The sequence below is a fragment of the Rhamphochromis longiceps genome, linkage group LG11 (assembly GCF_057381845.1).
Source record: "Rhamphochromis longiceps isolate RC_006_pf linkage group LG11, R_longiceps_female_GT1.1, whole genome shotgun sequence".
Lineage (NCBI taxonomy): Eukaryota > Metazoa > Chordata > Actinopteri > Cichliformes > Cichlidae > Rhamphochromis > Rhamphochromis longiceps.
In genome coordinates, this window is record NC_140567.1 from 11,738,833 (window position 1) to 11,810,921 (window position 72,089).

At 38.0% G+C, this 72,089-nt stretch overlaps 4 protein-coding genes across 4 annotated transcripts in view; 1 reads left to right on the plus strand and 3 right to left on the minus strand.

The window, feature by feature from the left end:
• Positions 1–2,181: 2,181 nt before the first annotated feature.
• slc6a3 (solute carrier family 6 member 3) lies at positions 2,182–16,646 on the minus strand. The gene is made up of 16 exons (XM_085422320.1): positions 16,372–16,646; positions 15,621–15,728; positions 15,101–15,311; positions 14,054–14,185; positions 12,409–12,625; positions 10,883–11,021; positions 10,533–10,667; positions 9,119–9,222; positions 8,361–8,485; positions 7,998–8,110; positions 7,663–7,791; positions 7,366–7,465; positions 5,694–5,794; positions 4,871–5,038; positions 4,652–4,723; positions 2,182–4,551 (listed from the first exon to the last, which is right to left on the minus strand). Exons 2-16 carry the CDS (start codon positions 15,675–15,677, stop codon positions 4,528–4,530), a joined length of 1,827 nt encoding a protein of 608 aa, XP_085278446.1. The 5' UTR covers positions 15,678–15,728; positions 16,372–16,646; the 3' UTR covers positions 2,182–4,527.
• Positions 16,647–20,230: 3,584 nt separating this feature from the next.
• LOC146658621 (lysophosphatidylcholine acyltransferase 1) lies at positions 20,231–39,329 on the minus strand. Its single transcript, XM_085422321.1, has 14 exons — positions 38,909–39,329; positions 34,240–34,379; positions 32,929–33,143; positions 28,517–28,629; positions 28,329–28,389; positions 28,110–28,168; positions 26,724–26,758; positions 26,273–26,327; positions 26,074–26,156; positions 25,415–25,540; positions 24,923–25,076; positions 24,413–24,511; positions 23,913–24,054; positions 20,231–23,707 (listed from the first exon to the last, which is right to left on the minus strand). The coding sequence occupies exons 1-14, from the start codon at positions 39,029–39,031 to the stop codon at positions 23,481–23,483; spliced, it is 1,632 nt and encodes a 543-aa protein (XP_085278447.1). The 5' UTR covers positions 39,032–39,329; the 3' UTR covers positions 20,231–23,480.
• Positions 39,330–64,721: 25,392 nt separating this feature from the next.
• On the plus strand, positions 64,722–71,596 carry LOC146658622 (G2/M phase-specific E3 ubiquitin-protein ligase-like). Its single transcript, XM_085422322.1, has 10 exons — positions 64,722–65,004; positions 65,193–65,255; positions 67,100–67,525; positions 67,732–67,792; positions 68,728–68,823; positions 69,051–69,343; positions 69,631–69,854; positions 70,139–70,339; positions 70,455–70,644; positions 70,897–71,596. Exons 6-10 carry the CDS (start codon positions 69,214–69,216, stop codon positions 71,202–71,204), a joined length of 1,053 nt encoding a protein of 350 aa, XP_085278448.1. The 5' UTR covers positions 64,722–65,004; positions 65,193–65,255; positions 67,100–67,525; positions 67,732–67,792; positions 68,728–68,823; positions 69,051–69,213; the 3' UTR covers positions 71,205–71,596.
• A 288-nt stretch (positions 71,597–71,884) lies between these two features.
• The window catches only part of LOC146658623 (uncharacterized), a 2,020-nt gene continuing 1,815 nt past the window's right edge, over positions 71,885–72,089 (minus strand). Inside the window, exons 3-4 of the mRNA XM_085424144.1 lie at positions 72,048–72,089; positions 71,885–71,895 (exon numbers count right to left, since the gene is read on the minus strand). The exon at positions 72,048–72,089 is cut by the window's right edge and continues 931 nt beyond it. Of these exons, the coding sequence (XP_085280270.1) occupies positions 71,885–71,895; positions 72,048–72,089 (53 nt within the window). The remainder of the gene's footprint in view (positions 71,896–72,047) is intronic.

Sequence of the window (72,089 nt, forward strand, 5' to 3'; positions counted from 1 at the left end):
GTGCAGAGGTCTGGGGCAATAACTATAAAACCACATTACATTCACTTTTTACTCTTCAAATAAAAAGCAATTCGAATCATCCACAATGCAGGTTATAGGGAACATACAAACTCACTATTTTTGCAGTCTGAAATATTGAAAATTGATGATCTAGTGAAATTCCAAACAGCACAAATTCTATTCAAAGCAAAAAATAAAGACCTGCCAGGTAATATTCAGAGTATGTTTTTTTTGAAAGAAGGAAGTTGTAATTTAAGGGGTTTTTGTAACTTCAAAACAATGAAGGTACGTACTACAAGAAAAGGTTTTTGTGTTTCTGTTCATGGAGTGAAACTATGGAACAGTCTGAATATGGAATTAAAGCAATGTCCAAACATAAAACTGTTCAAAAAGAGTTATAAAAATATGATCTTCTCGAACTATAAAGAAAAGGAAAATATTTAAATTAAGTGAATGTTGCTATTTAAAAAACAAACAAACAAACAGACAAAAAAACTCATGATGTGATATTATAGTATATAGTATATCAGAAATCTGTTCACTATTTTTATTACAAATTATATCAGTAAGGAAGCTGACTAAATATTAACTGATCATTTATGGCAAAGGGGTGGGATTAAATAAGTGTTTACTTCTTCCCACTCCCTTTCAACATGTAAATTAATCAGAACTTTTTTTTATGTAATTTGTATAGTATTTTTTTCTTTCTTATTTTCTTTTCTAAATGTACTTGTATATTGTTCACATGTTGGAATAAATTACCAAATTACCCAAATTACCAATTACTTGAATCAGCACTTCAGCTTTTATTGTAGTGTTTTTTGACACTGGTATCAAAAGTACAGATATTCTTTACTTAGTTCTACTCAAATAAAGAACATCTGTACTTTTGCCACTTCTGTCTACTACTCAGCCACTGACAGCACTTCAGCATGTCTTAAATACTCTTGAAACTGAGGAAGAATCAAGAACAATGTAAACGTCCTCCTTTTATGAGATGGTTAGCATGAGGGTCTGTGCAGACCTCCTTTTGCTCTACAGGTCCATATTGCCCTGCCCATACAGATGGTGCACTAGGGCTCTCAAGAACCTAAATATCTGCTCTGGCTGGAGGTGTGGCTGAATCATTTGCCACCTGGGTTCAGTTACTACACCTGTTTCCCATCTTCAAATTACCACTGTGGATTTGAGGACCAGTTCTTACCTCAATTTTGCTGTCATACCTGCTAGTTGTCATTTACCGCCTTGTGTTCCCATGGATAGATGGCAATGTCATGAATATATAGTACCTGCTAGTATTTTATATTTTATTATTATCATTATTAGTAGTAGTAGTTTTCAGTTTATCCAGCTATAATGTGTAGAAGTTAATTAATACCAGTGATAGTGCTATTGATCACTACTTTCTTATGGACAGCAATGGATGATGATCTAGTTTCTTCATGAGCAAAAGCTGTTTGGTGCAAGTTTCAGGTCTGTGGTGAAATTGCTTAATGAACAGGACTTCTCTACATGCCTGAGAAAATAACCTTGAAGGCAAACTAGCCAAATTTAAATATTTAAAGATACATATTCTGATTCCCAGAACTTCTTCATTATGCTCAGTGTCCCATACATATTTATATATACACTCAGGGTAAGAATAAAGTGTACCCATTGTCGATTCTAAGATTTTACATATCTGGAATCATAAAAAGATCATCTGTCCTTTAGCAGGGTCTAAAATTGCATAATAACAATACATAACAACGGCATCATTTATTTAACAAAAACTAAGCTAAAATGCAAAATTATTGCATGAAAAACTGAGGTGCTTAGCTTTCACATGCTGTTTTTGCATTTTGACTTAGATTTTTTAAATAAATAATGACACATTGTAAAATGTCATGTACTCTCGTGATCTATTTCCTCATTTAAATGAATTGAATAATTTTAAAACATGCTAAGCTTTGATAAAACTATGATATATGATGCCTTAGAAATGAGGACAGATGCACTGAACACTAATGAAACGTTTATTTTAAAACAACAACATTTGGGAATCTTTAACAAATGCAGAATGTAGAATGTTACATTAGTGCTTCCCATCATTAGTACACATCAATTAGCAAACTGTAAGTAACTAAGTAAAGTCTAATAAACAATGCAATTGCAGTGAATTAATCATCTTTTCATTCTGAATGACAAATCAACCCTTACAGTGTCATTTAATAACCAGGAAGTTAAACTTTTGATTTCTTTTGAGAGATCGTGCTTTTTAATCATCAATTGTACCCAAATGTTTGTCTTGGTGGATAAGGAATATTATGTTTCTGTGGACTGCCTCTGAAACCATTTGTCTAACGCACTTGTTACAGTAATGAACACCACAGAGTCTGGGTCACGCTGACCAATCTTGAAAGAGCTCAATTATCGGTGCTTTTCACAACATGCGGGCTGTGTTTATGTTTTTCAGTTTAGTGGTTATCTGTTTAGTTAGAATAAATCACTTGAATACAGACATGCCTGGAGGGTAGATGGCTAAAATGTCTCTTTTGGAATACCGAAGACAACGTTATGAGGGATCAATAAACCTTCTGGTTTTTGTACACAAAATTGTTCGAGTGGAACCCTGACATTTGTGCTCCTAATGATCATACCAGATTACATCATTTTTATTTAATATTAAAGTAATAGCTTCACTGATCAGCAGTTACTTAAAAAAATTATTTAGGTGCTAACTTCTATAAAGCCATCACAGTGCCATAAAGAAAGGAAAAGAAAGTATTATCGTTATTGTTGTTGCTGTTGGTTAAAAGAGAAAACAATGAGGTATATTTAAATTGAATTAATTATACTTTATTTGACAGTACAAAACAAAATTATACAGTTGTAAACACCACAAGGCACAGTACAGCAGCACAGGCATACAATTTGGGACATAGTGTTACATGTACCATAAGGAGTGATAACAAGTCATTATTGACCTGTTTGGGAAGGATTACTTGTTTTCTGATTAAACAGAAAGAGTTTGCAAGAGGAAGAAAATGTATGTAAATCTTATATGAATATATGTGCGTTTGTGTGTTTGCAGTTATTTAATATCATACAGTACAATACAAGGCTCTCTACATTACATTTACTTACACAGATATACCAGTTTGTTACATTACACACTATTTATTTGCAGTTCAATAAAAAGCAGCTTTCAAACAGTCTTGAAATACTGGTTAAGACTGTGTAAACTGTGAAATTAAAGCTTTATGCTTTCTGGAGGAAATGTGACAGTCATTGTCGCCAAATCACAACCTGAAACTTTTGAGGAAGGGGTGGGGACACGATTTGTTACAATGTGTAAAGAGTTAATGATCTTCTAAGATGAGCTGTGTACAGTTTAAAAGAAAGTACATCCCTTGGCAAAATATTCTCATTAGATGACGAGATATCTGAATTTTTTTTTTAACTCACTGTGCTCTTTGGTCGATTAAATCAGCAGCGTGGCTAATGCTTTTTTTTTTTTTTTGTCTATCGGTACGTTCTTTTAAACTTTAGAATTGGCATTGAGCTCATGTGACTCCAGGGCAGCTGTAATAAATGACAGTTTTATCTTCAGCGTATTTTGTGATTTTTAACCTAAAGAATTACGTTGTGATGCGAAGTGAATGAGCTCAGAGCAAAAGCTCCTTTTTACTCTCATGTCATTTTAGTTTAATGCAATATTGGAATTGGAAATAAAGTAAAAACCTGGTGAAATATGCTCTGCAGGAATCCCAACTTCATAACAGTCTTTTAACAGAAACAGCAAACAGATATATAGCGACATTAACATAATATGGACTGGGATTCAGTAAAACTTTGAGCGCTCAGCATTTCAATTATTTCTGAGCGCTGAATATTTGAAGATTTTTCACCCAGAACAATAACAACAATAAAAACATAAAGGTAATGAAAATAAAGGCCACATGCTGTTTGAACTTTATCAGCTAACTGAAAATGAAACAAACCAACATAAATAAAACGTGACATTGTTTGTGTGTAGCACCTCAACATCTTCCACAGTTGTCATGTTGACAAATGTCCATGGGCATCTAAACATACAGCATTCATTTTCTTGGAGCTTTCATTGGTCGTTATTGGGAATGGCTAATGCAAAAATATCCAAGAACATTTCTCACACTGCTACTTCGCAAGCTGCATTCAGGGACCTTTGCATTTATGGAAAAGAACAGGCTGAACACCACATGAACTGTTTAACTGAATCCCATTCACTAGCAGTAATTAAATGGTGGAGATGTCCAATGCACAGCTTCACACAAAATTAAAGAACACTACGATTTCATTGTGTGTGTGTGTGTGTGTGGGTTTTTTTCTTGGCACTTTTAAACTTCCCACCACCATTATCATTGTTTTTAAATAAACTGCTCTCCTCTTCTTTGTTCCTTGGACATTTACTGTGCATGCATTCACTCAGTGTCCATGCAGTCATCCTCTCTCTTTTTCTCTCTCGCACTCTCTCTCTTTCTTTCTTTCCCACTCTCTCTGTAGCCCTCAGACCACCAACCAGTGATGCAACTGTGGGGGGGGGGGGGAAAGTGCAATGCGTCAAAGAAATAAATTACAGTACTGTGCTCCCGTACAAATTACCATAAAGTATGATTGAATTAACTCTTACAGTGAACTGCCGGACCTCCCCGTTGTCTACCAGATGATGCTCTGTCTCTGGGGTGATGGCATAAGCCAATCTCTGTTCAAGGGAAAAGAGTAATTAACTCTTGTCATACACTCCACTTAATTAATCAAGAAAGAGCTCCATCATGACAAAGGCAGCTAAAGATGGAAGATTAGTATGGATAAGAATCATCTGAAAAGATTTTGGAGCTTATAGACTTACGTCGCAAAACTTTCCAGGCAGTGTGCACAGTTTGTAGATGGCATAGAGAGGCACCATGGTCATTGATGACATGGCCAGACACCACCCAAGCATGTTAGCCCATGCAGGAAACATGTAGGAGCCATAGTTTGGGGGGTTAAATGTGGCAAAGCTCACCACAACCATGAACTATGGGAAAGAGATTTATGAACACACATGACCTGAAAAACCACTGATTAAAAGGAGGTAAGATTATTGCAAGACAACACTTGTGGCTGATGTTAAAATGGAAAGCATAGTAAGAAATGAACTCAATCATTCATTCTCATGATGAGTGAATCACATGCCTTAGCCACCCCAGGAAAGATGAGAGACTAGGGAATAATAATATCCAGTAAAGTTGTTTCCTTTGTGTACGTATTTGGAAGAAGATGCTGTAGTAACAGTGTTTTGCTGCTGACATATAGTTGTGTGAGTGTACTGCAAGACATAAGCAGAGGATATGAACAATCTGATTTATACTCAGTGTGAATGTGAATCAAAAGCTAAGCAGTGAGATAATGATAGGGTTAATGTATGGGGGTTGAAAAGCTACTTTATTCATTCAGCAGGTCTGTTGATTTTTTTAGATGCAAAATTAAACATGCTTTTTTATTTCTGGTATTGAGGTCACATGTTGTCTGTGGAAAACTAAATTCTCTGTTTAAAAGTCAAACTTTGTTTGGTTATCATGATAAAAAAAACACTGATGAGAGGAGAATCAGATCAAACTACAGTCTAAGTTTTATGCATCTTTTGATTTCACATTTTTTAACTTTCACTTGCTGGGGTTTGTATAACTCACCAGGAGGAAGCAGGGACTGACAAACTTCCAGCATAGCCTCCAGTACCTGCCTGGTCGGTGGCCAATCATCTCCTCAATGTCATCGCTGAAACGGTCCACTCCTAAAACACACAGAAATACTCAATATTACCATGACATGGTTAAAGAAAAGCAGAGTTACAGTACTGTATATTAGCTTGGAGCATAAGAAGAACAATCTCTCTGTCTTTCTCTCTGCACAATTCCAAGAGAAATTTTGGTATGAGCATTATCAACGCAGGGTGTGTGTTCATGCTCCATGTGTATACATTTAAATTGAAAGTTAAGTCTAATACAAAAAAAACTGTAATACCAGAGGTTATCAGGTATCAGTAAAAATAGCAAAAATACAGCATACCATTAAACTATTTGCATTAACCAACGTCATTCTGCAAAGCTAACCATTATGAGCTGCTGCACCATTTTTCACCTTTGTCATGATTTTGCTTCTCTTATTCCTTGGCTGTATTTTGCCTTTTTGCCTTCCTGTCCTGAAGGCATCTCTCACCGCAGAGGAATAGATCCGGAACGACTGCCAGGTATTCCGCACTGCTAGATGTACTTATGCAGTGGAGTGCAGATCAAAAGACCACAGTGGCCGGGGTCAAGCATTTCTGTCAGCAGTCAAGAGTATTGGGGGGAAAAGAGCCAGAAAAAGGCCCCCTAAAGCCTTAGGCTTGATTTATCTGACTTGCCAAGGTCAGGACCCACCAAAGTGGGGCAATATGTTGACCTCATTGCCTGGGGCCTGCTTAGTATTTAGTCCTTTATGCACCTCTTCATAGTCATACTTATTAGACATTAGACAAGAAACTCAGTCTCTGACCTTTAAATTGTTTTTCTGTCTGCTGGTGTTTCCGAATAGGGTCTAGAATTTCCACTCAATTATTATTGTTATTTTTTAATTTGCTTGTTTTTCTTTTAAGCTGTTATTGCTGTCGGTGAAAATCCATGAAAAAAAATCAAACACACATAGACTTACCCCTTCCCTCTGGGGGGGGACCCAGATGGCTATCATTACTGCAATTATCTACAGAACCACAAGAGGTCACTAAAGAGCACACAGGGGCCTAATATTTGTCTTCATGAGCTCCTACCAAAACTAGAGGTGTCTTTCTATACAGTGCCTCTTACCCTGTAAATATAATAATTTTTTTTTATTTTCTTCCTCTGTCTGATGTCATTCACAAATAATTTAATTTGTTATTGACAAAAATTATGTTAAATGGAGTATCATAAGAATCTGGCCACATGGAGAGAGTTTGACTTGCACACAAGAGCCTGCGATCTAGATATGAGGCAGCTGATTCCTGCCGGTTCCCAAGATACAATTTTCTTTACATAGTTCTTCATCACTGCTGATTGAGCACAAAGATTCACACGGGCAATGATTAGAATTCGTCTTCATCTTGCAAGCACCACAGGTACTGTATATGCTTGTGACTTGGGTAGAGATTTGGTCAGAGAGTGAAGTGGCCAGTAGGAATGGATTGTCTGGCAGCAATATTCTTACATCTAATAGAAATATGTTGCATTGAGGCACAGATGACTTATGCGAAAAGATTTCTCATCAAACCCTTAATAAAGCATCAGCTTTGTTGGCCATGAAAAAAAATCATCCCCCTGCCTCTTTTCTTTAGTCCATCTTTCTCACCATAGAACCACGCTATACCGATGGCTTCAATAAGCACTCCAAACAGAATCGATGTTCCTGCTGCAAAGTGGTCCAGCAGAGTAAACACATACATCCCTCCCTGGAGAGGAAGAGGAGAGAAAGAAAATAATGCCTGTAAGTTTTCTACTGTTACCTTGTTTTTAGACAGTTTTGCAGATATTATGTCTGTACGTATGCAAACACTAGAGTTTAACCACAGCGCAAGGATAAATTCTAACTAGCACACTAACGTGATGTGCATGCCATTAAACACAGACTCCTCAATAAGAGACTTACATTTGTAACACAGAAGAGGGAGATGAGAAAAGTGGAAACAACAATAAAGAGGGTGAACAGCTCTCTGTGCTTGTGGAGGAATTTGAATTCATCAATTAGTCCCGTGATCACTGATTCCATGCCACCCATCTACAACAAAAAACACAGCAGTTAGAAAGAAAGAAAAAGTCAGTCCTGAGCTGTTAAGTCACTGAAGAGGCCCGTCGATGCTTGGATAGTTACTGCTCCTAGACTATATATTTGAGAGTAATGAAAAACAGTAATTTGGCACAGAAAAGGTATGCTATTTGGCTGACCAAAGGGATGTAACTGTGAGTGTCTGTGTGGATACTCACTGCACTGTCAATGCCCAGAGTCAACAGCATGATGAAGAAGATAACTGCCCAAATTGATGACCCGGGTAGTGTTGCAATGGCTTCGGGGTAAATGACAAACACTAATCCAGCGCCTAAAAGAGCACAAAAACCATGAAAAAAAGAGCAAAGGTGAACAGCAGCGCAAAACAAAATGTAGTGCTCAAACTATTTCCCCTTCTAGCAAATATAAAATAAAAGTAAAAGAGGAGGTAGAACAAAAATGGATGTTGTAGATTAGCCAAAATCAACAGCCTTATAGCCTTCCCGTCAGTTTTATGACATTTTAAACTCAAAATTAAACAGTTTAAAAAGCTTTGCATAATCAACAATAAACAATCATACCATCTCTTGCAACTTTGTCTAGAGCCACGTTGTGCTTTTGGGACATGTACCCAAGGAAGGAGAAAACCACAAAGCCAGAGAAGAAACTTGTTAAAGAGTTGATGGAGCTGGTAATGATGGCGTCCCTGGATCAATAAAAGAAGGCAGAAACACGATAGTCCATAATAAGAATGTAAAACACTTTGTCAATATATCATCAGCCAGCAAACAGTCAATATCCACATAACTGACCAGACCAGCTGTGAATCAGGGATGCACTTAAAAAAAAATTATGTACAGGCTTGACATCAGCTTAGGAAACCTTTGACTGATCTAGATCTAGATAGATTGCTCTGTCAGATTTTCAGTATCTTGCATCATGTGACAAACTAGTGAGTTGTTCTTTTCATTAAAAAAAAAAGAAGAACAAAACAGCAATAACCTTTTTAAGGTTAAATGGTACGTTAAAAGCGAGTTTATGCTTTTATGGAATCCTCGAAGTGTTAGTTATCAGAAGCATTTTTTTAAAGGGCAAAACGGGGGAGATAAAAGCCACCTGTGGGTCGCAGATGATTTTCAAAGAGTGCAACAGTTTTGATTGGTGTAACATCTAAAGTAGTCTGCTGCGCAGCTTGGTGTCAAAGACATAGAGGGTTTCAAGGAGCTTCAAAGGTTATTGTAATTCACCTGCTTATGTTGCATGTGTGCTTGCAGAATCAGCTTCCCCACCTCCGTGTGCCTCCGTGAATTCCCACCTGCCTCTCCCCGTGTATCCGTACCTGTAACAGTTGTTGCTGAATTTGTTGTAGCTGGAAAAGGCAATTAGCACACCAAACCCCACTCCCAGCGAGAAACAGATCTGCGTTGCTGCCTCAATCCAGACCTGGGGAGAGAAAGAACAAGCGCACTTGTGTGAAGCGGCAAACAAAAGGCACAGGAGAGGAAAAAAGCCATTATTAGAGATAATTGCAGGAAACTCATTCAACAGCAGCAGATGAAAGACGCTTGTGAATACGGGGGGTAATTTTGCAAATTACTGCTCCATGCATCTATCTAATCTAATTCTCCAATTGCTCCCGTGCATCTCTCAATCTCTGTCCTTGCTTTCGCTATCATAAATGAATCCTTTAGTCACGCATGTGGATTTATTGGGACCCTCAACACCTAGTGTTAAGTTAAATTAGATATTTATATTGTGATAGGAGGTTTCATGGATAAGAAAAATATTTGAAATGAGTGACATAAGTAGTTTTCTCAAATTTCTTTATTGCCTCCAGGGAAGGTAGCAATTAAAACAATGCTGTGTTTACTTGCACTAAAATAATTCCACATTCAGGCTTTTGGCACAATAAAATTAAAGGGTTAATTTAACAGTAGACATAGAGGATAGCAATAGTAGAGCCCAATGCTCTTGTTATGCTTCTTGTTTGTTAAGCAAATAAAACTTCATTATGCTTTTTTTCTGTTATCGCTGTTTCGGGTTCTCTTAATCTGTGGACTTGAGCTCAGAATTTTATGTGTCAACATTTTTTGTGTGTGAGCAGGTCTGTTGTCTAAATCACTCTTTGTGGAACCATAATTAAACTAAACTAGACTAAAATAAAATAAACTAAGATAAAACACAGATTTAGACTTTCTTTTATTGATGGCCACTTCCATCTTTTATATACAGCCTGTATTTTCTACCCTTTTTTCTGAGTTGTTGTTTTGTTTTTTTCTGTTTTGGTTATTTATCTCAGAAAATCCATAACTATGCCAACAAATCTACAGCTATAAAATACTTTCTTGGATTATGTTATATCACATTTTGGGTTGATAAGAATATCATTCATCAAGATCTAGGACTTTAAATGCTAAATTTATCAGCGTTAGTTGTTGCAGTATGTGTTGGTTTTGACCTATACACTGGCTTTGCATTGGATGTCAAGCAACAGGTACAAGTTACAATTCCCTGCCATGAGAACTCCTGTTAAGCACAGTAGTATGATATGTTTAAAAAATTGTTGTAGTTGTGCATTCTTCATTTTTTAGTATTGGAGTCTCTTTACATGCAAGTGTAAAAATTAAATACAGGAAATACAAGTGAAAATGTAAATAAAGCCACAGTATTTCCCCTCATACTATATCTTCTTCTTGTGGAACACTGTCACTCTCACTTCACTTGTGTCTCCTCTTTCTTCTTTTGGCGCTCACCTTGGCGTCACAGAGTCTTAGGAAGTCCACGGAGAGGTAGGCCTTAATGCCATCAATGGCTCCAGGCAGGGTGACTCCGCGGAGCAGCAGCACAGTTAAGACCACATAGGGCATTGTGGCTGTGATCCACACAACCTGAAGGAGTCACACAAGGTACACACACACACACACACACACACACTCACATGATACACACAAGAAAAAGATACATGCATGCAGAACAATCATGCATTTAAAGATGGTGCTGCATTTGACTGCTATGCTGTTAAAGTCACTGTGCACCATGACTCACTTAGATTTTTAGTTTTGCAAATATAACAGTAATTAATGTCTGCTATCTTATATGTTACCTTGCCAGAAGTCTTGACTCCCTTCCAGAGACTGAAGTAGAGCAGAACAATAACCACAGCTAGACAGGAAGTCAGCTGCCAACGTGGACGACCCAGGTTATCAATGCCGTTACTGTCCTGGATATGGAGTACTGCCCTTCTGAGAAAGGAGAACATTCAAGCAAGAGGCATGGTGACTCCTAAATCACCATTTAGTGTACACTGACTGTCTTGTATGTATGAGCACATTCAAATTTAGAAAGACTTCGCTTAACAGAGGTGTGAAGAGACAGGATGAGCTCAAGAATACTGGCCTAAAAAGCTGTCACCAGAATTTCATGTCACACATTGTTGACACCAATCCATCGTCTGCACTGGGCTTAACATTGTAGCTAATTTCTGAGTTTTTTAGTTACCATAGTTACTGCACTAAATCCAAAGGGTTCCCTTTTTTTCTGACGAGAGCTTAGCGTCTTAAAAAAAAGAATAAAAAGAACATATGCAACAGAAGGTAAAGCAACACCTCTGTTGACTTCTCTCCAGACATTTAAAAAGAAAAAAAATAACCTATTTTATTATTTCTGTCATGAAAATGTATCAACACCAATTAAATATATGTTTAAATATGTTCCATATGAACTACAGGACGTAAAATACCATTACTAAAACACACACATCTAAAGTACATACAGTACTGTATGTACTGAGTAGGATATTCAGGGTTCACTGATTCCAGATGTAATCATAATAACTGCTGCAATCAAGATAAAAATGACTAAAGTTCATTATAATATTATTATTCATATCAGAAACTGAAGTATAAACTAGGCTCCAGATACCCTTCATAAGATTGGCTTTACATCCAGTCCCTGTTTCTGAAAGATGATACTTGAGCTTCACCTAAAGGGAGATTTGAGACCTCAGGCTGTCTGACCAGATGCTGCACCAAGTGTCGCTACATCTGTTGCAAGTGCTGAAAATAATGCATTATAATGAATTACATTATCACAAATGGCAGCTAAGATGGGAAAACTGCCTAAAGGTGACAACGTTCAAAGTCTACTTTATTCTAGATAGTTACCAAGCATGTGTCACGTTAAAGACTAAATTCAGTGGATATTGTTTTTGCCTTGATCCATAAATTTAGAGGCAGCCTAACAGATGAGACTAAATAAGATCAGCCAATTTTCAGCTGATATAGTCAAATTGTCTGCAGGTGGTTGTGCATAAATAGCCCACTGCCATTTTATCTAACGTGGATGAAATACTGCATCTGTCACAGCAGAACAACCCCTTTCACTTGCTGAAATAGGAGACACCTGGTCAGCTTCATAAAGGAAGGCAATATTGGCTAAATGCAGCCAAACTGTGCATTTCTGATTCTCTGTTATAATATATCTCAGCTATTTAGGCTGCAAAGGCATTCCATTACTGCACTCCAACCAAACACATCATACCTCATGCAGTAGACATGTGCAGGACTATCTAAGCAACCTTTTTTACTCCTTACAAATAGTGTGCTAAAGCTGAAGATCAGGCTAACTTACTCAAAATACTCCTGAGCCGGGGTGGCTTTGTAAATGTCACTGACTGAGCCGTTGTCAGCCCAGTCGGAGCAGTTTGGACTGTTCCACGTGTTGTTGCAATGAACCCACGGTAGCTCGCCGGTGAAAGAGGAGAAGAGGTAGAACATTGCCCATGAGATGATGACGTTATAGTAGAAACCAACATAGAGGGAGATGAGGATCACTGTAAAGCCTACACCTGTTGAGGGAAACATAAGTTATGAATATCATAGACACTAAGGATACAATACTGAAGAATATCTTACTGTCTTTCTTGTGACCAGACATAACATATTGTTAGTGCACACCATAAAGCACACTGTGAGTATACAGTAGCCAGAGTAGCCAGTGCTACATGCCTGCAGTCTCACAAAAAAAGAAACAACCTTCAAACGCTGCCTCTTTATGCCTTAATTATCAATCCATCTACCCTTTCTGTAAATCAGAAACAATGTCCACTCTTCTAAGGCTGTATTTAAATGTTAACCTTTGCTAGGAAGCATAACTGCAACTGTGCCTTATTGATTTCTTTGTAAAGTGGATGTGATATTTGTCCAGGGAGCCACGTCTCTTATTAGCGCCACATGCGGCCGTGCTATCTCTCAATCTCCCTTCACCAACCCTTTCCAAGTCCTTTTTTCTTCAAATGGATTGATCCTGGGAGGAAACCAGCTTTTTGATCAGAATAATTACTGTCAATACGGGCATGTGTACGTGTATTTGAATAATTACTGTTATCCCCCTGCTGAGAGACAGAGAGAGAGTGAAGCGTGTGATTAGAACGTCAACGTACTCTGTGTGGTCCCTGACAGACGGCACATGCTCCAAGGAACACACATAGACGAAAAACACGAAGCACGTACACACTGCGGGCCACCTTCAGACCAACAAGGGCACGATGCCACACAAGACAGCCTTATGGCTTCTCACTGTGGAGCAACAGATGGTCTGCTGTTATCAGAGGTAACTTCTTCTAAAAAATCAAAGGGAATTCAGAGAAAGCGACGGATGAATGCACACAAATTAAAGCTTGTTTAAAAAGCGTAAAAAACAGAGCCAAGTAAAGTGTATCATTATATTTTCAACTCATGACTTTGCTTAGAAACGTGAGTCGGACTTCATGTTTGTTTCTCCATTAGTGTATGTTTGGATGGCATTTCTCCTGAACTGCGCTTTGCTTAACGGTGTGTTGAAAAGTACCCAGAACAAGCATCAGCCAGTGTTACCTGCCACTGGGTGACACAAAAGGATGCGGACAATCAGAATAAAAGTCTAAAAGCCCAATTTTCATTTGCTTTCCATGTGAGTGCCAGCAGAACCTGATGTTCCGGGAGGGATAAACAATGCCTGTCGCTGCTCAGCTCAGAGACAAGCAGACAAAAGAGACTGGCATGTGGACAGGCAGGCATGTGGGCAGGCAAGCAGACAGAAAGACACGTAGGGATTAAAGGGAGAATGTTAGCAGACAGACAGCCATGTAGGCAGATGGACATACAGAAAAATGTAACTCGTCCCATGATACATTTATTATATTCCTAAGAGGGTGTGCATATATCCTCGAGTGTTTGCATATGTAAGTAAGGGTCTGTCACATTTGATTTTACCTTCATACATTTTACTTTCCTACCTTTAAATATGGGACATATCTTCCAGACTCCTGCTGCCCCCTCTCTGTTATACTGACCCAGAGCCAGCTCCATGTAGAAGAGTGGCATGCCTGCTATCACCATGAAAAACAGGTACGGCACCAGAAATGCACCTACACACACACAGACACATACACACACACACACACACACACACACAATTTTAAAAATAAATACATTTATTTACTTATGTCTTGCAGACATGTTCACACATGTAAATTCAAAGAACAGCATCAGTTTAGTGCCAGTTTACAGGATCATATGCAGTGTCAACGCAGATTATGAAAATGTAGTATTTAGTATTTTTACATTTTTCTTTCTATGTCAAACTGCCACTGTACGATAGACAGCCCTCTTTACTCCAATAATTGACTATTCTAATAAAATGAAAACACAATTTTCAAAAGAGGGGGCTCATATATAAAAGTGTAGTTTGTCTTTGAAGATAAAGTTTATGCCTCTGACAGAACTTTTGTCATATTTCCTTACATACATATTAGACTTAGCGACGTGAAAGGCTGTGTGTTAGCCTTGACCATAGCTGCAGCATCATTTACAGCTCTTAAACATAATGAGAGCTCTATGTTAAACAGCCATAATTAGTGACACTGATTGTTAGAGCTAATCTATTCAGAACAGCTGTGGTGGTTTTTCCCCTATTTTGATCTCTGTAAAGGGTTGAAATAAGACGAAAACAACGGCCATCATACACACAGATCTGAAGCACACACAAACATGTGCATGTAGTACATGCATGCATAAAGTACTCTAGCCTGTAACTAATTCCTCCTTTTCTCTGCCTTCTTCTCTCTCTGTTTCATTATTTTTCTTATTTGCCTTTGCTCAACACAGTCACCATGTTTATGCCCTCCTACCCCTCTCAATGTGGCAGACTAATCCCCTGGACTGGGGCAAAAAAAAGAAAGAAAGAAAGAAAGAAAGAAAGAAAGAAAGAAAGAAAGAAAGAAAGAAAGAAAGAAAGAAAGAAAAACACAGTTTCCTCACATCAGTCTCTTCATCAATCTCACCTCCTCCATTTTTGTAGCAGAGATAAGGGAACCTCCAGACATTTGCCAGGTCCACAGCAAATCCAATCACGGACAGGAGGAAGTCAATTTTCTTTCCCCAGGTCTCCCTCTCTTCCTCCCCACTGGGGTTAGTCTGAGTTGGAGTTGGAGTCACTAAGGTGGTCGATGTGAACTGAACCCCATTCTGTTCCTTTACAAGTATCAGCTCCACCTGAAGGGTCACCAAGTTTAAAATCAATCATGCATAATGCAGAATGGAATATTACAAACACATTCACCTTAAGAAATGTTATTCATGGTGATGTATTAAAAATGTACTGTAAAATACTATTATTTGTACTATTTTTACCATTTTTGTCATTCTTTAAAAAAAGCATCATATTTGTATAATGCTGATCTTTAGCACTTTATAGTTTAGTACAATATAATGAGTCACACAGATGAGAGAGCAAATGCAGTCATTTCATAAATTGAGACCTTTGCACAGTAACAGCCTTGTGTGTCTTAGATCTGTACTGACCTCTTTTGGACCCATCGTGTTGGAGGTGGGTTTTTCTGGGGCTACAACTGAGGACATCACGGTGCAAAATGGTAATAGTTGAAATCTCGGTAGGTAAAGCTGACAAGTCTTGAGCACAAAATGAGACAGAAAAAAATGAGTTTGTTTTTTTTTATTCCGTTTGTGAAGAATAAGGTTTTTGATTCAAGTATAAAAATCATCAAAAGGATCACTGGGATGAAAATTAAGGATTAAGAACAATATGAGATGCTTTTAAACACTGAAACTGTAGCAAAGATATACATATTTTAAAAAAAATTAAATGTGGCATAAGAGAGAGAAAGAGAAAACACAACAGAGTCATTTGATTCAGACTGAGGGTAACAAGAAGGGATGGGGGAGCATGTCTACAAGGTCATCACAGCATGCTCGTTTTATTTCACAAGTGCTGATAACCATTTTACTTGCAGAATGGCCTAGTATGTTGATGATGCACACTATCTACCAACATGTTGTACTCCAGATTTAATTTTGGTTTAAAATTATGTCACAAAAATACTTTTTATGTGAAAGTGTATGTGTTTTTTTGTTTTTGTTTTTCTCTAAATCTTTTCAAAAGGATCACATCAAATTATTGTAATTAAATTGCAATTAATTAATTTTTCTTTTTTACTAACAACACAGGATATAATGGATATATAATGCTATTAATACAGGGAAATACAGAGTTACAAAGCACAAAACATTTTAAACTACAAAATGATATTCTTACCTTTTAGAAATAATAGCTGAACTCCGATGTCAGTTTGGATTCAATTCCAGTGCTGATGTTCTCTAGTGTGCTGTAAACTGATGCTGATCATATTTACGCAGACCTTCCTTGATAAGTTAGACTCAAAGCAAGAGATGTTAAGCACAAACAGAAGGGGGAAAAAAGATGATAATTAAGAGAGAAAAAGATGAGGAACTGGCAATCTATGAGTTATAGAAAGCCCTCCCACCCTCCTTGGCTCCACTGACAGACACACAGAGCCCCGAGCACCCTGTGGGTTTGTATGGAGATCTGTCTGCGGGACCACTCTTGAAATATGAGAAACAATCAACAACACCCCCCCATCACCGTCACTCTCCTCCCTCCCTCCTCGATCAAGCTTCATGTCTTCCTCCTCCTCTCTCACCCATCATATATCCATGTAAGTGTGAGGGGATAAAAAGCAAATACAATATTGCAACACTTATTCCCAGATGCATGCAGTTTCAGCATCGTTATCATCCTCTTGATTCAGATACATTATAGCTGTATAACATAAGCACCTAATCTTTTCTGGCCCACGGATAAGACAGCAGTGAGAGCTTAAAGCTTAAAGATTTCTAAAATAAAGTGCAATAAAATTTTTAAAAAACATAAATAAATTTAAATAATAATTTTATTAATTACATTGAAAAGCCTTAATTTTGCATCTAACCTACAGCTGTATTGGTAAATGGACTGATTCTTATATAGCGCTTTCCTACTCTCCCAGAGAACTCAAAGCACTTTATACGACATGCCACATTCACCATTTCACACTTTCTTTTATTCTTTCTATCCACTATTCACACCTTCATACTCCAATGGATGCATAGTTAGTATCTTGCCCAAGGATATTTGGCATGCAGACTGAAGGAAACAGGGATCAAACCACCAACCTTCCAATCAGTAGATGACCTGCTCTATCTCCTGAGCTACAGCCACCCTTTATATAAGGTAGAGTGGTTGTGGTTAAAGCTGTTCATAGACTTTCTTGGTTTTATGTTCAGGGAACTCACCTTTAACAGCAATACAGTTGGCAGCAATTCATTGCAATCTCAATACCCAAAGTAATAAGGTGATAGAAGAAAGACGGTGGTAGAAAAAAGAGAAAACCATACAGCTCCTTCAACCTCCAAAATAAAACTATTCAGTAAATTAATTTGCAGTGGGTCTGAGGCATTATCACCAATATATGATTTGCATAAGCTGCCATAACAAGAACAATTTTAATATATAATTAGAAAAAATGTATTTTAATTTGTCTTAAAAAATGTCTAAAAAACCAAAATAAATACGCAAAAGGGTTGGCTTGGCCGAATCAGCATGAACACAGAATACCATTATGCAACAAACTGCAATGATTCAGTCTCTCAAAATCAAATCTCTAACTTGGTTTCACCTGAGATTCAAACTAGCTTATAACAATACCTGTCTCCTGGAGCAGCTAGCATTAGCGAAAACCCTCAAAAGAAATGAAACATTGTGAGCAGCAGCAAGAAAAGACAACCGTATCTAATAATAATATGCATCGAACCCTATCCCACTTGAAATCAGTGTCAGTCGCACAAAGAACAACACACACACAAACAAAATACTAATTGAACTAAATGAAACTTTGCTTTGGGGTTTAATAGTAAGAAGTAGAAGTAAGGTGTTCTGGGAGGTTTTAATAATTTTGCCTCTTATGTGTAAAACCCAAGGTTAACATCAAAGGTCTTTCTTAGTTGATACCCCCCCCTTCTACCTTTAAAACGATCTCAGTGACCAAGTGACACACCGTGTCCAAGCAAAAATGTCATTACCTGTAATGTTCAGCAGGCAAAACAGAATCAGCACTGACACTTAGACCCCTTCCATTTCAGATTTAACCACAGCAGGACCAGGGCATTGAATAACCCAATCAGCCTGCTCCCCTTGGACGGACGTATAACTCATGTTTAGAATGGCAACTTGTTGTTTGCAAGCCAATCGTGGTGATCAATTGTCCACCAACCCCAGCTCAACTGACACAATACACAACGCACACACCTTTAAAGTGCAATCATCCTTCAAGCCTCGTATCAGAAGTTGTTGGGTCGATGTAAGCCGTGCTGGAATTATGAGGTTTCCGACAGAGCTTGGACAACGATGAGTTGAACATAATCGAGTGTCTTGTTTTCATAAATGCAACAGCTGAGACCCAGAGGAGAAGGGTCACGAGGAGGAGGAGGGGAGCAAGCAGGAGCAGAAGATAGGCAAGGGTGAGGAAAGAATGGCAGAGGAGGAAGTGAAAGGCAATGCAAAAGGAAAAGAAAATGAGAAAAATGTTAAAATGGGAAGAAGTACAGTACAGTACCAGCCAGTAATACAGTATTACTGGCTGGTAACTACTACAACCTGAAACTTTCCTTTTCGTTCTAATGAGTTTTCTCCTTTGAATAAGCAGTTACATCTAGATGATGATTTGAGAGGGTTAGTAGATGCACAAGCCCGTTTTCTCCTTGTGAGCGCCGTCTGCTTGATCATGAAAGGAGAGAAAAAGAAACACAGGAGAAGGAATGAGGACAAATTCTTAACCCATTGAGTCATGAGCATAAGCACTCATTTCAGACAATAAGAACATTCCTCCCCTCCACAGACTAACCTATTTAACCTCCTGAGCATCACAGGGGGGGTTCCTGAAAGTCTAATTCAATAATAAATTATTTTTGAAACAGTTTTTTTTTTTTTAAACTTACTTGTGTTCTCTAATTGGGAAAATGCCATTAACACTTTTCAGTTACATACAAAGCCTCTGGTAACCACAAAGGAACAATAATAACTCTTACATACAGTTATTGAGCAATTGGTTTCAACTGACTGAAGAGTCTTCAGCCATGGTAATTGCTCAGGGAGTACATACACACTGAGGTTTTGTACTAAATGTTTATGCAAGCATGGTAGCATATTGTTGCTGGATGTTTTACAGAATGGCAGAGAGAATTGCCTAGTTTTGCTACACACTAGAGGTCACACTATAGAGGCCCCTAAGTAACAAGAGTGCATGGAAAATAAATTCATTGAATTACACACTTCTGGAACTAAAGGAAAAGTCAAGGGACGACCAGTATTGTTAGCATCCATCCCCTGTGAACTCTGAATGTCTGTGAGTAACCCATTATGTACATGGATAGTGTGTCACATGCACATAATTTATGTCAAAACATTTCACTGTGGCTCAAAGTGGTGGAACTGGGTGAACAGAACAGAGATTAACGTCTATAGAGAGGTGACCAAAGTATATCTGACAAAAAACAGAGCTGGAAGGAAATTAAATGGCTGAATATACTTGTGCAAATCATTTCATAAACATGACCTCAACGTATTGTGAGTCACATAATTTGCTAGATATTTAACTTAAATTGTACCATTATGGATTTCTCCTACCCCAGTCTCCGTCATGCAGCCTACTGCAGCTCAACATACTGGACTTAAAAGAAAAAAAAAACAAACAAAAAAAAACCCACTGCATTTTCTCTGTGTTTCCTCAAGAGGGAGGCATTTCTGCAATAACAGGTCAAGAAAATAGATGACTGTATGAACATGTGGCCTGACTACGTTTCTATCAACCTTATAATTCATGGTTATAGATGTAAGGCATATATGGAAGATTAAAACAATTTAAGAATTGATACTGCAATTACACTTTCCTCAATATCTTTAACATGCGTTATACAGTAAAGCTAAATTCATAATTACAAATAGAAATTTTTTTCACTGCAAAGGCTTTCTTGTACTGATGTAGAAGTCATTGCACCCCAACCTCACATAATAAAACCTCTGTTACAGAATGACCCAATAACACTGTGACAGACAGGAGGAGTGTTGATGCTTCTTTAATTCCATCGGCGAGTCACATTAACAAGTTATATCATAGCAGTCCTGAACAAATTCAAAACTCTCAATCATCAAAATGCATTAACAAAATAAAAACAAAAACTTATTCAGAAAAAAGTTTGAAGTAAAGCTACAGGAGAAAAGTAGTTCAGTTTCATGGTCCATATACAGTGAGCCATCAGAAAGTTAATATCGCTCTTTCAGAGTACACAAGTCTTTCGTCTTAGGCTCACTGTTAGATAAACTGTTTAAGCAGGCAGTAATAGCATACAAGTTCTCTCATAGGTTTACATTTTCTCAGACTGATACAAAGTCAGGAAAAACACTGCCTCTACTGAGGTACCTGAAATGAAAATATGTGAGTGGAGGGAGACAAAAAAGTCATGAAAGGAAATTTAAATAGTATTTTCATATAGCCCCAATGCAGAATTGTTCTGAATATAAATACTGACTATATAAAAAGCAGATCTTTGACTTGAATACATATAGTACATCATCATCCTCTGACCGTCCAGTGGAGCTTTCCATTTAAAATAAAACTGCAGGAGGGGTTACTGTGGCTCAATAAATCGCATTCTGTCAGGTGCTGAAATATTGACTTCCTGTTTCAGCCGTAATTCAAAATAAGATTCCCCATTTATATACAAAAACAGTATGGTTTCAAACATACAGAGTGAACTGTTAACTATGCATTAGAAAAATCACATCACTAAGAAGTACATTTAATACTTATCCATTTCACGGTGCAAACAGGTTTAAGTCATTCAAATCTTTACACTGATGCCAAGTCCCAGAAGTTCACAAATTCAATTTCAGGCTACAAAATTTCCACAATCCTGAGATGTTGCAGAAAAGTAGGGCTAAAAAGGGAAGGGGGGGGGGGGGGGGGGGGGGGGGGGGGGCAGCTTTCTTTGTGATCTATACTTTTCTCTGTGCTCCCTTTACTGTAACAAATACATGAGAAAAAAAGAATCACATTAAAATGACCTACAATACTGTTGTCTACAAATGCAACATGCTTTAGAGCAATGTGAAATATTTAAGAAGGAAAAGCTACTAAAGTGCAAGCACAAATCGATAAAACTTCAATGACAAAGTATGGAGACAATACCAAAAGATTGTCATGACATGTGTGCAGTCTGGAGTGTCTGTATGATGTGGCCCGTCATGTGGCGGTTCTTCACCTCAGGGCTCGACATATGTACACACTCACACTTTACTTAGTTCAACCTGCACACATCACACATTAGTAAAACAAGGAGGAAGGGGGGTGTGTGTGTGAAAAAGACAGAAAACAAAACTTTTGAAACCTTAATTCCTTAGGAAAATGTCCACTGGAGATCAGTGCCGAGTGGCTTCCAATTGTGACAAGATTGTCTATACATTCTTGATTTTCGCATAAAAATTCTACAGATTCAAGGCTATCATCACGAGTAGTAATAATATAGCAATAAACCTTTCATAGTGTAAGAGGAATACAGCACAAAAACAACTGCATTATTACACAAAGAAAAATAAAATGTGGCTCATTTATCAACAATAAAATCTGCAGAGAAGATCACAGATCTTTGTCATGGCAGTGAAAATAAAAATCAGTCATATACGTATATCAAAAATTCACAAAATGTCCTGCATTTGGAATATTCAAAATGCATATAAGAACTCTTCAAAAGCATACATCTTGAGAAGGCTTAAGAGATGTGAAATATTGCTTCACTGAAAGCCATAATGGGATACACATATACACTATGAATGATCACAGATGAGATGGAAATGTGATTTAAAATAATCTCCCAAAATCCCTCATTTTATTTGTTTCCAAAATAAAATAAATAAATAAAATAAAAATAAAATAAAAATCTGACCAAAGAACTAAATGAGGAACTACTTAACCTTAATTTTTTATTAAATCCCTTCACTGTCATTAAAATTGAAATCACAACCTCACCCCCTTACTGAGTGACTAAATCAGACCCCCTGGAGGGAAGGGGGGGGGGGGGGGGGGGGGGGGGGGGAATCCAAAAGTAAAATTACAGGCGGACATTTCAAACAACAGACTGGTCCCTCAAATGGGGTGTATGAAGCACAATGTTACAGATGACTAAGGAGCAAACTCCATCCTGGAAGTCATTAGGGAAGATTAATTGACAATAATATGGTCCTACAAGGATAACAGTGTAATGCAGAAAATACACTTTTGCCTTTAAAATATCCAACTAAGCTACTTAACTGAATGTGCTTTCAGTGGTCACGTACAGTGATGTTTTTCCACTCTTTTCAACATTACACAACTAGCTCAAAAGGACAGTAACAAACCTAGAAGGTGACGTGAAATCATCAAATGCATTTTTGGTCCAAGTGTAATTTCTTTTAAAACATAAAAAAAAAAAAAAAAAAAAACTTATGCGGGTGAGAAATGACCAAACTGTGGAATGTACATGCATGTGATCCATTGAACGCCAAAAATTGTGACATCATACAAGTTTTTCAATTTTGTCTCTGAACCCTGAGCGAAATCAAATATTATATTTATGTACAAATACATCCACACACACCAGGCTCATAGCAAGTACGACCACAAACTTGCAGAGACCCTAGTTAACCTCAAATGTGGCTATTGAAGCTAAATGCTTCAAGTAGTCCAACAGTTGTCACTGGTACCCTCAGGCCTTCCTTTTTCAGCACTTAATCCTCAATCCTGCTTAAATTAACTTGAGCCCATCCTTTCTGCACTTTCTACTCAAAAGGCAGCTATCATAAAGAGAGGAAATGGATAAAAGTTACAAATCAATGATAACCAAATACAGATGACTGGGGGCTCATTTTGTTCAGTTTCCCCTCATTTATATATTTAAAAAATAATAAAAAAAAATATCAAACAAAAGGACAGTCCATACTCTGTTAGAGGGAAAAGAATTTGCCCTAGAAATTTTAATATGTGCCTGCGCTTCAAGTATTCAAGTATTGTAACCCTAACAGCCATTGTTTGGCATTCTGACAAATCTTACTATGGAAGAGGAAAAAAAAGTAACAAAATAAACCTTTTAGAGGCTGAAAATCTCATAAATTTCACGGATACAATGGTAATAAAAGGTTATGGTAAACTTGATTTTTGTATTTGTGATTAATGAAAGATAGTCCCTTCTTATTCAGCAATTTACAGCTCTCCTTACACAACACTCCTCTCACCAGGAGAGGGGTTTGCTTTCCCCATCCAATTTCTCTAAACTCTTTTAGTTGTGTTTCTTGAGTCCATCTATTGTGCCATCGTGGTCGCTGAATTCGGGACAGATACCATTAGCCGTTTTGCTGGTGGCGGCGGCTCCTTTCACTTTCAGTGTCGACAGGCTGGGTTGGGTTTGGTGATCATTGTAGGGAGCACTGTGGAGGTCTGTGTTTTCTGTGTACAGGTAGTCGTCAGCAAAGTCTTGGTGGTGCTCCACAAAGTTTCTGAACTTGTCTGCGAAAAGACCACATGGGGGTGCCAGACACAAAGGCAGCATTAGGAAAAACTGCCAAGAGACTGAGGGCATCTTAAAATAAAGTGTCCTGGTTGTCAAATCTAATCCAATGCATGAGGGGGAAAAAAACTCACTTTGATAACTAATTATAGCTCAAAAGAATTCAGTGAAATATTTTTATGGCCGTTTTATTCGATCTCTTACCAAATGTGATCTTCCCTGTGTTGTCCACGTCAATGGCGGTAAACAGATGTGACACGCTGATGTGACTCACGCCTAAAGCTGTCTTAAGTATAACTGCTAACTCGCTTTCTGTGATGGCACCATCCTCCTCTGCCTCAAACATCTGGGGAAGAGGAAATATGATAAGATTAAAACATTCTCCTTGGCTTTGCTTTAGGGCCACTTGAACAGCATATAAGGTGACAGCCCTTGCTCAACTCAAATATCAAGCAAGTAAGAAGAGAAGATTATCATGCTCTTCTCACCTTACTTCATCAAGCTGATTTATAGATACCCAGAGTAACTGATCGGCTTCAGTGAAACCCTAAATGCACACTTCATCAAGCATTTTGAAAGGTTTTGAAATATGGGACAAATATAAATGTACTACCCAGAAGATGCGTTAATGGAGCAAATGTTATGCTGGTGCTTATGAAGCACAAAACTATTCTGCCAGTTGGTCAGATAAGCATAAATCTTACCTTAAAGGCCAATTTCATTGTTTCCAGAGTTTTGGCAGGCCTGCATACAACAGATAAGGCTATCACATATTCTCTAATATCCATTCTGTTATCTTCATGCTGAAAAGACAAGAGACCACAATAAAAATAAAATCAGACTGTGAGCAAGACTGCTATGTTTCACAGAAGCATCTGGCCGATAGCCATTTAGGTCAAAAACACATTGCAGCAACAAATCTTTTCTTGTTTAGGTTCCATTATGCAAATATGCACACTGAGTTTAGTTTAAAGAAAGCGCATACAATCCAGTTTTCTAGAAGCACTTTCTCATCAGACTACTTCAATCACGCCCCAAACTAGAACGAATATTGCTTCAGTTGTGCATTTTTCTAAAACTGCTGTTCTGTATCTGCATAATAAAAACTAAACGTGAAAATAATAAAACAAAATGCACTCAAGTAGCAGCAGTAACCACTGTGAAAGACTGCAGAGCAATCATGGTTATTAGTAAAAGGTCGCTGCAGTTTTTACCTCGTCAAAAAGACCAAACATGTCTCGCAGCATATCTGAAACTGGCACATCAAGGAAGTGTGCAAAGCCTTCCAGTCCCAGCTTCTGCCCCTCAAGCTTCCTGGCTCTGTTCCCATACTCCTGCAAAACCTTCTCGGAGTTCTGTGGTTTCAATCTGGGACAGCGATGACATAATAACATAAGAATAACAGTGTAAGCAAAGAGAGAGGGGAAAAAAATGAGAAGACTTGTGCTCCTGAGAATGAGCAAGCTATGACAACTCTATAGACTTTACAGTTATACTGTATAATATTTATGTGCTCCGTTCTACTCATTTGCATTTTCCCCCCCAACAAGCTACATGTTTTTCATTGTTTCGACTCTTTCATTCTCTGCTAGGCAAAACGCTAAATCCCTGCAGTGTTGGGAGAATATTTTGCCTTCCTCACCCTTGTGCCCCTTACTTAGTCATCTTTGATAGGTTTATTGCCTTGGAAAGTTTGAATGACTCACCCCAGTCTCCTGACAAGCTTGGCAAACTCCAGCAGACAGGTGTCGACTGGCAGCCTCAGCTGGCCTTCTGCCATGGCCAGCTGGCAGTCTTCAAATGAATAATCTGTGATGGGTACCCCCAGGGCTCTGTGCACCACACAGGAGAGATAATGATGGGACATCAGTTTGTGCAAATCAATATGAACTTTGCTTAAGGCCAATAACGCAGAGAAAGTATCTGATACATCTACTTTGAAGTTGGGAACAATGTTCCAAGTTTTCTCCATGAATCTGCAGAGCTGAAGTTTCCCCATGTGTAGCTCAAAGCAATAATGCACAAAATGTAGTAATCTAATAGGCAAGTATAGCCCTTACACAGCATAAGACAATGATAACTAGGTGGTTCACATTCATTTAGGATTGTATTTTATATATAATTATTATACTTCTAAAGAAAAATGCAAAGTTTCTAAACAGTGTATACTTTATTTAATAATTAGATGACAATGGAAATCTAAAAGATGTGGATTAATACAACTTTACAGCTAGAGACATTCACTGCATTCACCGTTTTTAAATGAAGAAGCAAAATTGGAATTGGAATAATAACCTCAGTCAACTTTGTGTTGTGTACATAAATTGTTGAAATGTATATAATATGATCAATTATTTCAACATACTTAGCCATGATACGTCTCACATTGATGGCAAAGAGTGCAGGATTCTTCTTCTCCTCCTCTGAGGGTGTATAGATGGGAAGAAACTGTAGAAAGCCCCCCCAAAAATATCTTTTTTAAAATCATTAGCATCTCTCTCAGAGTCATATTTTTCATACGGGTAGATATGCAATTATCTGTATTGACAGTAATGCACACTTACCTCTATCACAAACTCATTGTGTAACTGGCAGAGTGTCAGCCATAAAATTTGGAATCTGGATAATAACAGGACATCAACAACAACAACAAATTACAAACAAACAAACAAAAAAAAAAAAAGGAGAGCCCTGCACAGACAACACGTCAACTGAAAACCTCTTACATTTTTCTTGTTGTTTATTTAATTTTCTTAATGCACAAATTTTCAAACCCTTTAATATTTAAGTTCCAGCTGGGAAAGCTTAAGGTAACGTGCGAGAATAAATTAATTAAAACACTGTCAAATTATCAAGTCATGTGAGATTGTGTGTAAATACTATGCAATTTCCATATTTGTCATTTTGAGTTTAGTTCTTTATTTATGTCTGATTTTGACTTAAAACAATGTTAGTTACAGTATGTAAAGAATGCACAAAGTGTTAAATTAAGAAAGTGTGAAATTCTGTACTTACGCTCCTGGGCCTTGCCATGTCCATGTGATTGAGTCCTGTTAAAAATAAATAAATAAACAAACAAACCACATGAAGAAGAGACAAATTATTAGTCTCTCAAACACACTTTTACTTTTTATTTCTTGGTTCAAGTGATAACTTTGCTCCAGCTTTCTTTCTCACAGGCAGCTTATTTTCAATCAGTTTAAAAATGATTACAGTGTAATTATTTTATGGTAAGTTAAGTGTGCAATTAAATACTCAACTCTAGCACATTAAAATTCAGTTTGGACAAACATTTTTCAGACACCCCCAACAAGCATTTCATACAGGTTTCAATATGTTACAGTTTTGATGCGTTTACTCAGAGCGAAAACATGTATTAGCTTTACACTTCACCTGGATACGTGCTTAGGTTTCCAAAGCTAAGAGATTCATTGTGCTAATGATTATTTATTCTTTTAAATTTTGGAAGGCTTCTATCCTTTTATGGACATTTCCAAAATAAGGTTGCTCCAAAAAAATGGAAATGCTATGTTTAATCCCTTAAATGTAAACACAGTAAGATAATGTGTGTCAATAAAATTCAAAATCCATTATGCTTCATGGCAGACTGAATTTTTTTTTTATTACCATTATATTAAAAAGTCTACTGTTCTCACGCAATGACACCTATTAAATGCAAATGAGGCAGCCCAGGAATTAATATTCACACAGACTAGCTAGAAGTTATTAAAAATTGGTTTCTGTACTTCGTTCTAATGCTTTGCGGCTGAATACAGATGGGCAAAATGGGCATCACTAGCGTTTTTTCTCAGCTAGAGTGATTTCATATGGCTGAAAAACTAAGTTCTTCTGGAATCGCTTTTAACTCTTTAAAGCTGTGGAACCCACCCCCTTTCTTTCCTCTAGCTGTGGACACCGACTTCATTTTCATCAGACATAATTTTCATATGTAAAATTATGTCTCAGAAAGCTGTTATGCTTTTGAATGACTAAATTCTGCAGTCATAGTAAGATAATTTGCTGTGATATCAGCAGATAACAGCCTTGCTGTGCATCATTGCACAGTTATTATCATTGTGCATGAATTTCGGCATCATAAAAGTAAAGCCAATAGTGCCATCATGAGGAAAAAAATGGCAAAACAAATTGGCATCAATCAACAAAACATTTTGGGTATTTGAAAATTCCATAACAAAAGCATCATGGTTAACCAGTCAATTGGTTTGAGGAACAAAAAGGGCGATGAGTGCTTTTCCAAATAAAATGAATTAATGCCACAGGACACGATTCTAGATTTGTTTTGTTTTTTTCTACATTTCACAGCTCCTATTTCTAATCTATCACCTAATGACAAAAAGGCTAAGGGGGGAAAAAAAAACAACTTTTTGCCAATTTACTTACCAGTTTATTAGGGTAACGAATGACCACAGGCTGCACTGGTACAGCTGGGATGAAGGCCCCTACGAGGATTTAAAAACAACAACAAAAACAAGACAGGAGACTAGTTTTCATCTGTTATATTTGTAAAGGAAACATGCTGGTCTAAGAAAAAATTAGAATAGCAATTACACAGTTAAAAAAGAAAACAAAACAAAAAAAAAAAAAAACATGGGTACTTACCTGGCTTAAAGGTGATTAGGCAGGATCTATTGGTGCACGTTCCCTCTGGAAAAATCATGATCTGTATGTATGAGAGGGAAACTAGTTAGTGGTTGATGTTTACTGCAATGTCTGGTAAAAACAGATCATGGCATTCATGCATTTAATTGGTGCAACATGGTGACTCTTGCATAACTTCACCAACTTACCTGAGGCCATTCTCCTCCAGAGCGGGCTCTGCGTTTGATCTCCTCCACAGTCTTCTTCCTGGAGTCCTGGTCTGACCGGGAAACGAACACCGGCCTGATGTACTTAATCAAAGCTTGAAGCAGAAGGAAGACAGTGGAGGAAATTCAGATAGAAATTACTTGAGAAGCCATTGCTGCAAACAACAAATACTTCTATTTCTGCAATAAATATCCCAATCGTAAATGTAGAACTGTCAAACATCAAAAGCACAAACGCTTCACTACACAGAATAATTTAATTGGGCAGAGATCTAATCTTTTGCAGGCACAAAACTCAATCAAAAGTCTAAAGTTTTTAACACAAAGGAAAAACCGTATCCAATAATGACTGGGATTAGATACATTTCAAGCAAAAACGCATAATTTTATGAAAATCTGTAAGATCCACAAAAAGTTTGCAGGATTAAATCATTGTTAAATATATCTTACATTGTACTTGCATTTCCTTTTGCTGTAAGAAAAAAAAAAAATTAATGGTGTACTTTATTCAGTGAGTATAACTCATAAATATACAGAAGGAGATACACAAATACAAGGAACACAGCTATTAAGGAACAAAAACTGTCACACATTTGATGTCAACTTCCTCTTTTGATGACAGATTAGGAAACCAATTCTGTACAATAACCCCCACCCACTCAGTGACATGCTGGCCAGTCACGGGAGCACAGTCGGTGACAGACTGAGATTACCCAAATCCACCACTGAATGACACAAGAAATCATTGCTGCCTGTGGTCATCTTTATGTACAGTTCCTCCATCTAAAGCACACATACACAATGCAGTAGTTGCACACCTTTAAGATCTGCACATACTGTACAGAGACAATAACAAAATAAGTATGATAAGAGAGGGACCTCAATTAAAACTTTATCCATATTCAATTTTGTTTGATATATTGGGATATCTATATATTAGAGCTATTTGTATTTATAAGAACCATTTTGTAGTATATTGTTTTTTAACTAGTTAATTTTCTTACTGCCTTGAGCAACTGTTTCCCCTGGGATTAATAAAGTATTCTGATTCTGATTCATCTAATGTTTAAATATAAGCCACGTTTCCATTGTAGGAACTCTGAGCAGGCAGAAGGTGGCACTAAAACACACAGGACATAACATACAGCCCTCTAATCATCATTGTTTTCATGACCATGAGACCATCGTCAGATGATGGGATAACTGATTTGAAACACCTCCGGCTGCGATTTCAATTCAGAGCACAACAAAACAACAGTAATGGTCAGTGCAACTATCGATCTGTGAAAAACAACCAGGGACAACAGGGGTAATGGTGGCTGTATGACTATTTGTTATGTCCGTCTATATGATATGATTCTTTTTATTTTGTTGACAGTGATACAGTTTTTGTGCTGGCAGTAGTTACACGCTGGAGCTTTTGTCAGTCCACTGCTGCTGGCTTGGTTGATGATAATCACCTGCATTTGAAACAAACTTTAACCTTTACATACTGACACAATCTACAACAACAGTGCTGAACCAGTTAACTGTGTGCATATTATCAGGTACAGAGCAACTGCCCAATGTAATGCTAGACCATTTATTTATTTGTTTGTTTTTCTAAGCCCTATCACTAAAATGTAAGGTGTAATGAGAACATTAACACTTGTTGCCACCCACTCCACCTTGCCTGCACTCTCTTCTTCACATCTATAGAGCACTGTCTATTGCTTTGGCTGGTTAACCCCTGGAGTGTAAATTTATCTACCCTCATAGCTTCACTGTTACACCCATCTCCCTCTCATTCACTGAATTTCATTCCTCTTCTCTCCAGGCTCTTTACCACCTGCTCTCCTCAACTCACTATAGATCACAATGTCACCTGTGAACACCATAGTCCATGGAGACTCCTATCTGATGACATCTGTCAACCTGTCCATCATAACTGCAAACAAAAAGGGGCTCAGAGCCGATCCCCGATGTAATCCCACCCCCCCACTTTGAACCCGTCTGCCACGTCTACTACACACTTCACCACTGTTTTGCTGTCCTCATACACTTTCTGCACCATCCTCATATACTACTACAGTTCCTCTCTTGGCACCTTATATGCTTTCTCCAGTTCCACAAAGACACAATGCAGCTCCTTCTGACCTTCTCTACTGCATCTACAGCGCTCTTTGTGCCGTAACAACAAAACTGCTCATTTCACAGCCAAAAAAGTACTCTTGAGTAATGCAGTGAAATTATTGTTGGTGCATAATAACTGAAAGAACAAATTTAAATATTTTGATTTTGATTTGATTTTTATTGATTAGCATTCAAATATCTCAGTGAAAACAGAACAAAGATCTACCACAAAGCAAGAAAGCATGAGACAAGGCTAATCAAAAGGTATTGGCTGAAGCATTTGCTTATTACGCCAACCCTTTTCACAAAATATCTTTTTGCATGCAGCTCGAAGCAAATAATAAAACAAAGCAAAAACCAAACAAACAAGAAAAAAAAAAAAAAAAAAAAAACTTTCCACCTTAGATAAGTAACTACATCAAAGCAAAAGAATCAAGAGGTTTTGTTTTTTTTGGGGTTTTTTTTTTTTTTGCTCTTTTCATTCTTGATTTATATATTTTTCTAATACTCTATTTTTAAACAAGGAAAATGAACTACACCTTTTTAAATCACTGTCATAACTATTCCACAGGTTAACTCCTCTAACAGAAACACATCTCTGCTTTATATTTGTCCTCATCTTGTTTTTTTTTAAAGAAATCTGTTCCCCTTAAGTCATACTGACTCTCTCTGACTTTGAACAGTCCAATATATGTGCAATCTGTGCACTAGTAGACGTGCAAAGGGACATGTGCAATGACAAACAGGAAACTGAGTAGGCAAAGACTAGGGTTAAAGACTTTGTAGAGCAGAAGCATCTTTCGTTTTACCGAGACCAAAAAAAAAAAAAAAAAAGCCTCTCTTTGCTCATACAGAAAGTCAACAGAAAGAGAGCAGTTTGAGAGTAGTAAGGGAACAAAATGAAGAAAGAAGAAGGTGAGACCATGACAAGAAGAAGAAGAAATGATTTCAACTGTGAGCTGTCTGCTGACAGGAAGGGATTACATCTCTCGCAAGAACCCTACAAGTCGCTCTGCACACGTCATTCTGGCTGATCAGGTCTTAATGCTTATTCTGGATTCCACGTGGCCATGCCCTTGTGCTTGGTTCCTACTGCAAGTCCAAAAGGACTTGTCACCCTAAAGAACATTAGAGGCCCTTTAACATTTTAGGGAAAGCCAATATTGAGATAGTAGAAACAATAGAATAACAGCATAAAATTCAATATATTTTTACAATTTCAAATGCATTCATTTGCATTTTTTACACTTTAGCCCAGCTAATCCAAATCATAATAGCTGACTGCATATTGTTTAAACAGACAATTTGCCAATAAACAAATATGCTGAAATATGGTCGTAATCCTGCAACACAAGTAAAGCTGCTTTAACTTGGCCGAGCTTCACTCAGCCTGGAACTAACAATGTGGCTAATTACTGACTCAGCAGGCAGAGCAGGAGGAGAAAGGCAGGCAAAAATAACACATAAACACCTTCACAGCATGTTCTGCTTACGGGGACATAAGATCCGGTGACTGAACTGGCAATTGAGAAGACTGTTGAACTTGCAGCCTAGTTGATAGGATTTGACTTATATTATTGTACTGAGTGCGTCTAAGCAAGTCCTGCCGGTCCTCTGGATGTTACTCTGAGTTGTGCAAAGACAAGGCCACACAGCTAGCTAAATAAGCATTTGGCTTTGTGGGATCTATGTCTGGCTATGAATAAAATTAAAAAAAAATCATTAGTCTGAGTGTCTTTTATCCAGACACTTATATTTTGTATTTTGACTTGGCTCCTTTTGACATGTTTGTGGGTTAAAGAATGTTGTGAGTACAGTGTAACACTGAGCATTCAAGTTTGACTTTTTTTTCTTTTTAACAAAATTACCTTGTTTAGTCACAGTTGAAAACTCAAACGTGTTGTTCTGGAGTATAATATCTGCTTTCATTACAGCATAGCATCTGTATTTTCTTTGTCTTTTTTTTTTTTGAGGTATAGCACTGCTATACCAAGCTACACAAGGCTGAACAAAAACCAAGCTACACTTGCTTTTAACTTATCAAAATTAAATGCAAATCAGAGTGGGCAATCCCCTGTTGACTGTAACGGCAGCAAAGTCATGGGAACTGTCTTACTGATGCTGTACTGATAATCTTCCCCTTTGTACAAGCCACATACCACAAATATCATCTTTCCCTCACGTGCTGCTGAAATGCATCTAGTAACTCACTGTCATGAGCAATGAGATTTTGTTTTTGTGTGTGCCTGTGTGTTCGTGTGTGTGGTGGTGGGGTTACTTACTTCCCCAGAGAGGTATATCCTTGCTCTCAGCCTTCATGACAATTGAGGACATTGTCATGGTGACTGGGATGGCATCAAAGTAAGAAGAGTGGGGTGCCAGGGTAAGGATAGGTGCTTCTGTAGGCAATGCCCTTCGCCCTTTCACAGTCATCCAATGGAACCCTCCCGCAAACCACATGACTCGCATGATTATTCTCAGAATGATGTCCACCAGTCTGGAAAACAAGATCATCCATGTGTGAGAAGCACTTTTCACTTCTTGCAAATAAAAGAAAACACTTTAAATGATATAGCATAATTTATTAAAACAGCAGTACCAATATTCACAATAGAGTCATAAGGGACACAGGATTAGTGTTGTAAGTTGCTATGGAAAATAAACTGCGTCAATAATTGGTGACCAGAAGCGAACTGACACCATAACCACCTGTAATGCACAGTGTGGGGTCTAGTTCTTCAAATGTATTACTTCTCACGCTGTTTCTTCACTAACATTACCGGTGAGATCTCACAACTTAAGACAGAATTATATCCGTCATCTTTCCAGTCAAGGCCAATCAAGAAACTAGCTATAATTTAAGTTTCACTAAAAAACACCTTTTACCAGAAGTATCACAAAATTTCTATTTGACACACAGCACTTTAAGTACATCAGAGCTTTAAATTCAACAAAAAGTGCTTGGTTGGTATCATCATAAAGTGAGTAAGACAGCAAAGACTAGCTGGAGAACTGTGTGCTTTAACCCTACAGGGCCTGCTGTCAACAGCCAAACTAAACTTGATATTAACGATGCTCATGATTATGCAATTGTTTCTTGTCTTAAAAATCAATAAATTCCTCAATTTATACTGGCTACTGTCAGGAGGAAGTAGGCACCACCTCCACAACTAAATTATAGAAAGACTGTGCTGGATTGGCAAAAACATGTTTGAACATGGATGCTATCGTACAAACTCAACAAACATAGGAAGTCACATACTTTGACAAATTTCATTGTGCAGTTCCTTCGAAAACATAAAATGAGTAATGCAAGGGAAGCACATCACAAATCTACCATAACAATGCACATTAGTTTAACAGTACTAGACTCTGCATTCTAAACTCCCTCATTCAAGAGGGGTCGCCATAGCTCCATGTTTGAATGCCCACAACTCCAAAGGGAAACCAGGGATCTTTCATTTCTTAGGCCGATGTGCAAATCATTACACTATGGAGCCACTCGAGCTTAATTACTGAACTTTGAGCCAGTTCTACCAGTTGTTTTTTTTTTTTTTTTAATTATCGAAAGCTATACATTAAAAAACACCCACCTTCTCCAGAGGCACTGGGGTTCAACGGTGGTCTCGGAGCGCCCCACTGAGGCAATGAAGGCAAAAGGCCAGGCCAGCAACATCATGAATGCAGCTATGAGTAGACGGATGGGGAATAGCGTGACTGTCATTAACGCAATCTGTGAAATAGAGAAAAAGCAAAAAGATCAGTTATTTTCTATACTGCTACAGTTCTTATTTGTAAAAGGATGACTTCAGCCTACAGAATGAATCCATGACTGAAGTGATCTCTTACAGGATGGGTATGTCAGCAACTTCATAGCTGTTCAGGTTGCCAAACTGGAGCTTTAATGGTCGAACAACAATGGTCTCAGGCTGCAGTTCAAACAAGTAAAATGACTGTGTGTTTGTAAAATAAGCAACACACACAAACAAGTGCCTAATATGTGTGTCCTACACAGTATAAATGGCAGCGAGTTTGCAGCATGGCCTCTAAACATAGCTCCTATAATTTAAGACTACGCAATACAAATTTGTCTTATGGGTTTACTTCCTATACTCACAAGCAATATCCTTTAAAGCTGACATGTTATATACCAAGTTGTGCATTCTTAGAGGCTCTGATAATCCTTGCACCTCACTCTAAAGATTCAGTTATGACTGTTTATTTAAAAGCTATTCATGACCCTGATAGCACACCTTATCTTTTGTCAATATTTGTCCTGATAGCAAGCACTGCTGTTAAACATCAAGTCTAAGTGGCCTACCTTATCAGGAGAGAGTTCTTATCTAACAGCAAATTCAGTTTAAACTGCATTTTAAAATGCCAAACACATTCTCAAAAAAGGGGGCTGGGGGTTCCTGTTGTTAAGAATGTCTTAACCCAGCGGTCCCCAACCTGTTTTGCGCCACGGACTGGTTTATGCCCGACAATATTTTCACGTACCGGCCTTTAAGGTGTCGCGGATAAATACAACAAAATAAAACTAGTACCGGTACCGAAAAAAAGAAGATTTATTCATAACACACGTGAAAAGACCCAGGAAAACAGAGTTAACGATAAAAACAATAACAAAAGAACGCTGAAAACCGATAAAAACCCTGAAAACTATACATTTCACACCTGAGCCTCAACTCTCGCGGCCCGGTACCAAACGACTCACGGACCGGTACTGGTCCGAGGCCCAGGGGTTGGGGACCGCTGTCTTAACCTGTGCAATGTTGAAAGATCAATTCAAAGCACAGGAATACATGAATGTCAACAGGCAATGCTAGTAAAGGGACTCTTTGGAATTTAAGAGGTATAGCAATATGCTAAAAAAACTTTATTTTAGGGCTTATAATGTAATCAAATATAAAAATGTTATCTAACAGACTGTATAAATCTTTTTTCTGTCCTAATTAAAGTCCCAAGAGGCTGAAAACAATGTGCACTGTTAAACCACATAATCATACATCAGCTATACACGCAGTTCCACACTAACCTCAAAGATGATTTTTTGTGCATTTGGGTTTTTTTTTCCTTCCATTTTTAAATATCAGCAAAAATACAAAAACAATAGATTTTAGCCTGTGTTTAAGGAGATGCCAACAAATTAATAGTAAAACACTTCTCTGAATTAGCAGCATTGACAAATAAAAATCCAAGCGAATTGCATATGCCCAGAGGGTTTTTGTTTAACCACTCCCTCTCGTTTTAGCGCTGATGAGTTAGAAAAGAAAGAAAACCCTTAATGTTCACTTGATTTGGAAATATTAACGTGCAAAAGTATAAGAAAAAGACAGTGCTTCTGGGAGTGGACTTTCAAACGAAAAAAAAAAAAAAAATGAAGCTGAGATTTAGTTTAGAGAACAGTGATGGTTCTTCGCAATGCTAATGCCAACAGTAATACAGTACGCAGTGGTCTGCCAATCAATCTATGCTCTATCAGACCTGCAGTCTGCAATCTTTTCTGTGTCATTTCATGTTCAACATTTATAAACTACAACTTTTACATGAGCAGGATCATACCCCTCATACTATTATTCAGTGTGGATGTAGATGCTGGATACTATAGAGCAAATGCTGAAGGCCATTTAGTTATGAAGGGGCAGGAGGTATTGTTTTCCAAAGCACTATACACAACTGATGTGCCCACTCTTGATGTCAGACCACATAAAACTTCTAATTATACTAAAAAGTTACCACAATATCATCGCTCATCGAGTAGTGAATCACAGCGATTATCATATACAGGACAGCATTTTGCTAGCGAACCCTGTGTTCTGGCATTCATGTAGGAAATATTATTTAATGGTACGGTTTTGTGCAATTATGAGAAGTTGTAAATGTTTCCACTTTCACTACACAAAGACAGATTTGGGCCTTTAGGTTAGGCTTGTCAAAATCAGACTCCTAAGATTAGCAGAATGCATTGTGACACCTCACCAGCTTTTGAAGCTTCTCAGGAACAGTTCTTTGAAATAGAATATTGGCTGACCACAATCTAATCAAGAACATCACAAAATATTGCCATAAAGTCACCCTACTGATCAGCTCTCAGTCAATTAACTTGACTAAAGTTTACAGACATTGCATGAGCAACTTTATGTGGATTGAATGGGTAAGTATTGAATTACAAAGCCTCTAAAGTTGATCCAAGATTTAGCCACATTAGTCATTTGCCCCATTAGTAAGAATTATCTACCTTATTACGATTGCCTCTTTTTATAGAAATCCACTTTGAGCATCAGCAAAGCAGTGAAAAGAATTTATTCCTTTTAAAAATATGCAAAAGCAGAATAATTCTCAATTCATTAACAGCCTATCAGTTCCCAAGCCGTTAGCCTGCAAAACTATATAAAGTTAAAGCTTTATGGTTTGACAGCAACTCCTCTGATCCTGCTATTATTGTCCATTACTTAATTAAATTATCACCACACAACTGAGGCAGTCTTTCGCATTTGTGAAACACCAATGCAACACAAACTTCTTCAGTTTGTGCGTTTCACTAGAAAGACTGTGACAATGTCCGGTTTTACAATAAACAGAACATACTGCAGTTCCCTTTCTCTCTGAAGTGAAAACAGACTCTGTGGGTTGATCATTTGGATGTGAAAGCAAGACCTGAGCACGATGCTCTCTGTAGCCTCTTTGAGTGTCACTTATCAGTTGTCCAGTTGTTAGACTCAAAGTCTCATGAACAAGTTTTTATTTCTTCCCCTTTTGTTTATATATTAAACTTGCTGGAGAAACCACACTTTTGTTTTAGTCTTGAGGAACGGCTAATAAATGTAAGCCTATTCTCTTGGCTTTGATCCACCTATCTACCACACATTCTCAATTCTCCCTCCAGTCTCTATGGGGAAAAAAGCAACAAATAAAGAGATGTGCTTGACCTTCACCTAGTCACTATGTGTATCTGTAACACCATACTCTATTACAGAATGGCAGAGCTGCCTCATTCATAAACTCTGGCCTTCCCATTCTACTGTGCTGTGTTACTGAAAATACCTAACACATAGCTGTGCTGCAATTCCACATTGTTTACTAACACAGCACATATTACATTATCTATGTTAAGAATAAGCAGTCAATTGCAAGTAATTGTTTAGAATGAACGCACAGGTGCACACACATCTCTGTGTCAGCTATTTCGAGAGATCATATGAGGTTAACTACACATGGGCCATGTGTGCCTTTAATTCGCATGCAGTCCCAGTTTTCAAGAACATGACAGTCTAATACTCAAGCTTACAGATGATGACTGCAGGTTCTCATTATCTGTGCCTAATGCAACACGTAGCAAAAGTGGACAAGACAATACTGAAGGAGGTAAATCTGTGCAGGGTTCAAATTTCCGCTGAACGATGTCTGTACTTCTCACTTAAACAGTTTCATGACTTTAAAGTGAAACTGATCAGTGTAAGCCTAGTGGCTGCAAACCTGACTTGCTCTCCAATTAACTCCTTTTGCAGAGAAGCCCGAAAGCCCCAAAATCTGATTACGTGCAGCAGCAGTGACGAATAGCTGCTATAAAGTTTTGCTCCATCTTCAACGAGAAAGGCAAATTGTTTGAACATTAAGAGCTGTGGGGAAATCCATTTTATTTGTAGACAGGAGGAGGGTTGGAAAAAACGTGTCTGCCGGTTTACAACCCCCCTTCTCCAAATCCTCACGTGTTAATTGAACCGCGATAACCAACGAAGCCAGAGCAAAAAAGAAGAGAAGCATGTTTAAATAAACGACGTACACAAATGTTGTCATCCAATATAGTGAAACCCACCAAAAAACCTTTCTAATAGCCGGAGTAACAATTAAACAGCAACAAGCTAGGCCCCTCTTGGACAGGCAGCCATGCTCAAATAACTGACTTTCGTTCTCCTATTATAGAGACAGGGTGATTTACAAGCTTTACATCAGGTAGTCGTGTGTAAAATGGGACATTCTTTCTACAGTTAAGGCGATTGTTTTAAAGACCCCCCGCGCTTTCAATGGGGATTCAAGTAAGGCAGTAGAACCGACAAGATAGCGGAGAAAAAGCAACATGTATGTAGCTAATGTTAGCTGACTAGCTAATACTAGCTCAACTGAATGCATGCAATCAAGGGAATCAGTTAAATAACTGCCAGTATGACTCTGTGTCGCACTAAAGTGATAGTGTTCCACGGGCAGCTAAAACTGCATGAATAGGTTAAAAAATGCGTGCAAACACATACACAAAATTACCTTTGCTTTTTCCAGTGGGGTGAATTTCAAGACGTGCACAAAAGGGTTTCTGACCGGTGGAGCTTGATCCATTTTCTTTCCATCTCCTTCCATCACACATTGTCTGTTACTCGGCAACCTCATTTTTTATAGAGGTAATATTAGTCGTGGCTGCAGCTGTATTTCTTAATACTTCAGTCAGAAAACTGATTCTGCTTGAAAGGAAGGCTCTTCACGCAAAACGTAGCGTCCCTTATCTGTCTTGGACAGTGGCTAATTGAGCTGGCAGTGCAGGGCTATTAACGCTATCTCCCTTTCTTGGACAGCATGGAGGGATGATGACTGGCTCGAGGATTAGCTGGGGATGTCTGAAGTCGCCGATATCGCAGGAGTCCTTCCTCCACACCGTGCTCCCCAATCAAACCAGTCCGCTAGCTTTGGATGCTAACGGAGCCGCTGTTCCACTCGTCATGCATCACGCATGCGCAAGACAATCTTTCTTACCCATGTCGATCCCCTGTGCCCAGCATGGTGTGATGCTGCGTTCACATTTAACAAAAATGTCGTAATTTTAATAATTTGATCAATTTGCTCTACGTTTTGTTTGTATATTTGTATTTGGGAGGATATTTATTAATTTAGTTTCACTTTTAAAAAAATGAATATTTATAACACAAGCACACATAAATACGGTGTGCTTGTGGGTTAAAATTTATAGAATAGAATAGAATAGAATACCTTTATTGTCACTATACAGTTGTACTATGAGATACAGAGCATCTCCTACTCAGTGCAAACATGCTGGAGGGGCACAGTTCTGCAGCGGCTGTGGGGGGCGGCTGTGTTATCGGTGCATGTGTGAGTTCAGGGTGGTTATGGCTTTGGGGAAGAAACTGTTTTTGAGTCTGTGGGTTTTTGTGTTGATGCACCTGTAGCAGGCTGAACATGTTGAAACCCCAGGGTGGGAGCTGTCCTTGATAATGTTTGCTGCTCTGCTGAGGCAGCGGGAGGAATAAATGTCCATCAGGGAGGGGAGAGGGCAGCCGATGATCTTTTGTGCTGTCTTGACCACACTCTGAAGCCTCACTCTATCCGCCATGGTGCAGCTGCCGTACCATACCGTGATGCAGTAGGTTAGCAGGCTCTCAATGGATGAGCGGTAGAAGGTCAGCAGCAGGTTGGAGTTCAGCTTATACTTCTTGAGGACTCTCAGGAAGTGCAGCCGCTGTTGGGCCTTCTTGACGACTGCTGAGATGTTGTCTGTCCAGGAGATGTCAGCAGAGATGAGGACACCAAGGAACCGGAAGGTGTGGACCCTCTCCACACACTCCCCGTTGATGTAAAGGGGGGCCAAGTCAGTGCTGTGTCTCCTGAAGTCAACAATGAGCTCTTTGGTTTTCTTAGTAGAGTAGCGTGCATGTAGAGTTTCCCGTGACTGCAAAAGTACAGCAGAAGTGGAAAGGGAAACTACCAAGAAGGAATTCGATGTATCCTCTGGGCAGAGGAAAAGGGACACTTGGTGGCGGAACGAGGAAGTACAGGAAAGTATTCAAAGCAAGAGGTCAACAAAGAAAAAGTGGGGAGATGAAGGAAATAGACACGAATACTGGGAATGTAGGTGTACAGCAAAGAGGGATGTGGCAAGGGAAAAGGGCTTGACTCTAAGGAAGGATAAAGGGTCTTGTATCAATTGGCTAGGCAGAAAGATCGATCTGGAAAGGATGTGCAACAGGTCAGGGTGATTAAGGACAGAGTACTGAAGAGCGTGTTGAGAATTTGGAAGGAGTACTTTCAGGAGCTGATGAATGAAGAGGGAGGATGGATGAAGGACAGCTATTGAATCATTAAATGCAGAAGATTACTAAGAGTGAGGGAGGCCAGCTATGAAGAATATCAGAATCAGAATACTTTATTGATCCCTAGGGGAAATTATGTAGGGTGAATATGAAGGGTGAATGACAGACCTGTGTCGGTGTGGACCTGTCTAAAAATGCCTGAGGACCGAGAAGAATTGTTGTAAAGGTCAGGAGGAGTTGCACTGTGTCTTTGTGGATCTAGAGAAAGCATATGACAAAGTACCAAGAGAAGAACTGTGGTACTGCATAAGGAAGTCAAAAGTACGTAAGGGGTGGTGCAGGGTATGTATAAAGAGAGTCAGACAATGGCGAGGACAGTATACAATGAAGATTCATGGATGTAGTTGTGGCGTGGGTGTGGTCTCTGGCCAGCTGCAGAGGAGGGGTGACTCAGTGAGCTCCCGGGGCGGCGCAGGGGCGGGGTGAACAGGTGTGCTGGGGATCTGTCAGTGATTGTCTCTCTTTATATGTTGGCAGTGACAGTCGGAGGAGGAGAGCGGACGTGACAGCAGTGAGAGAGAGCGGGAGTGTCTGTGTCCCAGTACAAAACCACAGTATTAAATAAAAGTTCTGCTGTCGTAATATTCGCTCCGGCTTATGTTTCTTGGGGCCAACATTACAGTAGTAAAATAGGACATGCAAAGGGTTTGCGTGACAGAGGAAGATGCTAGGGATAGGGTGAGATTGTGGCAGATGGTGCGTTGTGGCAAACCCTAAAAGGAGGAGCCAGAAGAAGAATAAGAGAGTGAATTTGAACAGAGCTTAACTTAACTTAACTTAACTAAACGATAAACTCTAAAGTATGAGATAGCAGTCTTTTCTGCTTTGCAAAGAGACCAATTGCAGAACTGTAAATATGTAGCTTAAACAGATTTGAATTTAAATGAATAAGGTGACATAGGCCTGAACATACAGACAACATATCCTATCAGTTCAATAAGCAATCAGTAATCAATAACAGGCAAAAAACAAAAACAAAAAAAACAACCCAACAAAAAAACCCCCAAACAAACACACATTTCATTTGTCCCAAACGTAGTTCATCACACAGTGGCTCTTTGTTAGTCAACTAACCAAGTATGAAACAACGAAATCTAGGACTAATGGTTTGCATTGTGACTATTCTCAAATAAACAAACAAAATAAGTATTTTCCATCCATTTTTTTAGGCTTTAGTTCATTTGGAGATTCATTTGTTTGTTTCCATAACTTGTCCAAAATCTGCATTGAGGTGTTTTGCTATTTATGTTTCTTTTTGTATTTTGTGTTTAAATGGCTAATTTAAGAATCCCACAGGGGAAGTTTCACAGAATTGTCATTAATGAATTAATTCCTATTTATTTATTATTTCCCTTCTCATTTTTGTCAGAATAAAAAGAGATGTGCAGAAAACGTTATCTACTGAGCCGCTTTTTGTTATGGCTTTAAAGAGTTCTGTTCCAGAAAGTATCTAAATCAGACATGTTTAGATGCATATTCTGTCATGTGCATATGTAAATATCAAGTTTGAGAAACGTTATAATATAGGAATTATTGGTCCTAATGTTTGTATCATCTGGAGTACTTTTATGGTGATATATATTTACACTGTTTACCCTATTTAATGGCTTGCCTTACTGCCAGTTTATAACCGATTATATGCTTCCCTCTAGTGGTGAAAACCTCACAGTGCCATCAGAAGTACAGTAATTCTGACTTACACTCAATGATATGTGTAAAGATGCTTACGTATACACACAGCTGTTGATGCCCATGTAGTTCATAATACACGTCACTTTCAACATAAAGAGCTAATTTTAGTGGAAGATTATATTTCCTTTGATTCTCAACAGTCATCATGCTCTCCTGATTAATTGCCAAAGATATTTTAGACAAAGATTTGACAAATGACATTAAACCATTAAACTGAAATCAGTCAGCAGAAAAAAAGAAGAAAAAATATAAATACATGTTATTTAATTCAGTTTTTATTGCTTGCTTTATTGGTTAAAAATGAATAAAAGTTTGAGTTATAACACCAGTTGCTTCACTAACTCCTTTCCATCCCATGTCAAATGATGTAAAAGGCCGCTAGTGAGAGCAGAATGTGAGAGGGTGTGTATATGTATGTCTTAAGTACCTACATGAAAATATGTTCATTTCATTTCAACACATTCATTTCAGATAAAAGGTGTGAACAGGGCAGTTGACACGTTTAAGACACATTTATTTGGAAATAACTTTTATTTAGAAATACCTTTTATTTAGTTATTTATTTTTCATAATAAAAGACGCGACACAAATAGACTACGCTGTGCAGAAAACTCAAAGTAATCGCATTTATATTTGCCAGAGTGTTGAACTGCATTGCATTGTGTGTGCACAGCAGTTTTTAAAGTTTCCCTTTTGCAAGCCTATTGATTCAAGTACATGCTTGTATAGGTACTCAAGCATAGTGTGAAAAATGATGATGCATGTTGGAGGCTTTACTTTTATTGTGACACTTGATTTCTCCTCATTCTCATAGCAGTCATGTTTCTCTGTTTTCTTTTTTTTCCTTTTTTTTTTTGCTTATGGCTTTTCCAATTGCAGATATGTCAAGGACAACCAGTCAAACACGTATACACAAACACATACACACAACGCTCATTTTGCAGGCACAGACAGACTAGCACACACCATTAAACTTCATATTGTAATTTGGGTATGGACTAGCATGTAGCCAAAGTGCCCTGTGGGCTGACCGTATCAGGTCGTGACATTTGCATTTGACAGGAATCATATAAGACAGGGTTAATACTGGATAGGATGGAGAGATAGAAGAAGGGGGAAAGAAATAGGGGAAAAGGTTTCCCCCATTTCTGCGACAGCTCATTCCCTCTCTTTCCATCCTTCAATCCCATAGCTGAGGTGCTTAAATTAAAAAGGAAGAAATCCAATTTAAAGACATGGGGTAAACAATCACAAAACACTTGTTTCTAGAAGAGAGACAATTTCCCGGTGCCTTGTCCAATTTCTTATGGCCTGGAGGGCTGCCGCATGCGTTTTAACAACTGGTTCTACACCACTGATTAAAATTGTAATGCCGGTGTTGAATCAATCCATATGACATTTTAAAAATACACAGCTATCAGGACATTTTATATATACAGCATTTTTTCTATTGTTTTCATTTGGAAACAGAAAGGTGCAAGGTGGTGACTTGCACTGGGTGTCAGAACTCTGCCTTGCAACTGTTTGAAGGGGAGAGAAAAAATGAAGTTTCAACATCTTAAACAAGTATAAATATGTCACTATAATTGCATATGGTGTTTACTCAAAAGCCACGTGTAAGGTATGCACAGTGAAACCTGTAACAGGACAATTATCACTCTGTTTCTGCTGTTTTGTGAACAATCAACATAATTTGGAACCAGTTAAGTTTACTATTTTTTTTGTCTCCAACAGGATTCTGATGGGATCTTAAATTCTTCCATTTCTAAACAGGCGTTTCAGTGGCTTTAGTTGTCATCACCACCATCACATTTCAACCCAGATTCAAAACGGAGGCAGCTTCATGCATTTGTGAATTAAAGTGCAGTAAAGCTGACTATCAGTTTCTGAAGGCAAACTCTGTCAAATGTGAAATGAAAGAAGGTTGAGTCTGTGCTGATGAAGTCCAACGGTGGATAAGTTCGAATACCAGTTAGCAGAAAATTTAGAGAACAAAAATACAAATGAACAGCTATGATGAATGAATGAGGTGGAAATTAAATAGAGGGAATAAGAATAAGAACAAAAGAAGAAAATCCAGATTTCTATAGCACTGTTATATAGTATCCCCCCCACCCCCCAGGCCAAACATCTGAGGCAGAGTGACAGATGGACCGTTGTTTGCTTCACACCACAGAAATGTTTTACCAGCCCTTGCGCCCATGTCAATCAATGGCCGGCATGTTCCAAAACATACTCAACACACAAAGAGAACACTTTGGCTTGAGGAAATGGATTGTGCCCGAGATTGGCAGGGGACTCTGCAAGTGTCAATCACCAAAGGCCCTTTGTTTTATCCCTCTTCTATTGCTTCTATGACAAAGACCTGTCTTTTTACTTTCATTCGTCTTTGCATGAGTAATACGCATTCATATGACTTTTCTTTGTTTGTTGTTGGTTTGTTTTACATTTGGTTCCAAGACAAAAAGTGGTAAAGAAAAGAACCTCAAACAAAAGTGTAATGCTGTAGGTTTATCCCAGAGAGAGGATTTTATCAGAACCTACAGGTAAGAGAGGAATTCACAACCGTCCATTTCTGTGCAGCAGGCTTTTGTGAAACCACTAATCTACACATTGCATGATATGCTGATGATGAGTGCAGGATGAAGCGGGTAGGGAGGGGAAGGCGGTCTGATCGCTACAGTTTGAAACCGCAATTTCACACAACGAATGTTTGAAATCTGAGAAAGCTGCCGGTGCCTTCTCTGGCATTGCATCTAAGCGGCTTCTCGCTGTTTTCTTTTTTTTTTTCCTCATCTCTTTCCTCTCATCTCGTGTCCTTTCTTCCTGTCTGGCCTCTCCAGGTGCTGTGCTATCTCAGAGCTAACACAGGAATCCATGAGCCGTGTACATCGACGGCCCTTTGAAAAAGGAAGCCACTTTGCCGCTCATCTTGGAAAGCACCTTCCATCGTCCTCTGTGTTCCTCGCTGAGATGAAGGGAGTTCCTGAGAGAAGAGCGGGTTTTGTAACCAAAGCCACATGTTGGGCAAGACAGCCAGTTGTAGGACAAGAAAGATCTTTGTGGTGAACACAAGTGCTTGGCTGTCCTCTGGCATGCCTGTCTGTCAGCGTTGCTTTGCCGACTGGACACCTGTACAACTGTAATATTACACATGCAAAAACAAAAGGGAGAGTGGGGAGTTATAAGGGGAGATTATACAGACAGTGCTTGTGCATGTGTTTACTTTGTAATATATCACTAAATGGTGCTGAGTGCCCACTCCTGTTTGATGGGGAAACAACCTCCCTTTGTCTCAAAAGGATCTCTCAGGAAGTGAGAGTATATTTTTAACACTCAAAAAAATGTTGCTGGGATATTTCAGAGACAGTATTTGACCTTGAAAGGCACAACGAGTGTGACCATGGCGTGACTGAATCACTGATCATTTTTTGGACTTTGGTTATGCTTTGATCTTTTTGTTGTAATCTTCATATTAAATAATTTTCTCAAGCCGTGTAGAATGAAGTCAAAGGAACAAAGAGATAAAAAAAACCCCCCCCACTAAAATAAGAAAAAAAAACCCCATACACTTGAATAATCAAAGAAAGAAGAAAAAATAGAGACACAAGCCAGTATGGAAATCAAATGGGTGTCAGTGATTTGGAATGTGACTGCATCATACTAAGCAGGAAGGGGAAACAGATAAAACCTGAATGCTGCTCTTTCGCACAGACACATACACACACAATACACATATCTTGTGGTGCTATCATCAGAGGGGAAGTGTCAGGTGACAGAAAACACGGATCAACCTCAGTGGTAAAACCACGAGTGTGTGTGTGTGTGCATTTGTGTCTCTGAATAGGAATGAGAAAGAAATGTACTTCTAAAATTAGTCTTTACTTTATTAGCCAAAGCAGGGTCTTCAGATTGTTACAATTATTTTCAAGAACAAGATCAACAAGTGTATCTCTGCTTTCTGAACTATACAGCTTTATGGTTTTGGATACCTGCTAAATTATGGCATAATTGATTATGTATATGATATGGTTCAAGTGACACTTGCTAAAAGACACGTCTATCTGTGCAGTGGTGCACATTTCTTGATACATACACGTTACTTTCAGATGAAGCCCATAAGACAGTCCTTGCTTTGTATCAACCCAATTTACCCTGCATTTGGTGTGTGTGTGCCAAATATGATTTTGTTTCACACTGACCACTGATAACAAAGGGAAGTCGAAACTCGTGGAATTAAATTCCAAAAAAATTCCTGAATATTAAATTAATATTCAGTCTACATGTTGAGTGGGGACAGATGATGGTTTTGTTCTATAGCCTAACATGTCGTTTTATCTGTGGAAGACAGGTTTGTGGTTTCAAGGACAGTTTACTGTAAATCACTTACATTATCAGGTAGAATAAGCTTGAGCATTATGTTTGTTTGAATTAAATATGCTAATATTACTTTCTTCCAAAAGGTTGATGAGGTTGAACAAGAAAATGTTAGCCAGATCATTTTAATGCTGTGGCTGACAGTTTAACATTAAATCTTCAGTAATTTAAAGTTCATCACCACTCATTCAAAAGCAACAACACAAACCCAGACTCTTAAAATGTATTACATTAGAGGGCACCACAAACAAAATTAAAACAGTTGAGACAGATTCAAAAAGATAATGCTTGGGAGAGGAGAGTGGAAGAAACAGAGGGTTAATTCTTCTCTTGACAAGCAGGTTGGAAAGATTAGACAGAAACAAAATTACTCTACTTGGATTGGTACAAGTGTCCAGGCAAAGTGGGAATGGAAGTGTGGGTGGCTTGCTGATGAAAGGCAGATGTCACATTTCATGTGTCAAATGTCCTTGTTAGGTTTTTTTTTCCTTCTTTTTTTTTCTTGGTTCTTCCCTGTCTCCAAATCTGCCAACACTTCAACAAATGTACCCCATTTTCTCTCTCTCGTCCTCTCTCTGATTACTTTCTATGTTCTCTTCTGCAAGAGGGATAGTGTTTAGTCTAATTGACCAACTATGGCGATGACAAAGGTATCAAAGCAAAGTGATTTTGATTTTTCCTTTTGAGACATGCCTGCTTTTTCATTTTGTCAGTTCCTCATCTTTTTCAAACCATCCAGTTAAGATCTTTATGTAGGTGGCAAAGATATAAAGGTTAGAGTTTCTGCTTAAAGTTTAGTATTTTATCCTAAGACTTGCAAATCTAAACTATGCTAGAGGTTGAAATACTTAATTTATTTGGATAAAATAAGCAACTTGTTTCAAGGTTATTTATATCCATATGTCTATGCACTTATCGGACTACAGTATGTACAATGTGGACTTTTTTTCTTTTGCTGCAGTACTAACTGTGAGCAATTGGAGGAGCTCTAGTGATATTGTTTTGATCACTCGGAAAGACCACTGGAAGGACCAAATCTGCATCTGTATACATGTGCATGCAAACCTTGACTGTGTACCTATTTTTGTATGTTTGTTACTTCTGCTGCTGTGCTGACGATGCATGCATTTGTGGATTAAAGTTATGTTAGTGCATGTGTTCAATGTGCACAGCCTTATACATATTTTTTGTATACACAGAGCCATGTGTGTCATATGGGTAACAAACGTGTGTAAATTCAAGTACAGCAATGAAAATAAACAACACTTATTTGTGCTTTGATTATAAGTGAACTTTGACTCCATTTGCTTTATTGACTATTTTCTTAACTCGTCTAGTTTAACCACTTTAACCAATTTGCATAGCTACACTTATTAAATGTTGTTGTAAATGTGATAAAAAAATTCTTAAGTTATGGAAAAAGTTTGTTTTTTGTGAGGTCATATGATCGTAACCTTTGAGCATCGGTTCATCAGCTCATACTTCAGTTAAGTGAACTTTTATGCCATATTGAATTCAATTTCCTTTGTGTGTCATGTATTGTATTCTAGAAATGATAGATGTGATAATAGAAATGATGTGAGGTCACAGTGACCCTGACCTGACATCTAACAAGTCTATTCTAAGTAAATAAATATGATAATTAAAAAAAAAGGTCCTATAAAATTCTCAGATATCAAATTTGAAGTAAACACATATTAAACCTGGATAATATCAGTTGTGTTACAGAACTTAAACCAGAGTAAAAAGACAAAAAAGTGATTCACATTAAACATAAATTTCATGTAAATTATCTTTGAAACAGAAAAAAAAAACAGAATCAGAAACGGAAAAAGAAAAGAAAGTGTCTTTCTTGATAACAAGAACAAAAAATAACATGTTCTAAAAACTAATAATGTACACAAAATACAAAGCTATAAATTGAAGATGCTGCACAATCAAAAGCATATGCCAAAAACGGAATGCTGCAGGAACCTCAATGACCTGCCACTAACATTTTTTTTACATCAGAATTGACCTCCAAAACAAACAACATACAGTAGAATACAACAGCCTGTGAGGCAATTTAATCCAGGAGACTGAATAAAACCATGACTGAACTGACACTTACTTTTATGCATTTTTTTTTACATTTTTAATTTTGTTTTACTTAATTAATTTTTTGGGTGAAAAAAAGTGTGCCAGGCATAAATGTAATGAAAGCTAAGTTTTATAAAGTATTACATGAAATACATTTTAAAAATGGTATTAGTGTTTAAATGAAGGAAAGGGTACATCTGACAGTCAGCGTGTATTTAAGATTACAAAAACAGATTATCACTACCAAATCTCTCAGTTAGTATTTTGCAAGAGAAATATGTCTCTTTGTACATCTAAAGCTCAGCTGTCTTGTAGCTCTTACATGCTGTTGAAACGGTCTCAGCACAGTGGTTGATATTGGCCTTGCAGCAAAGAAAACAATGCCCCTACATGGTCCTATCAAATTCTTACTTAAATCCCCTCTTTTAACCCGCTTTCATTCTGTGTCATTCTGCCTTGTAGCTGGCCTAGACTTACAAGTCTCTGACTGTGACATAAGGGATTCTGCGTCGTCCAGTCCTAACCGATTACACAAAGATGCAAGACAAAAGGACAGCAAAGTGGCCTGCACATTTATTTGCCTCTGTAAAGTGAGACGGAAAGAAGGACAGAAATTCAAAGAGTGATGGGACGGAGAGAGAAAAAGAGACAGAAAATGGAAAAGAGTGGAACACAAACAGGAAGAAATGATTATTTATGATTATGGGTGTTAATAAAGTCAAATATACAATAAAAAAAAAATACTTAAAAAAAAAAGGAGGAAAAAAAAGGCGAGAAAAGGGATGCCTTTCTTTGTAGTCACTCTTGTTATCGCTGGTCCAGGCCAGCATCTTTATTCTACCAGTAGAAAATGCTAATCATCAATCTCAGGCTGCGTGCTACGTCTCTGTTTAATAGCTGATAGGGAGTCTCCACAGGCTGCTTTGCTTCTTTGTTTAAAATGACATATAACGGGACTGAGCCTTATCAGTGTCTCTATGCATTCTCTCTCTCTCTCGCCAGTGTAAAAAAGCAAGCTGCAATTGATTTTGAGCCAGGGATAACTTAATTCATCAATTTAACATGAAATGAATATGCCCAAGTAAGGATGTGGGGACATTAGGCAACCTTTTCAACAATAACAAAAGAAGAGGAGAGACAGAGAGAAAGGGAGCGAAAGAGAGCAAGGGGATAAAGGATTGAAATTTTCTGGTATTATTATCACCTTTAGAACCCATATTTTCATCTTCATAGCAAATCCATCAGCAAGGGAGAGGTACTAGAGCCAAAATCACAATGTATTGTTAAACATATCAATAAATCTAGCATACTGATAAAAATGACCACTGGAACATAATTTAAAAAGTGACTAAAACTATAAGAGGAGGGGGGCGGCATATTATCGCCAGGTTGTGGTGCCGGTGTTCACCTCTACTGTATGAATAAAAAGGAAACACACTTCTTCTTGCAAAGTAGTTGGGTCCTTTTCTCCTGGTAAAAGTCGGAAAACCTATCATACTTTTTATACTGATGATGATATTATTAGATTTTATATTACTTTGTAGTGCCAACCATAGCTTTTTTCTTGCAAGACGCTTAGGATATAACTATCAGATCTATCAGATAACAATTTATCAATTTCTATCAAATTAGAAAGCATGTCAATAGCATTGCGGAGTTGGCTACCTTACAAGCTATCAGCAGATATACTAATCATAAGAAGCTTTGCAGGTTCAGTAGCAGATTGAAGTCTTGCACTCACAAAGCGCCATCTGGAGTTTTTGTCCACTGTCGACATGGCAGTGGACAACATGGTACAACTGATGGTCAACAATGACATGATGGCAAATCCTTATGCTCAGATTTATGTGTATGCACTGTTAGTAAATAAGGTCCAAATGATCTCAAACACACTACCAATGTAGTAAAAGCAATGGGGTAAAAGCAGGATAGAAAAACACACAGTGCTTAACATTGTCTCAGTCATGGCCTCCGCAGACCACAAACCTCAACATTACTGAAGTGTGGGATCATCTTGACAGAGGGTGGAAACCTGTAGAACTGTTTATGAAGGCCACTTAAAGAAATTATGAGAAAGTTTGCCTAAGATAATTCAAGATGTGCTGAATAAAAGTGGTCATAATAAATAGTGATTTTCAAGCTCATGAGAACTGTACAAACTCTATGTTTGCATGTTTCAATAATTTGGTGCACTGATTTGCCATTTTCCTAGCAAAATATAAGAAAGACAAGTGACTTGTGAACAGTACTGTAGGTGCATACTGAAAAAAGTGAGAGAAAAAAAAGAATAAATACAGAAAGTGGTCAAAATTGGAGCTCAGAACTAATCTATATAATGAAATCCTAGCTTTTCTGGATGTTTAATGTATTGTGTCCTGTGATGATAAGCCTTTGGGCAGTTTTGTATCTCTCTATTTTTTAACGTTTACATAGGGATGTATTTTAATTAATACTTTTGTATACTTTCTAAAATTTGTGCCAGTGTTATGTAGTGGTCCCACAAATTAACTAACTGATGTATACAACAAAGTTCAAATATAATTCAATAAAATATCAACCATTTCATATTAATGCCTGGCTATTTCAGAAATTGATCTATTACACTTAAGTAAGTGTACACTTAAGTACACTTAAGTTTGATAACTTGTGCACTGACTCTACCTAGATAATGATTTTGGATCCAAATCAAATATTCTAGCTTCCTATTTCCTCACTGTCTTGCACTTACAGGATGCCACTGTTTATGATGGTTTCAGGTCAGCTGCTTGTCTGTCACATGATCAAGAAGGAAGGAAAACATTAACGCTGAACATGGGCTGGAGCAGGTGAAAGCTCTTGGCCTTACTGTCAGTACTGAGAGATGTCATTACTTATTCATGAGTCCTAAATGCAGAGCAAATTAGATGGCCATGGCAGACCCTAAGCCATGGGTTGGGTTACAATTCCTTGTGTGTAGTAGGGGATATTAGATAAAAGCAGTCTTGTTGAAACAAACTTAGTGAGTAGCTGTGATATTCGCCAAAAGTTGATTCTCTTCATCTGGATGTAGCATTTTAGATGCGATATTGACTTCATCTACATAGCCATTTAAAAGAAACAAAAAGGATACCCAATTGTTATTAATAAAAATGTTTCTTTCCTCTTGTACGAACACATATGGAGTAGGGATGGGTGAGGATGGAGTTTTGTCTCTGGCTTTGTTTAGGATAAACTGCAAATTGCTCTTTACACAGTGAGAATTCAAACATTTGTGCTAAAATTCAGTAAAATCCAGTAAACCTTTGTTTAGCAAATTGCAAATTTTATTTAACAACCTGCAAAAGATGGAGACTAAATTATTACCACTTGTTTATTGAGTTTATTATGTTTAATGTCATTCGAGACCATTATCATTATTGTCTAATGATTATAGCTTTCCTTGAACAAATGAGGCAGTAAAGTGAAGTTACAGAGCCACAAAGTACCCATAAGGAGGAGGAGGAGGTGAGGGTGGATTGTCATGGTAAGCAAACTCTTCTTGGCAGAATTGGTAGAGTTCATTTAAAATGATTGGTTTCTGAACCAGCTTTTAAGTGTGGTTCACAAATTTTCGATATTGTTGGAGTTGGGGCTTTCCCGAAGTTTAATGTTATCCTGCTTTATCCATTCCAAAACCAATTTTGATGTGTGTTTGGGATCACTGTCCTGTTGGAACACCCAACTGTGTTTCAAGTCTCCAGCTATTATGATAAAGTTTAAGAATTCGGAGCTAGCCATCTTTTTACGTTATTCCATCAACTTTGTGCAATGTACCAATACAAGTGGCAGCAAAACAGTCCTAGAGCATGATGCTACCGCCACCATAATTGACAGCTGAAACAATGTTGTTAGGTTTGAAATCCTAACCTTTATTCCAAACATACCTCTTGTAATTATGGCTAAATTCTTCATTCTGTGTCTCATCTAACTATGTATAGGATTTGGCTTGTTCATATGGGGAACTACAAATTTCAGTAGAGTTTTTAATGTTTTGGATTTTGGGGCAGGGGCTTCTTTCTTGTCTGGCACCCTCTCAGTCCATGGCCATGTAAAACTTGCTTCGCAGGACAGTGACACTGTTCCTAAACTTTCTAATCATTTTCCTCTCATTTGAGGGTGATAGTTTGGGTCTTCTTCCTGACTTTGGGAAATTGATGACACATCCAAGAGACCCAAATTGTGTAAATCTAAATCTCCTTCTTAGATCTTCACTGAATTTCTTGGACTCTCCAAATTCTTTGGAGTAATGTATAATCCAGCAAGTACTGTCAAACAAATCCCTTTTATGATGTCAAAGAGACACTACTGACCTAGTCAAACATGATCAATAGTGATAAATTAATAGGTCTTGGTCTTTTTTTCTGCTGACATGTTGTCGTCTGTAGGACCTCCGTGTACAGGGTCTTTATAGTCCAAATGCAGATCCAAATGGTCGTTGTGGGTGGCTTTTCAACGTCAAACAAACGACTAATTTTAGACATCATTTTTATACTGCTTCAATAGGCTCTGTAGTCCCATGTCTCCAGAGGGTGGAGGGCATGTTTTATGTACAGAAAACATGAAGGAATGCAGGGTGATCAGTGGACATCTCCAAGATGGCGCAGGCTCTTGACGCTAAAACAAAAATGAGCAGCTGCACGGTGGATTTCGAGCAGAAATGTCCCCAGTTTCTCACAGGTAGCTTGCAAAATGTGCGCACCAACAAAGACTGCCGAGTAGATAGCCCAGAAGATACAGACTTCCACAACCTTTTTAATCCTGCTATTGAACACAACCACATTCACTTCCTCTTACAATCAGCTCTTCACAATAAAACAGGTTACTTGTAAAAACCTGAAAAAATACTTCCTCTGCTAAGTGCATTAATGGTATGTATTTGATCAGACATGAGACATTTTGAGTGAACTGTGTCTTTCGTGATCCAGTATTTCAGTTTCTCAATTTCCCACTGAATACAGCTCTTGTGTGATCAGAGGTCTGTACACAGCAGAGGGTGCTACTGTTTCAAAGCAGCTGGAAATGATCTGTCATCAGAAGGGAGAGATGAAGATAATAACTGGGTATTATGGGATGTATCTGAAAGCTTAGGGACATCATACACGCTCAACACATGCACATTCTGTGTGCTTAACCGTGATACTTGAAGACCATGGCTTGGAAACGAGCCAGATGGCTGAACTGGTATAATATTACTTCATTAAGACAAACCAAAAAATACAATAATCATGTTAACTCTGCATGACAGCCATGAATAACCACTATGAAGCAACTGCCCTCTCTTACCCTTGCAAGAACAGAGAGCAGTTGTCGGCACTGATATAGTTGGCCATGGATAAAAATGTAAACGTAGTTTCAGCCTTGTAGCTAGACAGATGATAGCTGGTAAAAAACATTGTTGCTCCATGTACCCAACCTGATTTACAAATTCTCCGCTCTGTTTTCCATCTACCAGACTCCCAAGCAAACAGGCCAGAGAGGTTACACTACAGGAAATGAACTGCATATCACGTTACTATTTCTATTTGATAGAGGCAGGTGTAAAATATGCATGGCTGGACTCCGTGGGACAACCCCACCATGCTATTATTGACTATTCATTTTTCTTTGGTTGTCATTGATGTATGTTGGCAAAAGAGTAAGTAATGCATATGTAACCCACACATATATACACTTTTTTAAATATACATTGGCCAAGAACGAAAAATACTGCCCCAGTGATTTTTCCACAGTCCTTATCTGCATTTGCAGGTTGCCCAGATCCATCAATGTTTATGAAGCTAAGGCAAGTGTAATTCTAGCACATTTATCCACCTGGAACACACACGTGCATGTAGACATGCACATGGAATTTGGGATTTTTTTCCCTTTTCTTATTATCCAGCCAAGACAAAAATCTTGAATTATTTTTAGAGGAAAAATTCCCAAATATTTTATGCTAGATAAGAAGAAGATATGGCTTGGGGAGGCTCCTGGCTGGACATCATGGGAAGATAACTAGGATTTATTAATGACCTGACACTGGAAGAGTCTAAAGTAATTAGGCTCTTCCCTCTCTTTCTGGTCTGCCCGCTTTCCCGTTTTCTGCTTTGGTAGATGGGGAAGCAAATTTTGGTGATAGTTTGATAACCAAAGCAACAAGAGCACCCAGTGGACAACAGGGAAAAAAACAAAAACAAAAAAACAAAAACCGATGAGAATGAATGAGTATAGAAAAAAGAGGGATGCCACTGATGTTATCAAAGTTCTTTCAATTTGTCCCACAGAAAGCAAAGCGCCTATCAGCTGCATTCACCTGTGAATAGTTAATTGTCCAGCACATGCATATGGGTGAGTCATTAATAACATTTGATTAATGGTTTAATTCTCTCGCCCATTCTTTTTCACTCTCTCACAGACACAGCTTAAAGACAAATAAGCTCACAATGTCTGTATTATATTGAATGAATATACATTCAATTGCTATACAAATAGACAAAATAGCCTTTTTCTGACATGTATATTATGTAGATGTAAGAGTTTTTTTCATTTGTTTTTTGTTTTTTGTTCATGTGATGTGTGACACACAACCTATATAAATGGTAATGGACTGAATTTGAACCAATTTTCAGAATCCAAGATTTTTGGACTCTGAAAATTCCAAACTTTAATGTTTATAAAATAATGTTTTCAGACTCTGTGACTGTGATGTGGGAGAGAGTCACTGTAGTTTCAGGTTTATGGTTTTCCTACCGAGAGAAAGAAGAGTTTTCAAATTTAGCAAGTCACTAAAGTATAATAATGAATGTGCATTGCTAACATAAGTTACAGAGTGGATGCACTCTTTTTATGGCTGTTTACGATGACAGCCAACTATGACAAAATCACTCGGTAAAGAAAATGTCATAAAACATGTGCTATACACTGTGATACATTGCACTCCTACAGTTTCAGAATAAATTTTCAAAGGAGCTAATAAAAAAGGCAATGGATAAATATCGCTAGACAAAGAATATGTCATATAATTATCTCCTCTGTGCACACTCCTGCGCACTATCCCCCTTAAAGCCCCATTTGTCTCTTGATCCATTAGCAGAACCATCTTGAATATCTTTCTATCTCTCACAGCTGCTCTAGGATGGAGAGAAAGCATCTGAGATACATTACAACAGTCAGTTGGTGTGTAAATTGTTCACATGTGATGCTATCCATCCCCTGGGTGCTCAGCTATCCTCCAGAATATATGTGTGTACATGCATGTTAGAATGTTTGTGTCTGTAAGCAAGAGAAAGTAGAACACTGTCCATCGATGGTGAAAACCCAAAGATGAATTTGAGATCTTGACAGCTATGTATGCACATATGTACATATGCTTTTGGTCAAACTTTGTGTACCCCACTAAATGAGTGTGTGTGCAAGTGTGAGTGAGTGAGTGTGTGTGTGTGTCACACAAGGCACCTCACAAATAGAGAGCAACAGCAAGTCAATGTCCACTTATCACAAAGAAGAAGATAAGAAGATTATCTGAAAATCAAAGGCTGACAGTATCTGAACTGGTGAAGTGAGATGGACTGGCAGCTTTTCCTTCTGTCAGTCTTTTTATTTTTAATGCTCCTAAGGTCTGTTGTTGGTCTCTTCACTCATCCTGACTTTTGTCTCTTTCCCTCCGAGTGTTTTGATGTTTTTAAAATAATAATCATGTTCAGAAATATGAATTCTTCATGATGAGCTGAAACTTTGTTTTAATGGATCAAGTTAATGCTTGCTCAATGTGGGACTTAGTGAAATGTTGAGATTAGGACTTTATGACTGTGTGGTATGATGTTTTTCTGATGATAAATGTATCTACTCAAAAATAACTAAAAAAGGCAACCTAGGTTAAACAATAGGGTTAAACAGAACTTATCAAGATTAAAAATAGGATTTACAAGTTTTCAACAGTATATGATTCAGTGCCAACACAGGAAGGTGTGAGCAAAATTTGTTTGATGTTGACACTGTAAGCAAAGGTTTGTGTCTTTAGAAAATCAATCAGTGTTCTTTTCCTCAGTGTTTTTTTTATATCTTAACAATCGAACAGTAACTGCATTAATAGTAAATGTCTAAGAGTACACATCGATTTAAAAAAAAAAAAAAACACTAGCAGCTTCTTTGTTAGTTTTTATGCATCTATTATTGTGCTATCAGTGAATGTGTATTTCTGTACTGTATAAAAACCTGTTTTCTGAAAATAAGAGTGGGGAGCCGTGTTACAATATACATACTTTCATCTTTCATACTTTTATCTGTGTAATTAGGTCACTAAGCATCGGTGTGTGACACAAATTAAGCCAATATAATCAAGCCAAAGAAAAAATTCCTAAGCCTCTATACTTGCGTGTTGTAATCCACAAAGCCATAATTGCCTCAATTTGCTGTCTTAGGTTTGTAACAAGACAGACTAGATGTTCTTCCCCCAGTACAATGATGGACCTGTGATTTAAGATGTCGTACAGCAGTTTAGCTGTAGTGTGTGTGTTAGACAGACAAGATGTTCTACAGCCTTTACAATGACAGATCTGTGGTCAGAGCTTCACAGCTAGAGTGTGTGCATGTCTGAGCGTGATGGATCAGCTCTGGGTTGACATGATGTCCAACAGGAGTGTAGTACAAGCTCCAACAAACCACGTTGCTTCTGGTCTACATGCTCTGTGCATTTGCAAAGCTAACTAGTGCTTCTCTCGTGGTAAGCATTACTTCCTACCATTATGCAGGTTTTGTTTATTTCCCTAGCATGCTTCCTAAGTTTTTCTTTGGTGCTTACTCTTCATTGATTTGTTTTATTTTAAAAGACATGCAACTATTTGTTTTTGCTTCTATCACAATCTGTCTTCGCTGACTTGGTGCAGTGCTAATATAATCTCATAAAGATTTGAAATCTTCTCATTATGAAGCCTTTTAATTGACCTTTAATTTAAACTGATGTGGCACTTTTTGATGTCTACTTCCCCATAAAATTACCACATTTGTGCATATGTGGGTGGATGGATGCCTTTATGTGGATGAGTAGTGTTTTACTAGGGAGAAATGTGTCTGGATAACAGACATCTCTCTTGTACTGACCCGATTCAGCTTATTGTCATCACAACTTAAACCCCCACAGAAAAACATTGTCTGTCTACCTTCTCAATTTAGTTAGTCTGCAAGGACTGGAGTGTCCCTGCAGAACATAACCAGAGTCCAAACAACACACTCTCAGATACACACACACACACACACACACACACACACACACACACACACACACACACACACACACACACACACACACACACACACAAAAGGCCATTATAAAATGCCAATTTATATTTAATATGTTCCTGTTTGAATCTGTTTGGGCCACAGTGTTACAAATGGAGGCGACGTGGTTAAAGTATTTATGCTATGCAACCCAACAGTCTATCTATTAGTAATATGGGTGTAGTGAAGGGAAACATATTCTTTGTCTCATATCCCATTTGTTGTCAGGATGGATTCACTCACTGAGCGAGATGCCATACGGGGATAACAAGAGGATCACGAGGGGCAGAGAAGAATCTGTGGCTGTTTGTGTGTGCATGAGTACACTCAGTAATTCAAATGGGTTGACTTAGTTTTTATATTTGAATGTGTGAGTGAATGTGTTTGTTGGAGACTAAACTGAAATATAAGTTACTGTGTTGCAATAACATTGTTTGCTTCTTTTTTTCATTCTATTTACTTTGTATTTACTTTGTATCTTTTTGCCCAGTAGTGAAAAGCAGTGGAAAGCATGAACGTCCATCCATTTGCAGGACCCTTTTCAAGATTGCGGGGGGCGCTGGAGCCTATCCCAGCTATCTTAGGGCGAGAGGCAGGGTACATCCTGGACAGGTTGCCAGTCTGTCGCAGGGCTTACACATAGACAAAGAGAACCAATTGAACTTAAATTCACACCTATGGGCGATTTAGAGTTTCCAATTAACCTAAGTGCATGTCTTTGGACCTTCTTGCAGTGGTAACCACCGTGCCACCATACTGCTGGAAAGTATGAAAGTTAATACCTAAAATCCAAACTGGATATCATTTTGATGTGTCTTTAGCATTTCATTTATTTATTGTAATCTTATGTGAAAGCTTTGTAGACTGCAGCACACAAGTGAAGCAACTTGTGGGAAACACAGCAAAAAGTTTGTGTATAGCCTGAAATCATGATCATATTAACCTTTAAAAACAAAAGCCACAGTTAGATGGGATACAGTGTTGTTCTTCTTGTAAAGACACAGAAGTACTGTAGGTACTGTTGTAACATTGGCTCTATTTGTTGAATCACTTTAGGAAACAGACAAACAGTGGTAGTTGTAGGCAAACATCATGTAAACAAGAGGAACTGGATGCCGCATTAGGCTAAATGACAGTTAAATTTAAGGCATGCAGTGCTGGTAGCGATATGCTACGGAGCAGACAGCAAAACAAAAGGAGAGATGTTTACAGTGGTGTGACAATGAGCCATGCCGGGGAGAAAGGTAAGAATTAATAGCAACAAAATGAAATCCTGCTTAGGATGCATGTTTACCTCTGGTTAAATGCATATTAGATGACTGGGTAGAACTTTAAAATAAAAGCAAATAAAATTTCAAAGCCACGCTGAGGTGCACAGGGGCATATTGTAATCACAACATGGAACATAAGTTAAAAGTCTTTCAGAATTTATATAACATAGAAGTGACATTACTTTGGATGTAAGTGAAGAGGAGAATTTGCATGAGGTATAAATTACTTATCAGGGCACAACATAAGTTTCTCAGTACTGTTGGCACCAATCAAAATTAATTATTTCTGTTGTTAATTTTTTATTGTCTCAACACACAACTGAAAAAGTCCATTAGTCACTTAGCATCCATTTAATGTTTCATGGCAAGCTGCTTGGAAGGACAAAATATAGTCACCAAAGAGAAAACAACTAAATGGAACCACATGATGCTTCTACATACAGATGTCACACATCGAGGAGGACAACTGTACTGGTAGTAACGTGAAAGAATTCAGTGCTTTGGCACAATTTCTATTCATTCATGTTCTGTATTGGACTAAAACAGGAAATATATAGTAGCTTTGGGGAGAGTAAATTTAAGATTTCTCTCCTTGGGAACTTTTATGAAAAACTGCTGCTGTCATCTTTTTTCCATTACTGCTGACTGCTACTTATGGAAGCCATATTGTGGAAAATTCTGTAGATAAGAATTCAAGTAGTTCATGAAAAAAACCTTAATTTTATTTTTAAAAGAATATATTCTGAAAATAGTTAGTGAGTGTATACTTCCTCCCAGGTGAATCTTCATATCTTATAAGTATTTCATCACAACTTTCTTGACCTCGTCCACAGTACAAGGCTAACAGTGTATGACAGGCCCTACTGATATTAAAGATATTTCCTTTCATGTTAAGCCACTGAAAGTATGTTCAGTTAACTATCAATTCTTGACTTTGTACAGTTATCATTCTTTATGGAAGAAATGTTCAGGGTGTCTGGCTATAACAGTTTGGTTCCTGGGGAACTGCAGCTTTTTAGTCTTGTCAATAATACAGGCCTTGATGAGGCACAACCTGTCCCCAACTGTGAAGGTTTCATCCAAAATTAATTAATTCCCTGTTTTATTAATCTGAAACCACAAGCTGAGATGTTCAAAGCTGCAGGAAATCCAGGACCTGTGGTTCAGAGGAAGAGGGCAAATAAGAGAGAGGGAGAGAAATGATGTTTGCCAGCACATTGGCTCCTACCATCGTAGTCTTCAAAGTTATTAGGAAAGTCATCAAACTCTAAAGAAGTGTATACAATACATACAACCTGGACTGGAAATGTTCATAAACAGTAAAATACTTAAAGTTGTGCATCAGATATAATAATAATCATATTTTTTTTAATTTAAAAATGTAGTAAATGAAAGATCTATAAAAGGTAACACATACTTTAGGTACATGCATAACACGCACATCTAATGCAAATGACACACCTTGTGCTGTTTTAGACTCTTCACAATTGAATGGCCCAAGAGTAATATATATTCATCAGCGTCATTTTTCACACCCACACGTTGAGGAATGAAAACAACCCATCCATGCACGTATATAGACACACTCACAGCTTTGATGTATATTTCCATTAATTTATCGGGCAGGGGTGTGGGATGCCGGGAAGGTCACGGGACGTCATGTTTTTAAACTGACAGTGTTTTTTAAGGTACTTGTCAGTCTGGGACGACTGAGCAGAAAAGCTGCTACCCTACATCCACACTGTGTGGAAGAGGGAGTGTAGGGAGGGGAATGGGCAGGCATACAAGTGAGAAAGCCAAGGGGAAACGTCAGTGGGATGATAGAGAGGAAAGAAATTGGAAGAAACTGTGGGCATGGATTGAGAGCAGGAGGAGAAGTGGGCTACAGGAAGCAATGTGAAGGGAGCAAAGATGGAGTGAAGGGTGGAGCACGTTTTTCCACGGAAGTGAAGAAAAAGTTTTAAAAAGACTGCATGCTTGGTAAAAACATAATGGCTAATAATAATGATAATAATATGATATTACTTTGGATTCATCTCTCAAAGGCCTCTACTGTTAATAGAGCATTGAAAATGTATGTGCCCACTCACTGCAGAAGTGATTCCACTGCATCATCTGATCTGTGTGATAAATTCCAGGGTAAATTAATTGTAGCACTCAGCTTCTGCTGGAAATTTGATGTGTATTATCTGCTTAAATAAAGGAGAACATATTAAGATGTGACCACGCCTTGTATTTAGAAATTTGATGTTCATGAAAATGACAGAGTAAGTTGGTATGCTTATTCCAATTATTCATTCGATTCAAGTAAAGGTTAGGCCTCTTTGCTCTTTGAACAGATCTTTTTAAACTACATCCTTCTCCATGCTCCTGGACCTCCCATGGCTGCCTTTGCCTCCATTTGCATTCATTTTCATGATTGCTCCATGCCTGTCTCCTTTTCCCCACCTCTCCCTCCTATTACCTGCCTGTCCACTTGACTTTGCATCACTCTGCAGACAGAATTCACCATACTCGCCTCCTTTTCAAAACCACAGGCATGGTTGAGGGGAGCTGTAGTTGAAATCGTTCAAGTGTGCTCATTCGCGTTTTTTAAGGCTTGTCATTTCACAATTCTACCTTTTCCAACGCTGCTGTCGAATAGACGGGGATTAATAGGCATCACCTCAGTGCTCCTCAGAGTGGATTTTTGCCTTGCCTTTGAAATTATTAAAAGAAAATTCAATTTTCTGTGGAATACATGTATTTTAAAACATATTTTCTAACTGACAGGATATCTTATCTATGACATTTAAAAATCAAGGCAACTAAGGTTTTTTTTCCTTTTTACTACACATGTGAGCTTGACACAAATGTTTTTGCTTTTCATCTACAACAACTTTTTTCTCCCCAGCGCAACTATGGGGCGCCGTTTGTAAACTGAAACATGCCGAAATTAACAGCAACATTTTTCCACATTTAGCTCTAAATCTTACAAAAACATGTTTTTTCGAGTCATTTTTTACAACATTTAGTATAATATTTGTAACTTTTCATATTTAAAACAGGATTTTAAATGTTAAATCTAAATGCTAAATGTTAAATGTAAATATTATATTTAAATGTAAATGTTAAATGTTAAATGTAAATATTATATTTAAATGTAAATGTTAAATGTTAAATGTAAATATTATATATAAATCTAAATGTTAAATGTTAAATCTAAATGTTATATATAAATCTAAATGTTAAATGTTAAATCTAAATGTTATATATAAATCTAAATGTTAAATGTTAAATCTAAATGTTATATATAAATCTAAATGTTAAATGTTAAATCTAAATGTTATATATAAATCTAAATGTTAAATGTTAAATCTAAATGTTATATATAAATCTAAATGTTAAATCTAAATGTTATATATAAATCTAAATGTTAAATGTTAAATCTAAATGTTACGGGAAACTAAATATTTAGCTAATATGCAAATTTATTGTACGGGTCAACGGAAATACCAAAATAAAAGCTTCAAGAAAACCTCCCGCGCTAAAGTGTGCCGGTCGCGGTCAGGTTCTGTGTTTGCGCTCCTCTTACGGTCACTTTTGACTGCCATGAGCTGCTTCGACTATTCCCTACCAGCATGTCCAGCGATTTAGCTGAAAACATTGGAAGAGCCGTTTTGTCGGCCATCCAACGATTCAGCGGTAATTAGGGTTGCCAACTCCCTGAAAAATAAATAAGGGACACCTCGTGGCCAGGGCCGGGCAACCCAGTTGTCTTCACCCTTCCCAGTGTGGTAGCTCTTTTTTTGTGTGTGAAATTATTTTTTAACCATTTGACTTGAACTTGATTTAAGCAGATGCATATTCTTTGTGATATGACCATATGGGAAACAAATGATCATTTAGCCATTTATTTTTAGCTCACAATGACAACATTAACACAGTAAAACAGGTCTCTTTCTTAAACAGAAGCCTGTCATGCTTAACTTTTGAGAATATAAGTAAATCTTTCTTTAAAAGAACTCTGTCCTACTTAACTTAAAATTATATAAATTAATAGAAAACAATAGAACAAAATCATTCTTGTAACAGTGCACATTTAGTGCATTTAGTACAGTTGGCTTCAGTTGAGGTATTATTTCAGCTTTTCTAAAGCTAATCAGCTGCTCCTGTTTGTAAACCCACTTGTTCCCATGATTACGCATCATAACTCATCATCATTATTCATCTATGTATTACTTTTATGTATTAGTGATCTATTTGTTGTAATCATCTATCCTTGCAGTTGTTTATTACACAAAATAAATTATATTATCACACTTCTGGCCACATAGCCCTGATATTCACCGCACATGCCCATATTAACCTTAACCAGAGGGTTTAAAAAAAACAAACCAGTGTTTACATACCATATCTGCTTCTGCCATGGCCTGGCGGACAAAAATTTGGTAAAGGGTTCCCCGAGCTTTCATGCCCCTCGTGTTCTTCATGTGCCCACCAATAGAAGCATGCCTATGGAAAAAGTGCGCCGGCACACAGTGCAGTGCGCTTTATAGTGCACTTTTCCAGCCAGGTGTTTTCCTTTTCCCATTCCTCCCTGTACTTTTGCAGCCTTTTTTTTTCTTTCTCTGAGCGAACAAACATTGCTGCTCTAATGCTGGGCTTACACTGTGCGATTTTTGGCCCATTTTGAGCCGATTTTTGAGTCGTGCGACCGATTTGGTGATCAGCCCGATTTTGGCCTTCATCGTGCGTCGTGTAGTATACGTGGGGTAACGAGAAGCGATTAACACCTCACGACCAGCTCCCGATCATCAATCGCTCGTGAGGGTGTCACCGCAGCTGCTCACGCGCAAACACGTAAACGTCGGTGAAAAAGACGTTGCAGCACAGCTGTGCAGTGTGTGATCTGGACACAAGCGATGGAGGCACAACTTGTAGAACTTTGGAAAGCTCATCCGAGCCTTTTCCATGTGGCATCACAAAATTATCACGACCACAACAACCGTGAAAATAGTTGGATTTACACTGCTGCTCAATCACAGCTGCCTGATCAATGTTTTTCATTAGCAATTTAGCAAAGTTGATGTGGTGGTGTGTCTGTGTGAGTGAAAGACAGAGAGAGCGAGCGACAGATTTTCTGTTATAACCTTCATTTTATGGAGGCACAGTGTGCCGTCCGAGACTTGCACCGCAGTGTCGGCGTTTGTTTCCCTGTTGGCCATGCTTCTTGTTGTGGTCATCGGTTGTCTTCCGGTATTTTCTCCGTAAGCGACCTTTCCTCAACCAATGAGATGAGCGGTAATCTGACTTGTCATACTCGAATTGTCATAAGTGTGCTGTCAGCTCATTGGTCACAAAGCAGGAGAGGGGCTGGGAATTATGTTTTCAAACAAAGCGTTAATTCCATTAAAAGTTATAGACTACTTTTGATTCTCACTGTATTACGGGACAAAGTGCGTCCCTTATTAGCTCAATACGGGACGTGTACTTTTGTTTCGAAATACGGGACGATTCCGTATTTTAAGGGACGGTTGGCAACCCTAGCGGTAATGCACCCTCGACCTCACAAACGCCGCAGCACTTGGTAAGTTTATTGTATAGCATTTTGGACGGGTTGATAGCAGTGTTAGCAAAACTAGCAAAGCTAAATTACTTAGCTAGTCCTCAATTATTTCATTTGGTAGGCAGCAGACAGAGATCGAACATCATACAACTCTATTTATTTATTTGGTAGGTAGGTAACAGTCGTTCTTGATGTAAATGTTTCCTTAGGAATCCAGCAATGCACCTGGACCAAGTAGACCTGCCGTCTCCACTGGGATACCATACTGCTCGGTAGGCCTTCTTACACATATCATTTAATTCATTTATCATGAAATTTCCCCTTGTGGGACTAATAAAGGTATGTTATCTCATCTTAGCTGACTGTTTTGATATACAGTCAGGTTCATAAGTAGTTGGATACAGACACATTTTCTAATGTTGCTTCTGTACATTACCAGAATGAATTAAAAATGAAACTACTCCAATGCAGTTGAAGTGCAGACTTTAAGTTTTAATTCAGTGGGTTGGACTAAATGAATGCATAAAAATGTGAGAGGGAAAAATTAATTTGTAAACACAATCCTATCATTTCAGAGGCTCTAAAGTAATTAGACAAATTAAATAACTGAAAATAAAATGATAATTTCTATTACTTTATTCAAAACCCTTTGTTGGCAATGACAGCCTGAAGTCTTGAAGTCATGGACACCACCAGATGCTGGCATTCCTCCTTACTAAGGCTCTGCCAGGCCTTTACTGCATTGGCTTTCAGTTGCTGTTTGTTTGTGGGCCTTTCTGTCCTAAATTTAGTCTTCAACAACTGAAATGTATGCTCAATTGGGTTAAAATCCAGTGACTGACTTGGCCATTCAAGAATATTCTATTTCTTTACTTTATTAAAGTCATGGGGTGCTTGGACTGTATGTTTTGGGTCATCTTCCATCTTTATTATTAAATGCTTCCCAATCAATGTGACTACTTTTAGCTGGACTTAAGCAGACAAGTATGTCTCTGAACACATTCAGCTGCTTCAGTCCTGTGTCACATATTCAGTAAACACTACCAGTGCCACTGGCAGCCATGCACGCCCAAACCATCACACTGCCTCTGCCATGTTTTACAGATGATGTGGTATGCTTTGGATCATGAGTCGTTCCACCCTTCTCCATACTTTTTTCTTGCCATCATTCTGGTAGAGGTTGATCTTGGTTTTATCTGTCCAAAGAATGTTTTTCCAAAATTTAGCTGGCTTTTACTAGATGTTTTTTTTTTTTTTTTTTTTTTTTGTTAAGTCCATTCTAGCCTTTCTATTCTTGAGGCTTATGAGTGGCTTGCACCTTGCAGTGAACCCTCTGTATTAGGGCTGTTCGATATGACGATATGAAAACATCTATCATTTCATATTATACGCTATCATTTGTTCTGTGGTGTCGCAAAATAAATTTTACGTCAATATTTTTCATCGTTTTGATGGTCACTGTAGTGGCTGTATTAATTTCTTAATTTTCTTTTTTCTGTTATGTTCTCTTTGACCGCATGTTGTCTGTTCACAGTAAAATTTTCAAAATGCAAACACTACGTCTCAAATCAATTCCAGGCCTTTTATCTGCTTAATTGGTAATGACATCATCATTTTAATATGGATACCCTAAATTAAAGCTTAGTCTGCACATCATGTCCATGATATAATTTTGATTGGAATATGTTTCAGTAAACGGGCAACAAAATAAAACTTGTTAGGGTCCAAATACACACTGACCTAATTGCAGGCCTTTGCTACTCTAATTGAGTGCTCAAAGCACTTTATACAACAGATCTCATTTACCCATTCACATGCACAGATTAATACAAGCACTTTTTCTGTCCAACATTCGCACACAGTCATAGTCGGATAAACTCATTGGGAGCTCTAGATTAGAGCACCTGGGAACTGAATCACCAACTTGACCAACAATCACCAAATGCTAATCTACAAGATACAAAAGGTTCAGTTTTCTGTGTAATGGGTAGACAATAGTAAGATGGTCTGAGTCTACAGTTTGTTTGTTTGTTTTTAATGAACAGATAACAGAAACCTTACGGATGTATTGTAATGCATAGGTGTCTATCTGTATCTGTGTTTGAATTCATTTCAGGTTCCTCTTCCATCAGTTCCTCAAGCTCATGCTACGCGCTCACATTTTGTGAGAAAAAACAAGACCTGCAAACACTATACAAAAGATGTTGTGTGCTTGCCCTTGTCTTCAGCATCAACGTTTCTCATACCGAGAGGAGATTCACGAGCAAAACTAGCACAAGATGGCCTTATTGGGAAGATCTCCTTTACATCTGACTGGTCTGAAGCACAACTTAGAGAAGAAATAGCAGCAATCTTCAGAAGAACATTTGCACTGTCAACTGGCCAGACATTCCCTTTTGAGTATTTGAGTACAATTAGAGGATGTAAACGACTAATGAAACCAAATGTTTCTAGCAGTTTTCTTTGGGGTGGCCAAGAAGTTGGCTCGATTTGTTCCACCACCTGCCTCTATATAATGGCAGGGATACAAAAACCTGCACAGGTAAACATTTTATATTGCAGTGCAGAAATATTTATTGTCTAAAAAGTGAGTCTGTTCCCTTAACATAATTTTATTAATTGTATTAATTAATATTGCAGTTTCAGCAGGTGTAAACAGTTTTTAGTGCAGCCATGTGCCTCTGTGTTACCAGTGATTTGGTGCAACTGTATTTGATTTTATGTAGAACATGCTTTCTTTTCCCTCAGGAGGAACCAGAAGAGCTGTCTGATAGTGACTTTGAAAGTCCAGTCTGCCGGAGAAGACGAGGTATGTGATGTGAATGAAAACCTAGTGAGGTTCTAAGCTCGATGACCAGTTAGATTTTGTTACTGCAGTGCGTAATAATTCCTGGGGGGTTTGTTTGATGAGAGCATCGTTAATTTGTCCGATTGGGGCGATCGTGGCTCAAGAGTTGGGAGTTTGCCTTGTAATCGGAAGGTTGCCGGTTCGAGCCCCGGCTCGGACAGTCTCGGTCGTTGTGTCCTTGGGCAAGACACTTCACCTACCGCCTACTGGTGTTGGCCAGAAGGGCCGATGGCGCGATATGGCAGCCTCGCCTCTGTCAGTCTGCCCCAGGGCAGCTGTGGCTACAACTGTAGCTTGCCTTCACCAGTGTGTGAATGGGTGGATGACTGGGTGTGTAAAGCGCTTTGGGGTCCTTAGGGGGGACTAGTAAAAGTGCTATACAAATACAGGCCATTTACCATTTTAATGTTTACGAATTATCACAGGTGATTACAGCCAAGGAGGAATATGTGCCCAACTTTCACTTAAACTAATATAAGGATATATAAAGGCTGTTAACATTATGAAGCAAGTCATGCTGACCTTCTTTCCTTTGTTCAGTGCATCATGCGTTGTCTACAACACCAGGTGAAAGTGAGGCCAAGCATCAGGAAACGGAGAGCTGCATTCAAGAGAGTGAAAATGAGGGACAGGCAGAGGGACAGCAGATGTTTCCATATAATGTGGCAGAATTTGTGTAAGCTGTTGTCTAGGGGTTAAAGAAATCCTTCATTTTAGATGTTGTTTAGGATATTGTTTTGATGCAAGTTTCCAATTTGCATGTTTGGGGTTTTTTTGCTGAATGACTGCAACTTTAGGATTTACATTTAATTTTTTTTTTTTTTTTAATGATGTAGTGTGAGAAATTCTTCAAGGCTGACATGTTTTATGATTTCTAATATCTCTTATCTACTTAGCCCTATTTTTCTGGAGGAAGATGAAGCTCTTGAAGAGGCAATTCAGCGTAGCCTCCTAGAAGAGTCTGATAGACAGAGTGAAGTTCATATTTCAAGGTAAGATTTGAAAGTAACCTTTGATAATTGAATATTTTATTTGCATCTTTACTTGCATCATTTTTTTGCAGTTACACAATTACAAAGGTAATTGCTCATTTCTGACTAATTTAATATGGACTATCACAACATAATTATATGTTGTAACTCTGTGCACTTGAGTCAAATGTACAGCAAATTTCCATTTTTCCCCAAGATCTGTTTGTCATTGTCCCTTTTTTATATAGGTCTTTTAAGAAGCTCAGCAAAGAAGAAATTGAAGGTCTTCTTAGAGCTCATAGTGAGAAAGTCATTACACCAGGAACAAGACAACTCCATATCAGTCGAGCCAATGTGTGGTCGACTGCTTTGCGTCAGTTCAAGAGACCCAAGTTTGCAGAAAGCTGTGAGATGCTTTATGTCACATTTGCAAGCGATGAACATGATACAGAGGAAGATGCTGCTGACCTTGGGGGGCCAAGGCGGGAGTTTTTCCGTTTACTGGTGAAGGCCATCTTTCAGGACAGTGGTGCTTTTGAAGGTAATAGGATTTCACAGTCAAACTAACTAACTTACTTACTTACTCAAGGCCTAAAGGCTTGTTGACGACACTCGTTTTTATAATGTTACAAACGCAACAACCACCTGATCTGAACATTGTTTGACAGAACATTAACAAGTTAATAAATGACTACAGATAATAAATCTGTTATGTTCTGTGTGTCTGAAACAGTTAAAAAAAAAAAAGTAATACATTTTTGTCTGTCAATCTCAAGATATCAGTTTGGGGTCTGTACAGAATATACTATTTTGTGTGTTATTTTTCAGCTACACCAAATGGATGCACACTGAAATTTAACATCCTACACTTGCAAAATGGAGTATATCGAACCATTGGCAGGATGTTGTCCACGATAATAGTGCAAGGTGGAGAAGCACTTGCCTTTCTCTCTCCACATGTAGTAGACTACATTGTGTCAGGAGACATTCTTCAAGTACACCTAACACCGGATGATATAGGTGACCCTGAGTTAAGAGAGAATCTGAAAAAGGTGAATTGCAATATTATAACAAGAATATTGTAATATTTCCTATATTCACAAGTCTTCTGGTCTTCTTTTATAATATATAATAAATACACTTTTGGTTATTAGAGGCAATTCCATGTATTATATTTTCAATTTGTTTCCTTTTTGTTAAAAAAAAAAATATTGGTGAAATACAGCCAAATAAACCAAAACAAAAACGTTTCGAGTCCAATTAAAATGAACCATCTGCAGTATTTGTGTACACTGGTAAAAAACAAACATTTAAAGTGTTTTTCTTAAATATTTAGGTTGTAAATGCAACAACTCAACATGATTTGGAGGAAGCAGTCAGCTGCTGCGACTCATGGCGATATCAAGTTGAAGGTCTTCCACTCACAGTCACCATGGCCAATAAAGATCTGTTTGTGAAAAATGCAGCTCTATACCTTGCAGTTCTGCAACGGCAAAGCTGCTTCGATCAACTAACTGATGGCTTGTCCTACTATGGAGTGAGAGTTATATTTTTTTCTGTATCAATTGGTCATTATTTTATAATCATTTAGAGTGAGCTACTTTTTATATTTAAAACTGGAATTTAACCATTATTTAAACTTTTCTGTCTAGATTTTATCACTCCTGAGAGAGAACCCCAGTTTGCGTGTTCTGCTTGACCTATCGGGGGAGGACAAAGATCTGACAGCCAGTTTAATTGCTGGGGTTCTCAGGCCAAGCTATTCTGTCCTTGGGAGCAACAGAAGAGTTAGAGAGGAGCTGATGGTGGTCAAATTTCGGGAATTTCTCCAGTGTGTCGAAAGTAAGCAGAAATTCACATAATGTAGTCTGGCCATGAAACAATTCGGGACACTAAAGTAAAACTTTGTCTTTTTATGTCACATGCGCGCACACAAAACAGGAATAAAGATGTATGATAGCTTACAACTGACAAGCAAGGCAAAGACAGAACCTCTGTATTTTTTATAAAAACATTAGCCATCATTTAGTTGTTAGCTCAAGCTTAAACTATTTTAGTGTCCCCAGGTTAACGGTGGTTTTTCTTTGTTTTTAGATGAAGAGCTGAGAGACTCACTTGGAGAAAGGACTCTTACCAAGGATGAAGAGGCATTTGTGAAGGCTTTGAGGCCTGGTCACATCTTGGCTTTTGCCACCGGGAGCAGCAAGGTTCCAGCCATAGGTTTTCAACCAGCTCCTAAAATAACATTCATTCACGATGAAAGCAAACATCTCCCGATTGCACACACATGTGCAAATGAGCTTCAGCTTTTTGTGAATGAAACAACAATGGCTGATGATGATGCTTTTCATTACTGCTTCTTAGTAGCACTCATGAATGGAGCTTTATTCAGCACCATCTAAACATGTTCCAAAAAAAGTGAAATTAAAATGGTGGGTTTGTTAACTCTAATCCTGTTCATTAATTGTAGTTTCAAGTAACTTTGCTTCATACAAGATAGTTGAAATAAATTCTGACTGCATTTAATGTTGAAATGTAATAATTTTCAAAGCTTCAATAGATTTATAAAAATGCTAACTCTGTATTTTCAACGACAAATCAATAAAGTCACTGGTGTAATACAATAATTTTATTAAGCTTTTCTTTTTTAAACAAGGACACTTCAAAACAGTTTATGCACAGAGTATACTAAACATGCTTTGTAGAACAAGCCAGGATTACTTAGACATCTAACAGCAACATTTATTAAGACTATTGCAACTTTACAATGATTAAAACAATACTGTAGATAATCTTGTGAATTGATTTAAAGACTGACTGTTCCGTGTTGATAATTTTCACTGTTATACTGTATTACAGTGTGAATTTGATCTTTACTTCAATCTGAATAACTGGTTTTACCCATAAACTAAAAGTGGTTGTAGCCTTCTGAATAGCCTATGAGTCACTGTCAGTCATTAACTCTGAGTCCTTATGTGGCAGGAGGCATCACTGCTAGAGGGGAGGGGCTTCTGCAGTAGTACAAAAACTGCATTTGCTGTACAGCATTTAAGAATATTAAGTGTCATCACTCTTTAGAACATCACTGGTATCCTGTGGTTGAGGTCACACATTTACAAGTTTGTTAAAAATATACTGCTGTGTTCATTGAAACAATGTTTTACCATTATTGTTGTCTTCTTCAAAAGGGTGAATGCTTGTATATAGCTCTTGTAAATCGCTGTCATTTAATGGGACAAACCTACTTTCAGAGTTTGACAAGGAGGGTATGGAGACCTCTGCTGTAG

Coding starts and splice junctions, on each gene's coding strand:
- LOC146658621 (XM_085422321.1), bottom strand. CDS start 39,031: ATGAGGTTGCCGAGTAACAGACAATGTGTGATGGAAGGAGATGGAAAG. Junction 34,380..38,908: donor CCCCACTGGAAAAAGCAAAG/GTAATTTTGTGT, acceptor TCTATTTCACAG/ATTGCGTTAATGACAGTCAC. Junction 28,630..32,928: donor GGATATACCTCTCTGGGGAA/GTAAGTAACCCC, acceptor TTCTGCTTCAAG/CTTTGATTAAGTACATCAGG.
- slc6a3 (XM_085422320.1), bottom strand. CDS start 15,677: ATGTCCTCAGTTGTAGCCCCAGAAAAACCCACCTCCAACACGATGGGT. Junction 8,486..9,118: donor TTCAGCAACAACTGTTACAG/GTACGGATACAC, acceptor TTATTGATCCAG/GGACGCCATCATTACCAGCT. Junction 8,111..8,360: donor AGACAAAGTTGCAAGAGATG/GTATGATTGTTT, acceptor GTGCTCTTTTAG/GCGCTGGATTAGTGTTTGTC.
- LOC146658622 (XM_085422322.1), top strand. CDS start 69,214: ATGCTTTATGTCACATTTGCAAGCGATGAACATGATACAGAGGAAGAT. Junction 69,855..70,138: donor TAAGAGAGAATCTGAAAAAG/GTGAATTGCAAT, acceptor TTAAATATTTAG/GTTGTAAATGCAACAACTCA. Junction 70,645..70,896: donor ATTTCTCCAGTGTGTCGAAA/GTAAGCAGAAAT, acceptor CTTTGTTTTTAG/ATGAAGAGCTGAGAGACTCA.